Source organism: Camellia sinensis, chromosome 15, assembly GCF_055761805.1.
Source record: "Camellia sinensis isolate YWXY chromosome 15, ASM5576180v1, whole genome shotgun sequence".
Lineage (NCBI taxonomy): Eukaryota > Viridiplantae > Streptophyta > Magnoliopsida > Ericales > Theaceae > Camellia > Camellia sinensis.
The window spans coordinates 136,272,235-136,333,182 of record NC_138975.1 but is presented as its reverse complement, the minus strand read 5'-3'; the positions used below and the strand labels follow the sequence as shown (position 1 = coordinate 136,333,182).

Sequence of the window (60,948 nt, the reverse complement as noted above, 5' to 3'; positions counted from 1 at the left end):
TTTCGATTAAAATATTGCACTTTTCAGTAAAGACAAAGTGGAAATAAATGGAAGGGAGGTGAACTTTTTAAAAAATATTTAAAAAAAAAACATCTTTATAAGGTTTGGAGTTGAAGGAAATAGGAGGGGATGGAAGAAAACTGGTTTAGGGAAATGATGAGCATCAAATTGTTAAGAAAAAAATGAATAGCCTTAACTAAATTAGGCATATCTCTTTGTACATTTGGATTTTAAATGTGAGGCCACCACTATTAGAAATGAGACTTCTGGGGCTTCAATTTAGACCCAAGAACCACCTACTAAGTCCAGATAAGGGAGATATGCCCATTTGAAGTTGGACTTGAGAGCATATTTTGTTAACCTGGCCCAAGAGAAATGAACAACCTTCACTAAATTAGTCATATCTCTTTGTCCACTTGGATTTTAAATTTGAGGCCACCACCATTGGAAATGAGACTTCTGAGGTTCAATTTAGACCCAAGAATCACCTAAAAAAATTCCGTATAAGGGAGATATGCCCATTTGAAGTTGGGCTTAAGAGCAGATTTTGTTGACCTGGCCCGAGGGAAATGAACAGCCTTTACGAAATTAGGCATATCTCTTTGTACACTTGTAATCTAGATGTGAGGCCACTACCATTGGAAAGTAAATTTCTAGAGCTTCAACTTAGACCCAAGAACCACCTAACACCAAGTCCATATAAGGGAGATATGTCCGTTTGAAGTTGGGCTTAATAGCAGATTTTATTGACTCGACCCAAAACAGCAGCAACCCCATTTTTCTTAGTTTTGGCTCGGTTGGGACACCCCATTTACCTATTTTTTGATCCATTCAAGTGCACCCACTCATCCTCCATTATCTCCACTCACCCCCCATTGTCAAAAAGAGGTTTTGTTTGCATCCATAAAGGAATATCCCATGCAACCACCTTGAAAATTTGCCCTCCTATCACATTCTTGTTTCCCACTTTGTCTCCCACCTTCTTTTTGACCTTCACTCTCCCTCATTGCCAATATAGAATGATCATATTGTGAGAGAGAGGAAGGACCACGAAATTGAAGAGAAAAGAGAGAGAAAAGGGTGAAAAAAGAGAGAAAAATTAAGTTTTTAAGCCAAAAACAATCCTATTTTCCATATACACCCCATACCTTCCATACAAACTGAAATTCCATCTTTCCTACACCCAAAACTCCTCCAAAACTTCTAAAATAGCTAAATTTCAGTAGTGATTGATCAAAGGAAAGAGTGAGTGTTGTTGAAAGTGAGAAAAAATAAGAGAGTTAGCCACTTTTCCACCATACATACCCAGAGTTCTATTCTAGTTTCGAATTAAGGATTGAGAACACACTTCCTAAACTTAAGGGTGACCAAAAGAAAGTTTGGAAATCAATAAGTTCAATCTCTCTTTGGAAGGTGAATTTCTAGTCTTTCATTTTCTTATATTTTCTATCTCATATTTATTTTCTTGCTTCTTATTTCATAATGTTTTATTATAATCCAAGTGGTTTGTTTGTCTCATACTTATTTTTTTACTTTATATTTCGTAGTCTTTTGTTATAATCCACCTGGTTTGTTTATCTCATATTTATTTTCTTACTTTTGTTTTGTTGTAATCCAAGTGGTTTGATTAGCTCATAATTATTATTATTTTTTTGCTTATTTTCTTGCTCTTGTTTCATATTAGTTCTGCTGTAAGGTAACCGATAGTGGTTAGTTGAGTCACCTACATATTTCTCGTTTGTTCCTTTTCTTGGTTTCGCAACAAGACAGGTTTTACTCAGCCTAGTTGGCTGGCCAGCCTATTTGGCCGGTCAGTTAGCTTCTTTCAGACAAGATGGCGTAATCTCCCGATGTTGACTAATTTCTGCCGACGGTTCCAAGAAACATGAAGCTTTTATTTTATTTATTTTTATTTTAAGTGTTTTGCGAGATTTTTATTTTGATGTAATATTCTCCTCATCCCTCTCTAATTTGGTTTGTAATTATTCTTTCAAGTGTTGTAATAATTCCCCGCCCCGCTTCTTTCTATCCTGTTCTTTTACTTGCTTTCTTTATTTGTGAATATGTATCATATTTTTTTTCATTATATCCATACTTTGCATCCATATTTCATGCATCTTGATTCGACTAATTTTGCATTTGTGGATTTAATCAATTCCTATGTGATTATGTTCGCTACCTCATGTTCTTGAGATGATTCACATGTCATATCTTAGAAGCCGAATCTTTAGTTGCATCTCATTAGTGAATTGCGTTAGGATTTTATATATAAGATCATGCATGCTTTACTAACTTTGTTTTCTAGCTTGTTTGCGGAACATCAAACATGTAAGTTTTTATATTTTAGCATCCCTTTTGTGTGTGTTTTTCTTACTATGTTTAGAATTCTACCATGAGGTTATTTGCTTATGTGATATAACTCTATGAATGCCAGTGGATGGAGGTTGTGTCGCTTAATTTGGAATGATGTTGATTTTCATGTTTGTAAACTCAATTTATTTAGGTTGTACATCTTCAAAACTCTTTCAAAACTACATGAAATCAAGTTGTTCCAAAGTGGGTGACATAGTTTATACTTTTATGCTTCACATAGTAATTTTTTTAGGATTTATTAAATAATCAGAATATGAACATATAAAGTAAATAAAATTCATATCATGGTTTAGTAAAGGCCAATCTTTTGATCGGGTGTACAGTGGTGCTCAATTAATGACCTTCCCCTCTCATACCTAAGGTTCTGAATCGAGACAACTTTGGTTATGACGAATAATGACCTTGGCACGAGGCATGAGTTTTCTAATTTTCCAAAATATTAGGTGGCGACTCTGAGATTTGATGACGCAGTTCATTTCTGGCAAAATGTTTTTTTGCAATAAAATGGATTTTCTAAAATTTGCCAAATGTGGACTCTCGTTTATGTTTCATATTGCACTTGTGAGACTAGATCAAAGAGATCTCGGGAGTCCGAACTATTTAACATGCACGGGTACTCCCCGGGCTTGTTACAATGCTTCCCAATGCTCCTTCACATAAACTCGCCAAAGATCTTCTCCGATGCTCTGTAATATGGCTGGTTCTTAATACTCTCCAAAACATTATAGATCAGGATTCTGAATACCATGTTGACTGCCTGCATAGCTTGTCCTCCTATTTCTTACCTGTCATCACCGGTATTCCCTCGGCCTTGCTTCGACGAGCCGTTTCTTCTTTCTTGCTTGGGTGTCGCCGCCCCGTGCATGTCCTCTTCCGCTCTGGCATACTTCTCAATTCGTTCCATGAGTTCTTCCATGCTCTTGGGAAGGGTTTTGGCAAGTGATTTCTGAAGCGAGTATTTATCATTCAGGCCGTTCTTGAAAGACATGACCGCAAACTCTTGGTTACAACCCGGAATCTGGTTGTACACCTCATAATATCTCCTGGCGTAAGCCTTGAGGCCTTCGCCATCACTGATTTTCAAAGCCAATAGGGAATCTACCCTCAGTGGCTACGACTTGTTCATAACAAACCTAGCCACAAACATCTCGGCCAAGCCTTCCCAACTCTTCATAGTTTCTTTCGGCAACTTATGAAACCAATCAGATGTTATTTCCCCAAAGGATGATAGGAATACCTTGCATAGCAGCTGCTCATTCCCGCTCCACAAAGCCATTGAATTTGGAACCTCGGCATGTTGAATCTCTTTGGGGCTTCAAACATATCTAACTCCACCAAGAATGGCGTCCTCGGCTTGACGATGGATGTGATCTCGACGTTGAGTTGCTTTCTCTGGAGGTAGTCTCTCAAATTCTCCTTCGTCCTACTGCGAGCTCAACTATTAGTAGATTTTAGCGTAATTATGCATCCTTTTGGACTTCCTTTCATCCACTACATCAAAACAGAGGCCCTTCCCTTGGATATACCGAGATTCTTTGACATAGGTCCCCTTGGTTCATGGTGTCTTCTGCGACTCACCTCGTACTGACTTTGTTCGCCCGACATCCCGTGACGGCCGATGTGAGAGCTTATGTCCCTTGCCATGCTGCAAGACTACTGGGATTGTTTTTTGTTCCCCTTTCTAGGCATCAGCCTTGGCTGCCGGTGTCAGCATGTCCTGCAACGGGAATGGTGGTTGCATCACGTTGTTTTGCATCATAAAGTTGACAATCGACTGTAGGTCTGCTAACTTGTTTGCCATTCCTTTCATTTCTCCGTTCCTCCTGAGGCATTTATCCTTCCATACCTGGAGGTCACTTTCATTGTAATACTCATCTCGGCCTCCATTCTTTGGGACGTTACACTCTTTGCTGACGTCCTTCTCCTCGAGATTTGGATCTTGTACTTCTTCGTTACGGTTTTCTTCCCTAACATTAGGATGCACATGCTCCCCACTCTCACTGTGGATGTTATCCCCAATCTTTTCTTTCTACTCGTTGTTGGCCATCTATTCTCCTTAAGTTCCCACAGACGGCGCCAAATTGTGGGCGTTGATTTCTAACCACACAACCAAAAGGGGGAACTTAGCTGGAGAGCATCGGCAGAATAGATTAAGCCCAACAACCTGTAACAAGAAGATGAGAATATCGCGGTGGTTCGCCACCGGGGGCACTCCAAACATCAAGTTAGTAATCTCTCAAAGATATCAAATCAAAGTACAACTCACAAGTTACTGCTCAAAGTATATCACACATACCTGAGACCCACGAGGGTGCCTCTCTTTTATAGCCATTAGTGCCCAAATCCCCCAGAAGCCTCACTTCTTAGGAGTTAAGCACATAATGCTTATCTCAGACTCTCAGCTAGATAAGGATAAAACTCCCTAAGAGCTTTATCCTTATCCAAACTAGAACCCTCTCTCATCTAGGATTCTTATCCCTTATTCACTTATCTCGGATTCCGGCATCTCCATGAATGATCTTAGCATGCCATGTGGCACCTCGGCTGACACTTTGGCACCACCTTAGCCACGTGCTGTCACTCACAAAATATTTCCCCACATTATCAGCACTCACAAAATACATCACCATAGCCACCTTTATTTATGCTTTAGTAACTATATGCTTTTGGCACCAGAGATCCATTAATTTCCAGGAAAGCTTTCACATTATCATCTGCCATTGTTGATTTCCTCCAAAAGAATATCGATTTGTATGTAGAGGTTTTCTTTCTAAACCAGAAAATCAGAGATGCATAAGTGACTAAAATTACTACTCCAACAACCATTAAAATGACTACTGCATTATAATCTCTGACCAGCCAAAAAAATATTGCTAAGTAATGCAAGAATTATGTTGATAAAAATCAAAACTAACTCAATTGTTCAAAGAAAATTACTACAAACAAATATGAACCATAAACTATGTTCTAGTTATAATAAAACTAATCAAACCTTGAACAAAGAAGACAAAATGATTAACGTTTTTTGAACAAAGAAAAAAAAATTCAGTAGGATACATGTGGCAATGTTCATGTTCAATAGTTTCTTTGCACCTACAACAAGATAACAACACACCATTAAATGAATAATTGTAGCCTAGTCTCTGGTAATTGAACATTTTATAAGCTTGAGTAAAATTCATTTAATAACACATTTTCCCCTTTCTTAATTGTTTTTGGAATTTGAAAAATCTAAAATTTCCTAGATATTGATTTGTGATTATGCTTCAATTTTAAATATCGAATAACAATCCCAATCAAATAATCAAAGATAAATCGACACAATGATTTAACATGAAAAAAAGTCACAATTGGAGCGCCTCCAATTGTGATAAAAAAAACCACAGGCCAAAATCACAAAATAATCCACTAAGAAGACAAAAAAGGAATTACACAAGTGTGCTCTCAATTAACTAGAGAATCCATACCCAAATTGAACTGACCCCAATGTGCCTCTTGTACAACCGTCTTCACCTCGTAATTGTCTTTCCCAACATTGAATCCACAACACCGATGTCGAATCTATGACAATGAGCCACTTCGGAATCCACCAAAGTTTCAGGTCCAAGTTCTCCGAAATCCATTGAAGAACAACTCTCTCTTTCGTGAATAAAAGAAAACAAACAAACCCCATGATGATGTTAATATGAAATTCATAGATCCATTGATCGCTCTCAAATTATCAAGGAAACACTCATAAAAATACCCTTCAATAGAGAAAATATTGGTAGCTTCGCATCACAAAATTTGGACAGCTTAAACCTTAAAAATAGCGAACAACGCACTATATAGCAAACATGATCACGAAGACTGCTAGACTGACCACTTCATTGCTCAAGTGAACTAACTAAAATGTGCACCCATCGCTCGAAACAAAACTCCACCACTTGAGCGCATAAAGGATTCTCTCAGAAGTTCAATTTGCTCTGCAAAAATACTAAATGATGCTATTCACTGGTCGAGCACACAAATGACTGCTCAAGCAGTTAAACAACTTTGACTACTGTCACGACCCAAACCCGCCCCTATGGGTTTAACATCGTAACCGGCCAGTAATCCTGGGATTACTAAAGGCCTATGAAATAGATTAACAAAATTAAAGGGGCTGACGGAAGCAAATAAATTAAATACAATGTCCATAGAGTTGTGCAGACATATATGAGACATAAAATTTAAACTTGATTTACATATATATGTGACGTCATATTTACATTAGTTTTATGTCACCAAACACAGATAAGACGAAACGAAGCTTAGCCTTATTTATAAAATATATAGAAACTTGTCCAACAAACAAAAGAGAATAAACTTGGCATTGATTTCACAAAACTTAAAACACTTGGGAACCTCCTCGGGAGGCACGGTGGTTGGCTTGAATAAATAGTACTCCAAGCTAGCAACTTAGGCCTGGTCCTGCGCTTGATCACCTACATACATAAATAATACAGTGAGCTGGAGTTCAGCGAATAACAACATAGTAAAGGGTTCATGAATGATGTCCAATCAGATTCAAAAATAAGAGTTCATATCAGAAACAGATTTAGATTCACATACTCATATAGATTTCATAAATAGTTATACGTGGCACATCCATTAGCTAACAGATCAGATTGGTCATAAGGACCCACATCCGTAGTCAGTACCGACGACCATAAAAGTCAACATCTTTGTGTACAAATAGCCATGGTATTGTTATCCCCAGGCAAGGGCCACGTGAACATAGGCCTCGGCATTATTAACCCCGGGCAAAGGCCACACGAACATAAGCCATAGTATTGTTTCCCCTGGGCGAGGGCCACGTGTATATTGGCTATGGTATTGTTCCTCCGGGGCGAGGGCCACATGAACATAAGCCACGGTATTGTTTCTCTCGGGCAAGGGCCCCGTGAACTAAGGATGCCACGAATACATTTTAGAAAAATGGACATTCATTCATGATTCATAAAAATAGCATTTCAGAAAACAGATCATATCATTTTAGTCAGGAAATACTTATAATCAAACATAACTTTACAGAATTGTTACTCACAGATAGCTCCAGAGATAAAACAGATCACTTGCGCAAAACAGATCGACCAGGTGGGTAATAACACAAGACCTACACAAACACGTAACAGATACACTTGAACACACGTCTCAAAGGTGTTTAACTTATCATTTTTCTTTCTTAGCGTGTGTTTCTAACTCTTATCCTCATTATTATAGTCTATACATGGCCTAGGAATGCCTTAGATGCAATGAGGATGCAAAAATGTACTTTGAAACACTTAGCCAATTTCTAAAAATAGGGCAGTTAGCTTGAGCACAACTTTGGTCGCTCGAATGGACCCCTTGGTCTGTAAAAATTCTAAGAGCTCTCATTTTACGCTCAAGCGAAGATCCTGGTCGCTCGAGCCAAGTCTGAAAACAAATGATGGTCGCTCGAGTGCAGATTTTGTTGCTCGAACCAAGACTCATGTCTGCAAAAGTACTAGGAGCTTGAATTTTATGTTCGAGCATACTTTTGGTCGCTCGAGCCAAGGTTCAAAAAAAGGGGGTGGTCACTTGAGCACAACTTTTGCTACTCGAGCCAACCCCCAAACTCTGCAAAACTTCTGAGAGCTCGCATTTTATGCTCGAGCGAAACTTTGGTCGCTCGAGTGGTTTGATCAAATTCTAGAATTTCCAAATTGCTATTGAAGATGCAAAATTCACATTCAAAGCTTCAAAACACATTCTTTAGGCCCAAAACTTAAGAAAACATGTAGAAACTCATAACACATCATGACTTGAAAACCATTTTGCAAAATCAGCCCAAAAGCATTGACAATTATTCAAAACTCAACTTGAAATTCAATATATAGAACATGCATGAAGTGATATGAGTTCTTTTCTTCCAAAACATGAGCAATTGAGATAATTCGGTAACAAACTTCATGAAGTCTCAAAACAAAGTCAAGATGAACACAAACATGTAAGAATTTTTTTAAAACAAACTCAAATTATGATGAAATGGACAAGGATGCATGGAATGCTCTTCTATCCTACTTTCCAAGCTCAATTCTCATGTTCAAACTTAACCCTCTTGAATTCATAAGTTATACAACTCAATATCATAACTTTAAGGTTGAATTCTTACCTTAAGCTTGAGTTCACAAGTGTGGAAGCTTAATTCTCACAAGTCTTCTTCAATTCTTTCAAATTCTCTCCAATTCTCTTATGTCCCCTTTGATCTCAACCCTCTTTTATGTTTATCCCTCTCTCTCACGTTTTGAGCTCAAAAAGCTTGAAATGGAAGTGTGTAAAATGTTCTAAGGCTTAACATTAGCCTTATATAGGCTTCACTAATTAATCTAGCTTAGCCTAATTAGACTGTAATTAATTATTTTAATTATTTGATTCCGAATAGAATTTCAATTAAATTTACCATAAAATTCTAAAAATTTTAAATAACACATATAGGTAGTCAATTTCTTGTTGAGATGCCAATAAAGCCTTCAATTCGCATATTGAATCAGAAATTCAGACAGATATTCCTACGTCAGACAGATATAAACAGAAATAACACAATACATATGCAATTAACTCGGAATTTTCTCTTAATTACTTGTTAGGCATTCTTAATCAAGGATTATAAGCTAATCACAGGTCGGACTTGTTACAGTCTTCTCTCCTTAAAGAGTTTGGTCCTCCAAACTTGAATTACCTTCGTGTCGGAAAAATACGAAGTCTAGAGGGAACAAATCTGGATATCATCTCATCATATCTTCTTCGGTTTCCCAAGTCGCATACATCCCTTAGTGAGTTTTCCAGTCTACTTTCACCAATGTAATTTCTTTGTTTCTCAATCTTTTGATCCGACGGTCACAATTTGGATTTGCCGTTCTTCATACGTGTAATCATATTTCAGAAGCATATGAGTTAGTTCAATCACATGTAACGGATCTTTGAAATAATCCCAAAGCATTGAAATATGAAAGACATTGTGCATATTCTCCATAACTGGAGGTAAGGCCACTTGATATGTCACTGGATTTTCTCAATGATTTCATACGAGCCAATGTACCACGGTGCTAGTTTGCCTTTAACCCCAAACCATGTATGTCCTTTCATAGGAGTCACTTTGATAAACACATGGTCACTGACTTCATACTCTCTATCTCTTCTCCGGACATCTGCATAACTCTTTTGACGATATAACACCCTGAGATTTTCCACAAGAATATGTCCAAACAAATACAACAATATACCCAAAAAGTCCACCTTCTCTTTGAACTAAGAGATAAGAGGTTACAATTCACCATATACATTCCCATAATGTTATGAATTCGTATTACAGTTCAATGAACTAGGTGACCTTACAAAATATAAGCCTCTAGGGCGTACAATTACAACAAAATAAACTAATAGTCTTGTTAAAAAAATTCAATTCTAAATAACAAAATACACATGGATAAACTTTTCGAAAAAGGAATTATTGCTTGACCACTCCTTCAGGGAGGTGGAACTCCATCATTTCTTGAAAAAAATAAGATAGGGTTGAGCTATATGCCTAGTAGGAACGCATTTATCCAAGTATTTAATCCTTTGAATATGATTATAGTATCTTTGCGACCAAACATTACATGGAAATTTATCTTTACATGTAATCCTTAACAAACATACAGATCCACGACAACCAAATAATAACAATGGCTATTCATGTCATCAAGCACAACAATCAAACATTCACAACCATAGAATGCAAACCATGAGTCCACTTGTAAGAGTCCAATTCAAAACACCCTTTACTTTTGTTTTTAAAACCAACCCCCACATTTGCCGGCTATTATACGGCAAGAAGTGGGCACCCCAAAGAAAACCATCCGTTTTTTCACTTTTGCCGGCTATCATACGGCAGGACTGTGTGGACACCCAAAAACATTTTTCAAACATTCGTCCAGTGATAAGTCTAGACAAGGCATTTGGGCACCTTTTTAAACTCCTCGCGCGGGTACCAACACAACACCACACTTGGAAAATCGACTCTTACCCAGACTCATGCACAATTAACAATTCATTCATATTTTATTCCATCAACAACCATCCAACATTACCAAAGAGTCAAATACAACACAAGATTTAAAGAAAACAAATAACATTCAAGCCACAATTCTTTTACTATATCAATATCCACATCCTTCATCTATTTTATTTCACAATATTTCATGAACCAAGGAAATTCCCCATTCAATGTGGTGTTTTTAACTCAAGTGGAGAATCTAGGGTTTCTACCGAATTTGGGGGGTTTTTCTTCTCTATTATAGATATGGTTTGTAATAGCATTTATATACATGTTTTGAAAAGAGGGAGTAAAGAAATCTCAAGCAAGAGTCAAGTAAAATGGTTTATTTATGTAAAACATGAGATTAATCGAACGATGTTCTCCAATTAATTCACAAATCATAACCATGCCATGAAATCCCTTCAAAACAAAGAAATACTAAGGTAAAAGTGTCCCTACCTCAAGTCGTGATGAAGGAAACCCGAAACACTCAAGGTTGACGAAGCCACGAACTTCTCGGACTAATAGAGAGCCCTTGACAAGATCATCAAGTTATCTCAAAGGATCAAGGTGAGAAGACACCTCTAAGAGTGTAGATCTAAGTATTGAAGTGGAAAAAGTGAGTTTTTGAGAGAAAGTGAGAGAGACTCTCAGTTTTGAGAAGAAAAAGAGGAGAAAATTATGAGAGAGGCAGGGTTTGGGTCTATTTATAGTATTAGATGACAGCCCTAAGGTCAATGAAAAAAGATAAGTCCAAAAACCCACAAAAATAGGGCCCATTCGAAGCCCAAAATTCCAAAAAAAAAACACACAGGGGTCGACCCTTCGGGCAAGGGGGTCGACCCTTTAGGTAAAAAGACAATCTGGCAACAAGCAAGGGGGTCGACCCTTAGGCAGGAGAGGGTCGACCCTATTTTCCAGCAACTAACACAGAAATTCTGCAACATAAGAGGGTCGACCCTCCCCATACTGGTGTCTACCTTATTTTCCAACAACACCTCCAGGAACTTCACCAACAGGTAAGGGTCGACCCTTAGGGAGGTTGGTGTCTACCCTATTTTCCAGTAACACTTCCAGAAACACTACAACATGCAAGGGTCGACCCGTAGAAAGGCTAGTGTTGACCCCAAGGCAAAATTTCTATGTTTCCAAGGAACTTTTGACAAGAAAAAATGCGAACAAACAAACCCAACGAGTTTAAATCGAATTGTACTCCTTCAAAACCAATATATAACAACTCCAAAGACTCCCAAAACAAAAATAAAGATATTAAACACACCTTCCAATAGATTAAAACACCCAAGTGTTACAGACGACTTTGTGCGTGTAGCTTGACTTTTTGTGCTCCTTTTGGATACGACTAGCCTTACAGTTCGGACTCTCGTGGTTCTGAATCTGATTTCACAAGTGCAATGTGAAATAGATAAACACAAATGAGTCCAAATCTGGCAATTCTTTTGGAAAATCAATTTTGAATCAAAATGCCAAAAAATGGACTGCTTTGCCAAATACAGAGTCGCCACCTAAATATTTTTGACAAATTTAGGAAACCCGAGACTCGTGCCAAAGGCCACGCGTCCGTCATCACCAAGATTATCTCTTTATCAATTAAGTCCCCAGGTAATTCATTAGGAAAAACACCAGGGAATTCATTAACTATCAGGATATTTTCCACATTAGTATTATCTGGAGTCACAATCAAGACACTACACAAGTAACCCCTACATCACTTTCTAAATAATTTGATGGGTTTCGTAGCAGAAATCAAATACGAAGGCGATACCACACCATTTCCACAGAACGCAAACTCATGCAAACCAAGTGGTTGAAATATAACAGATTTGGTAACACAATCAATAGTAGCATAATATTTCGTTAACCAATCCATCCCCAGTATGCAATCAAAATGATCAATAGCCACAAGCATCAAGTCAACATATAACAACACATCACCAATCATAATGTCACACACAGGATACACATAAGCACATATCATAGAAACCCCAGATGGTGTAGATACATATAACACATAGGTCATTTGTTCTAGAGGTCTAGTCAATTTACGAGAAAAAGCATGCGACATAAACAAATGTGTAGATCCAAAATCTATCAACACGTATGCATTTTGGGCACAGATAGGGAGTATACCTAACACCACAGATTCGGTGTTCTAAACATCTCCTGGCACAAGTGCAAAAACTCTCCCTTATCTCAAGGTTTCTTTTTCCGTATTGGTTCTTGTATTTGTTCATGGTACAGAAATAGATCCGACTGAACTTGCCACAGAACAGTTGGCACCTTCAACTATGAGTGGGCAATCTTTTACCATGTGGCTAATTTTTCCACACCAAAAACAAGCACCAGTTGCACGATAACAGGCACCTGTATGTCTTCTCCCACGTTCAGAACAAACGGGTGCAGATCCACTACTTTGACTTGAACTGCTAGTAGATCCCGTATTTTGCTTCTTTGAGAATGACTAACCATTTCTAAAATTAAATCTAGATATGTTACCTCTCTATTTATTTGTTAGAGCTTTAGTCTATTTCATTGCTTCTAAGTTGGCTTCTGTCATTAAGGCTCAGTCAAGGACATCCACATACTTAGGCAATTTTAACACACCGACTCGATCAAACACATTTAGGTTGAGGCCTCTTTCAAATTTCTGGGCTTTCTTGTAGTCTGTGCCTACCATATGAGGAACAAATCAAGCTAATTCAATGAACTTAGGTTCATACTCAGCAACAGACATGTTGCCTTGCTTAAGTTGTTCAAACTCTAACACTTTTCTGTCTCGGAAGCATTGAGGGAAATATTTCTTATTAAAGATCTCTTTAAACTGATTCCATATCAGGGCTCCATTACTATCTCGGATCAACATCTACCAACGTCGGGCTTCCTCTGTCAAAGTGTAAGTAGCCAATAAAAATTTCTAAATTTCGGTACATGGAAAGACTTCAAATAATTTTTTAGTTTCTAACATCCGCATTTCAGCTTTCAATGGCTCAATATCACCCAGAAAAGTCGATGGCTTCATCTTGTTAAATTTTTGAGTCAACCCAATAATGTCATTATTAACCGGTTCTACTTGCACCAGAGAAGGTGGAAGAGGTAGTGATTGTTGCCTTTTTTGTTGTCTCATGGATTCGGTTAAGGCCTTAAGCATTCATTTCACTTGGTCCTTTTGAGCATCGGATGATTCAGATACATCATCACTTCTTGTTCTTTCCATTGCTATATATAAATAAAATGATAATAAACATAGGCAAATAAATCTTTTCACAATTTTCATGGCGTTCAGTTTCATTTCATTTCATGTTACACATGTTTGTATGTTCATTTCGTTCAGACATGTTCACATGATTATCACACACACACTCACACATGCTGATGCAATGTCCCTAATTCTTTTTCTTGGATATCCTATAGCTCATATGGACTCGTGTGTGCGGTATAACACATGCTCTGATACCACTCTGTCACGACCTAAGCCTGCTCCTATAGGTTTAGCATCGTAATCGGCCAGTAATCCTGGGATTACCGAAGGCCTCTGAAACAGATTAACAAAATTAAAGGGGCTAGCAGAAGCAAATATATAACAGACAATGTCCATGGAGCTATGGAGATGTATATGAGACAGAAAATTTAAACTTGAGTTACATATATATGTGACGTCATATTTATATCAGCCTTACCTCACCAAACACAGATAAGACGAAGCGAAACTTAGGCTAATTTATAAAATATACAGAAACTTGTCCAACAAACAAAAGAGAATAAAGTTGGCATTGATTTCACAAAACTTAAAACACTTGGGAACCTCCTCAGGAGGCACGGTGGTTGGCTTGACAAAACAATACTCCAGGCTAGCAACTTGGGCTTGGTCCCGCGCCTGATCACCTTGATACATAAATAATATAGTAAGTTAGAGCCTAGTGAACAACAACAGAGTAAAGGGTTCATGAATGATGTCTAATCAGGTTGAAAAATCATAGTTCATATTAGAAACAGATTCAGATTCACAAATTTATACAGATTTCATAGATAATTATATATAGTACATCCATTAGCTAACAGATCAGATTGGTCGTAAAGACCCACGTGCATAGTTGGTACCAACGACCATAAAGGTCAACATCTTTGCGCACAAAATAGCCATGGTATTATTATCCCCAGGTGAGGACCACGTGAACATAGGCCTCGGTATTGTTACCCCCAGGCAAGGGCCACATGAACATAAGCCACGGTATTGTTTCCCCCAGGCGAAGTCCACATACATATTGTCCACAGTATTGTTTCCCCTAGGCGAGTGCCACATAAACATAAGCCACAGTGTTGTTTCCCCCGAGTGAGGGCCAAGTGAACTAAGGATGCCACAAATAAATTTTAGAAAAATGGACATTCATTCATGATTCAAAAAATAGCATTTCAGAAAACATATCATATCATTTCAGTCAAGAAATACTTATAATCAAACATTGCTTTACAGAATTGTTACTCACAGATAGCTCCAAAGGTAGAACAAATCACTTGTATAAAACAAATCGATTAGGTGGGTGTTAACACAAGCCCTACACAAACACAAGATAGATACACTTGAGCACACATCTCAAAGGTGTTTAACTTATCATTCTTCTTCCTTAACGTGTGTTTCTAACTCTTATCCTCATTATTATAGCCTATACATGGCCTAGGAATGCCTTAGATGCAATAGGGATGCAAAAATGCACTTTGGAACACTTGGCCGATTTCTGAAAACATGGCAGTTCGCTCGAGCGCAACTTTGGTCACTCGAGCGGACCCTTTGATCTACAAAACTTCTGAGAGCTCTCATTTATGCTCAAGCAAAGATCTTGGTCGCTCGAGCCAAGTTTTAAAACAAAGGGTGGTCGCTCGAGCATAGATTCTGTTGCTCAAGCCAAGGCTCATGTCTAAAAAAGTACTGGGACCCTGAATTTTACACTCAAGCCAACTTTTGGTCACTCGAGCCAACCCCCAAACTCTGCAAAACTTCTGAGAGCTTGTATTTTACGCTTGAGCGAAGCTTTGGTCGCTCGAGCAGTTTAACCAAATTCTGGAATTTCCAGATTGCTGTTCAAGATGCAAAACTCAAATTCAAAGCTTCAAAACACACTCTTTAGGCCTAAAACTTAAGAAAATATGTAGAAACTCATAACACATCATGATTTGAAAACCATTTTTGCAAAATCAAGCCCAAAAGCATTGACAATTATTCAAAACTCAACTTGAAATTCAATATATAGAGCATGCATAAAGTGATATGAGTTCTTTTCTTCCAAAACATGATCAATTGAGATAATTTGGTAAGAAACTTCATGAAGTCTCAAAACAAAGTCAAGATGAACACATCCATGTGAGAATTCTTTGATATCAAACTCAAATTGTAATGAAATGGACATGCATGCATGGAATGCTCTTCTATTCTACTTTCCAAGCTCAATTCTCATGTTTAAACACTTAACCCTCATGAATTCATAAGTTATCCAACTCAATAGCATAACTCTAAGGTTGAACTCTTACCTTAAGCTTGAGTTCACAAGTGTGGAAGCTTAATTCTCTCAAGTCTTCTTCAATTCTTCAAATTCTCTTCAATTCTCATATGTCCTATTTGATCTCAACCCTCTTTTATGTTTCCCCCTCTCTCTCACATTTTGAGGTCAAAAAGCTTGAAATGGAAATGTGTAAAATGTTCTAAGGCTTAACGTTAGCCTTATATAGGCTTCACTAATTAATCTAGCTCAGCCTAATCATATTGTAATTAATTATTCTAATTATTTGATTCTGAATTGAATTTCAATTAAACTTACCATAAAATTCTAAATAACACATATACGTATTCAATTTCATGTTCAGATGCTGATAAGGCCTTCAATTCGCATATTGAATTGGAAATTCAGATAGATATTCTTACGGCAGACAGATATAAACACAAATAACATAATACACATGCAATTAACTCAAAATTTTCTCTTAATTACTTGTTAGGCATTCTTAATTGAGGATTATAAGCTAATCACAGGTTGCGGTTATTACAGCTACAGGGATGCTGCCCCGGACCTACCAACTTGATCCCCGTACATAGTCAACGAAGTAGCAAACATGAAAGGATCAAATTTACAAATTCCTCTGCCTAGGCACAATTCGGGTTGGATTCGCATCTAAACACTTACATCTTTTTTGAAACGAAAGAGAGAATAAAATTACAACTGAAAGGAATTTTGTCAAACAGAATTATCAATTACAAAAACCTAATAGAATTCTTGGGTGATTGCGCCTGTGGAGAGTGGAGATATCAAGACATTGTTGGAAATGAATTTCACTGATGTTTTGAGAAGAGGGTTTGCTTTGCAATGGAGTGAAGATTATTGTAGTGATTACCAGAGAAGCTGAGGAAACTATAGTTCTATTAATAACAAATTTACCTGTTTTTGCTGGGATAAAAAACATTCCAAAGCTTGTGACGACGGTAAGTGTAGCGAAACTTAGTCCTTTTTATCATTCTTTCTAGTCGGACCATGTTTTATTATCTCTTCTAAAATCAATTGGTGTTTAAAAAATAATTCACTTATGTTTTTTATGGCATTCCAATCCATCCATGGTCTGCATACCTATTTTTAGACTGGTTGTAGAGCCGTGTTGTGTATCCAACATTTTTCAATTATTTCTTTATTTCTTGGTGCAAGTTTTAGTCCTAAAGACAAGAACTTGTATCCATAATCCTAGGCCCATTCACTCTTTCTTTCTTTCTTTTATACATATAAGTAAATTTTTACAAGTAGGCCATTAAAATGAAAATTAGGGTAGAGATTACATCAGAATTCTCATATATATTCCACTATTAGAGTTTGCATTGTGATAATATTTGCTAATGGGTTATCATGTTTCATGATCATATACAGGGCATAAAATGAAGTGGGGAACAACGCTTGGTATAGGTAAATATGCCCCTCCCATTAAGTTTCTTCTATTGTTTTACATTCTAGAAATTAATCACATAATCAAATATAAAAAATATATATATATATATAAATGAACAAAATTTTAGAAAAATTAGTAGCGGGATTTACATGTAAAAAAATTGTAACGCAAAGTTATACATGCGATTCTTTCAATTTGTCTCTTTACTAATTTGGTCAATGTAGTTTTAATTATATCAATTTTATCTTTAATTTTTGACATTTTGTCAATTTAGACAAATTAATAACATCTATTAAAAATTAGACAAAAATTAAAGGTGAAGTGATCCATTCAAAAGGGAATGGACCAATAAAAGTGAATGAACCAAGTCAAATTCGACAATAACTCCTCAATCACTTTCAAGAGAGTGAATGGACTATTTTACCCAGTGATCCGACTAATTTCTAAAGGGAGACTAAACTAACACAACGTAAAAGATTTGAGAGTAATATTGATAAAATTAGAACTGCAATGACCAATTGACAGAAAAAGTAAATTGCAAGTACTACTACAAATGTAATTTGTTCAAAATTATATTCACTTGGATATATTCTATTTGATTTTATGATTGATTTTTGTGCCAATAATTGTGTAAACTTCTTGTTATAGAGCATATTCTCACTTGGCTTCTTTTTTTTTTTTCCAATGCAGGGCTTGGGGCAGTGGGAGTTATTGTGGTTGTGGCTATTGTTTGCATCATCTATCATCGCAGGGACAAAAAAATACAATGTGATGTCGTCTTGGATATCTCGATACACTTCTCATACATCTTCAATGAATGATATTGAAAAGGAAGCATGCTACTATGAAGTCCAAACTTTCAGCTATAATGAACTTTAAAAAGCCACCAACAGTTTTGATTCCAAGAAAGAAGTTGGAGATGGAGGATTTGGCACTGTATACACCCAAAACTATCCTACAAACACAACTTTCTTTAATGAATGAATGAATACAGTTGTTTTTTTTTTTAAGATAAATGAATGAATACAATGTTCGCAGCACAATATTCTATGATTTTTTTTTTTAATGGAGAATGCTTCTTTTTAGTCCTCAAAAGGATTGGAATGTCCAATTTGGCCCGTGGACTTACCACAAGTCCCACTTTTAGATTTGTTAAGTTTAAATATGCAGATCATTCATATTTATCACATCTATATTAAAAAAATAGATAAACAAGTTTCAAAATCACATTTATTGTCCCCTTTTTTAAAAACCAATGTGATGAAATCATATTGTTGAAATTATCAGATCAATCTTTTTTTCTTTTTTTTGGTGTGCGTGCACGCACGTGCATGCTTGTTTAGATGATCTACATGGAGAGATTATCAATGAATCATCGAATTGAGGCCCTTAGATTGTCCACAAGCCTAGACTGGACTATCCAGTCCTTACAAAGCTACTTTTTTCTTTTTGAAATATTTTGTAGTATAAAATATTTTTATAGTCCCTAAATTATGCATTGTGTCACTCGGTTCATCTAAGTTTCAGATTTGTAAAAGTTGTACTCAAAGTTTTTAATTGAGTCAATTTGATCCAATTTCAAACAAGGCATCTAAATCGGTAACCAAAATTACAATAAATCATTAAAAACAATATTACAAAAACACGTAACTGGAGCATATATTTTTTTTTTTTTGAGTTGTATATTATAGAATTTCCTTTTCTTTCCTATGTTTATTGTAATGAAAAGCATACTTACACGCACCATTTCATTGAGATCAACCACTTTTTTTTTCATATAATCTTAACCAGGCAAACTTCGAGACGGGCGTGTAGTTGCAGTGAAGTGATTATACAAACACAATTTCAAAAGAGTGGAACAATTCATGAACAAAATAGAGATCCTCGCCCGCCTTCACTACCCAAACCCCGTCTTCCTCTATGGATGCACCTCCCACCACTGCCACGAGCTCCTCCTCGTCTATGAATACATCCCCGATAGCACTATCGCCGTTCACCTCCATGGCGACCGCATAAAGCCCGGTTCCCTCTCTTGGACTACAAGAATGAGCATTGCATTCGAAACCGCTAGCGCGTTGGCTTACCTCCATGCTTCTGACGTCATTCACCGCGATGTCAAAAGTAACAACATCTTGCTCGACAACAGCTTTTGCATTAAAGTTGTTGATTTTGGACTTTCTCATCTTTTCCTAACTGATGTGTCCACGGCCCCACAAGGTACTCCGGGTTATGTGGACCCCGAGTACCATGAATGCTACCAACTTACTGATAAGAGTGACGTTTATAGCTTTGCGGTTGTTTTGATCGAACTTATATCGTCTAAGCCAGTTGTGGACATTACAAGGCATCGCCACAAAATTAATTTGTCTAATATGGTGATTAATAAGATTCAAAATCAAGAACTTCATGAGCTTGTTGACCCGTGTCTTGGGTTTAACTCGAATTATAAGGTGACGAAGATGATCAAGGTTGTTGCAGAGCTGGCATTTCAGTGTTCGCAAAATGAGAGCGATATGAGGCCATCGATGAAAGAAATGTTGGAGGTTTTGAAGGAAATCAGCAATGTGGGTTATGATAGGAAGGTTGCGGACGAGATGGATATACCAGAAGATGATGTTGTGTTGTTGAAAAGTGATCCACCGACGCTTGCACCTAATTCTTTGAGGCAAAATTGGGTTAATAGGGGAAGTACCACATCTAATGCTAGTAGTAGCTAAGTTAATGTATCATTTTAATGCAGTCAAGATCCATTTTATAGTAAATTTTGGGTGATAATGCCATCTTATTTCCATCATGAATATAAAAGTTACTCCGAATTATATTAATGCCTTTATATATAGTGATAAAATCATTCATTGTATAAGTCGATTGAATTTTTTTTTTCTATTCATTGTTTCATTATTTTTATTTGTTCTTAAAACTAGGCAATGAACCACGCCCAATTTCCTAGTCTTAATTTGTCGTGTCGATAAATTTGGGTCGATTGAGAGAATTTTTTTCACAAAGCAAAAGGGAAAATGAGAAAATTATTATGAAAAATGTTAAAACAAAAACTAGATCATATATGTGATAATGTCATGTGCTTTCATTTTCATGGTCTACCAATGATAATGTCATGATATAATCGAAGAATTTATTGGGTGTTCTCGGATCAACACGTGCACGTGTTGTAGGCATACCACAATACAATTTTAAGGTCACGTGACATTCCAAGTACATCCAATGATTTCTTGTTAGAATGAGTCGGAAATATGGGAAACGTGATCAAGGATAAATTTCATCATAGGGAACTAGATGAAAAAATCTACTGATAAAGAGGTTGCATATAAAGTTAATGCTTTATTATCGTTATTATTATCTTTTTCCTAGATTTTTCGACACCACACTTACAGTGCTAATGCTAATCTCATTGTAGTCGATCATGTCAGAGGTGCTTTTTCTGTTAAAGGAGTAAGATCCAAGATCCAATCGCCGCTGAATATGTAAGATACAATTATCAATCAATCTTTTTTTTGGAGGGGGAAAAAAGGAAACAAAAAAAGAGAGAAAGATATCCTATTTTGGGCTCACTATGTTATGCATAGAAAGGAGAGAATCGTATCAATGTGGCAGGGATATTAGTCTAATTTTTGTAGACTATGGGATGATGAGATTAGACTAATTTTTGTTTATTCCCGAATTCATGATAGCAGAAAAAAAAAAATTTCCCATATCTTTTTATGTTTTTGATAACTCGGTATCCAGTCTAATTTTTTCCATATCCCATAGTCCATTAGCGTTTCCCATACCTTATAATAGAAGAATTTGAAGTTTTGTTCATGAAAAAAATTCTAATTTTTGTTCAAATTGATTTATTGCAACTTTTGTGTAATAGAAGAAAAAAAAGGTAACAAGAAAAAGAAAAGAAAATGAAATTTACAACCACAGTAGACATCTTGCTCTGTTTTACTAGAAAAAATTTAGAGCAGCAATTAACATAGCAACTTCAAACAAAATTTCACTACTTTGAGGATCTTGAGGAATCTACTTCACATGATATTATTCTACATAAGCTTTGCAGTCCATAATGTTTTTAACCTAGAAAAACATTGTTACATTGATTCAACCTCACAGAATTCATTCTCTTATAATAGTTGAATAGTAGAACACGTGATTGGTGTTCTTGAAGGTGAAGATAAGAATGGTTACAGGGAAATATACAAAGATTCTAGATTTCCTTCAGGCATCTCAATCACCTTGTTAATTGCCGGTCCATCTGATGGATTAGCTTGTATGCAACATAAACCGACTAAAATCATCTTTCGTGCAACTTTTTCATCCTCTTCAGATTCAATCCCATCAAGTCCTATGTAACGACCCCAAAATGCGTATCAGAAATTATCTCTATTTAATTATGGGCTAATGTGCTTTAATTTACTTATAACTGTTTGAATTGAGGAATTATATGTTGAGTTACGGCCTTGAAACTGAAATTACCGACCTTTATGGCTTCAGAAATCAAAATTGAGTACATGAATATGCTAATGGGAATTTTTAGAGCTATTTGGGAAAGTTAATTGGGAATTTATTTCGTCAGATTCGTTAAGGTGTGTTTGGGTGGTTAACTTTGCACTGCAAATTGAAGGCCTTAGAAGCTTCAGAAACCAGAACGGAGTACATGGTTATAACCGGCATAATTTTTAGAGTCATCTGGGAAGTTTAATTAAAATTTGATTTCGTACGATTCGTAAGGGTGCGTTTTGCTCTCCCTAATTGTGATAAGCTTAGGTATATAAAATATATATATATATATGAGTTGAACTCATCACTTGGAGTCCAAAATATCTTAGGGAGAGGAAGAGAACCGATAGAGAGAGAGAGAGGGAGAGAGGGCAAAGGAGAGAGAAAGCTTCTCTAAGAGAGAGGGAGCTCAACATTCATGGGATTTGAACACAAATTGAAGAGATTTAAGAGAAAAGAAGAAGATCAACCATGAAAGCTTGGGAAATTGAAGAGAGTTAAGGAAAAAGCAAAGATTGAACTAAGGTATGGAAAGCTATCATGAATCCTTATGATTAATTCATCAATTTCATGAAATTATAATGAGATTAGAAGATTTGGAACCCATTTGGGTTAGGGTTTTGTGTTATGTATTTGATTGAGTTAAATTTAAGAAATTAGGACTTCGGTCCTTTGATTTTGTTTATGATTGGAGCTCAATCTTGTGAATAACATATGAAATGTATTCTAGATTGTCCATAGAACAAGATTTATGCAAGGATCAAGTGTGTTTGTGGGTTGTGTTTTGGGAACTTTCAAGATTATAAAAGATGAAACATTGATCTTGAACTTGAGGCAAAGATTGATTTGTTTGAGATGAAATTACACTTGAATGATGTTATTTTATCATGCTATGGGATAATTTTACATGTTTTTGGGTGATTAGAGTTGAAACCAAGCTTAAAAAATGGAAAAAAACAAGTGTTAGAACCAACAAGGATTTCGGACAGCAGATTTTGCCCAGAGCCGCACGTGCGGCGGGGCTTCCCACATGTGCAGCAGTCCATTTCTAGCACCCAAAATGATTCTGAAATAAAAACACCTTGTCCCGCACGTGCAGCTCAATTCCCACACGTGCGGCCCTGTTTCCCGCAGGTGCGGGGCACCCCTGTTTCAACCCAACTTCGGATAAGCATATCTCTTTCATCTGGACTCCGTTTTAAGTGATTTTTTAGCCTAAATTCAAGCCCCAGAATTGTAGTTTCCAATGGTGGTAGTCTCACACCCAAATTCTAAGTACACAAATAGATATGCTCAAATTAGTGAAGGTTGTTCACTTTCTGTCTACCGATTTTATACCATTTCTTCTTCTAACCCATTTTCCTTTCGTTTCCTCCTATTTTCCTAGAGACGGATTATGAGCTATTGGGGACTAATGAGTTTAGAACCAACATAACTAATTGATTAAAGAGCAAAGAAAGGGATCGGTTATATTCATATGTTGTGTTATGTAATTGTGGTTGTAGATCAAGACGAGGACATCGTCCAACTGCTACCAGAAGCCCATCACTGTGAGTGATAGTATAGTAAAGATATGTTTTTCATTATCTATTTTTATTTATATATGGCATGATTCTCTAAATATTACATTTTATTAAAATGCACAAGTTTCCAAGAAATGTGAAATGAGTTATGAACAAGAGATGTGATTTATTTGTAATATGATATGGTGGGCCCACGGCCGTTCTGTTTATCCGTTCTGCTTATGCTATGGCATGATATGAATTGTTCGGTCTTTAAGACCTATTGACCTTGGTATAGAACAAAGTGTTGTACGGAACTAAGTGCTACAGTGAGATTCACCTCTAGAATCCGTACGAGACACCTCTTGGGTCCATACATGTCGATGTTCCATCTACTCCATGAACAGATATAGTGATATGACATGATACGTTTGGACCTAAGGTCGTTTTGATATATGATTGGGCCTAAGGTCGTTTTGTTATACATGGACCCGAGGTCGTTCAGAACAAATGATATGAATACAAATGCTTTTACATTGCTATATAACTCCTGTTACGATGTGTTATTTTATATGTCTCATGTTACGAAGTATTATTTTATATGCATAAATGGATGTCCTATTTTGAAATGTGCTTCTAACCTTTTGTATAAGTGAGCGTACCACGTACCATGTAAAATGTTTTGTAATAGTTTCAAATATGTATTCCATTTGAAAAGGCATGGATTAAGATACGATAAATGTTTCTTTTGAAATGATTTAAGATACGTTTCAGAGTTATGAAATATGTTTTCCTAATGCTGAGGACATCATTCATTAACACCTTTACTTTAATATTACTCACTGGGCTTTAGGTCACCCTTTTATTTTATATATGTAGATGAGCCATCGGGGATCAACACTAGAGTTGTATCGAGGTCCACCTCTCTGTCAAGCCACCCGGGTTACGCCTCTATGTCGAGGCTTTAACTTTGTATTGGTGAATTTTGTATTTTATTAAGTCTTATGTATTTGTGTGTGAGATCTATATAAGTTTTATGATTATATGTGAAAATATGGAAGCATATTTAAATACTTAAATTAATCAAAGTCTTCATGTATGCACAAGCTCAATGGCGTTATCTTTATGTTGGTATTTGCTTCCGCTTAAGGGCCCATAGTTGAGTAAATATTTGTGAAATTTTGTTTTGAGGCCTATGTACAGGCCGGTCATGGACCAAACTTTTTGCGGCGGGTTTGAGTCGTGACAGTTGGTATCAGAGCATGAGTTATGATCTCACACACATGCCCATTGTGCATTAGAGTGTCTAGAATGCATTTAATTTTCATGTATTTAGTAACGAAATGACATGTTGTGCATTTTGAAAGATGGATGTGAGCTTGTACAATAAGTTAAGTATTGAGCTTGAGAATTAGATGTTCTTATGAACTTTGGATAATAAAAGGAGATGAAGATGTGTTGTTTCATAGACTGTGTTTTGAGACTAAGGAAGATTTGATAATTGTTATGAAATGAGAATGAGTTTATGTAAAGAGTATGACATTGAGGCTAAGGTTATGAAAGATGTGGAATATTGGTGTTCTAAGGATATTAAAATTGGTAAGTATAAGCATGTTTGTGGAAACGTGATGTGAAGAGAGATTAAACTTAGCTTCTATATGGGTTACATGTGGAATTAGACCATGAGGAATTTGGGGAAACTGAGATTGTAGTCAATTAATAAAGTGTATGGAATTATGGCAATTGAGAGATGTGATGATTGATAACGAGTATGGGACTTGAGAGTTAGGAAAGGGTTTGATACAAGGAGTAGAGATAAAGAAATTGTCCCATCTATATCTTTGTATGCTGGCATGTTTCACGAGTAAGTACGTGACACTATGTATTATGGTGTAGTCAGTAAATGATACCCGACGTGTTAATGATCTGCATCTTATGACCTTAGAAATAGATGATGAGAAGTAGGAATGAAATAGAAGTTGAATCCTTGTTGAGACAACTGGATAAACTAAAAGGAATATTTCCAAATATGATGAGACTTAGGTGGACATATCATGAGAAATAAGATCAAAAGAAGAAGTTAAGTGTGAACTCAAAGGAAAAAAAAAATGAATCAAAGAATGTGATAGGAAGTGTTATGTATGTTTGAATGACTATTGGAGAGTGTAGACTCCTTTTAAGTAGATAAATGGAACTTGAGCTAAATGTTATGATAAGTAGGGACACTTTAATGGGTGTTTTATGTGTTTGAGCTATTTGTGAGCAAAATGTTAGTTGGAGCCCATTCGTTTATTTGAATCATTTAGCTGTAGAACGAGTTGGTCAACGAGCTAATAGTATGTGTTAAGAATTTCTTTACAACTTAAGGGATCTATTTTATTGGAATGTTATACGAATTTGATTTATTGCCTTAATGTAAAATATTGGTAAGGTAAGAAAACATTATTAGCATGCCTGTATAAGTTATTTGTGGCCTTCAACTTCCAAACCCACCTAATTGATTATCAATGAGGTATATAAGTTGTATGGGAACTACTATTTGGACTAATGTGGTTAAGAAATTTGTGGACCAAGGTTTGCATTTGATATTTTTAGTCTTCTTTGAAGTTATGGAAAACAAAAGAGATTTGAGGTTGAGCTGTGATTATTGGGAATTATGTGAATTGGAACTATGTGGATAGTAACACAAAATTATATGAGTTTATAGACAATGTGTTTTGTGTTTTTCTATTAAGAAATTGTGTTTTGCTACTATGAAGTTGACTTTGTGATCATTATGACATTGCAAGATAATGTTTGGTGACTAAATCGATTTGGATTAATAAACTATACATATATGATAATGAGTTAAACTCCAGTGATGAGAAAATCAACTGGTAAGAACTGTTAAGTAGAAAAAGTAAGTATGAATTGGCAAGACTACGAAAGGAAATTCTATGGTAAAAGAAATCAATAAGTATATTGTATTGAGTGGAGACATGAGGACTTGAACCTAAATTTGGTTGGTAAACAGTTTAGACCTCATCTACCCCATCCGTTACGAAAATAAATAGACTAGGGATACTTTCAATTACCAAGACCATTGTGGTGAATACTTAAATCATTAGTGAGCGAAGAGCCATAAAGTCGTTGATTTAGAACTCATTTGTTTATTTTGATTCAATTGTTGTAGGATGCATGTGCCGTTGGGAGCACGATTAAGTAGTGAATATTTCTTTATTCTTCAGTGAATTATAATATTTGGGACTGTTTGTGGAACTAATGAATTTGAACTATGATTGATGTTTACGAGTTGCATGCAAACGATTACTTGAAGAGAATTAGATTATGGACATCCCTGGGATTAAGGTTTTACCATTTGGGGTATATGACTTATGACTTATGGATCAATAAATCGAAGTGCACGAGGGTTGTGAATAATAAGATGATGTTTTGATGTTGCTGATTATTATTGTCAATTGAGTAACCAATTGGCCAGTAAATGACAAATTAATTGTGATTCATGGAACAAACCTTATTGAGATTAACCACATAGGACTGTAACTGTTAAATGATTGAGGGATGTTATATATCTGAGTCGAACTAGACTATGGTAGGAGACTGAGATTCATGAACATGACTTGTGTAAGGGTAAATCAAGTTTGGAGGACCAAAATTCTTAAGGTGGGGGAGAATGTAACGACCCCAAAATGCGTATCATAAATTATCTCTATTTAATTATGGGCTAATGTGCTTTAATTTACTTATACCTATTTGAATTGAGGAATTATCTATTGAGTTACGACCTTGAAACTGAAATTGCCGACCTTTATGGGTTGAGAAATCAAAATTGAGTACATGGATATGCTAATGGGAATTTTTAGAGCTATTTGGGAAAGTTAAGTGGGAATTTATTTCGTCAAATTCGTTAAGATGTGTGTGGGTGGTTAACTTTGCACTGCAAATTGAAGGCCTTAGAGGCTTCAGAAACCAGAACGGAGTACATGGTTATAACCAGCATAATTTTTAGAGTCATCTGGGAAGTTTAATTGAAATTTGATTTCGTACGATTCGTAAGGGTGCGTTTTTCTCTCCCTAATTGTGATAAGCTTAGGTATATAAAATATATATATATATATGAGTTGAACTCATCACTTGGAGTCCAAAATATCTTAGGGAGAGGAAGAGAACCGATAGAGAGAGAGAGAGAGAGAGGGAGAGAGGGCAAAGGAGAGAGAAAGCTTCTCTAAGAGAGAGAGAGCTCAACATTCATGAGATTTGAACACAAATTGAAGAGATTTAAGAGAAAGGAAGAAGATCAACCATGAAAGCTTGGGAAATTGAAGAGAGTTAAGGAAAAAGCAAAGATTGAACTAAGGTATGGAAATCTATCTTGAATCTTTTTGATTAATTCATCAATTTCATGAAATTATAATGAGATTAGAAGATTTGGAACCCATTTGGGTTAGGGTTTTGTGTTATGTATTTGATTAAGTTAAATTTAAGAAATTAGGACTTGGGTCCTTTGATTTTGTTTATGATTGGAGCTCAATCTTGTGAATAACATATGAAACGTATTCTAGATTGTCCATAGAACAAGATTTATGCAAGGATCAAGTGTGTTTGTGGGTTGTGTTTTGGGAACTTTCAAGGTTATGAAATATGAAACATTGATCTTGAACTTGAGGCAAAGATTGATTTGTTTGAGATGAAATTACACTTGAATGATGTTAGTTTATCATGCTATGGGATAATGTTACATGTTTTTGGGTGATTAGAGTTGAAACCAAGCTTAAAAAAAGGAAAAAAAAAAAAAAAAACAAGTGTTAGAACCAACAAGGATTTCGGATAGCAGATTTTGCCCAGAGTTGCACGTGCAGCGGGGCTTCCTGCACGTGCAGCAGTCCATTTCTAGCACCCAAAATGATTCTGAAATAAAAACACCTTGTCCCACACGTGTGGCTCAATTCCCACACGTGCGGCCCTTTTTCCCGCAAGTGCGGGGCACCCCTGTTTCAACCCAACTTCGGATAAGCATATCTCTTTCATCTGGACTCTGTTTTAAGTGATTCTTGAGCCTAAATTCAAGCCCCAGAATTGTAGTTTCCAATGGTGGTAGTCTCACACCCAAATTCTAAGTACACAAATAGATATGCTCAAATTAGTGAAGGTTGTTCACTTTCTGTCTACCGATTTTATACCATTTCTTCTTCGAACCCATTTTCCTTTCGTTTCCTCCTATTTTCCTAGAGACGGATTATGACCTATTGGGGACTAATGAGTTTAGAACCAACATAACTAATTGATTAAAGAGAAAAGAAAGGGATCAGTTATATTCATATGTTGTGTTATGTAGTTGTGGTTGTAGGTCAAGACGAGGACATCGTCCAACTGCTACCAAAAGCCCATCACTGTGAGTGATAGTATAGTAAAGATATGTTTTTTAGTATCTATTTTTATTTATATATGACATGATTCTCTAAATATTACATTTTATTAAAATGCACAAGTTTCCAAGAAATGTGAAATGAGTTATGAACAAGAGATGTGATTTATTTGTAATATGATATGGTGGGCCCACGGCCGTTCCGTTTATCCGTTCTGCTTATGCTATGGCATGAAATGAATTGTTCGGTCTTTAAGACCTATTGACCTTGGTATAGAACAAAGTGTTGTACGGAACTAAATGTTACAGTGAGATTCACCTCTAGAATCCGTACGAGACACCTCTTGGGTCCATACATACATGAATTGGGCCCAAGGAGAGGTGGAGACATGTCGATGTTCCATCTACTCCATGATCAGATATAGTAATACAACATGATACATTTGGACCTAAGGTCGTTTTGATATATGATGGGGCCTAAGGTCGTTTTGTTATACATGGACCCGAGGTCGTTCAGAACAAATGATATGAATACAAATGCTTTTACATTGCCATATGTTATTTTGCATGCCTCATGTTACGAAGTATTATTTTACATGCATGAATGGATGTCCTATTTTGAAATGTGCTTCTAACCTTTTGTATAAGTGAGCGCATCACGTACCATGTAAAATGTTTTGTAACTATTTCAAATATGTATTCCATTTGACAAGGCATGGATTAAGATACGGTAAATGTTTCTTTTGAAATGATTTAAGATATGTTTCAGAATTATGAAATATGTTTTCCTAATGTTAAGGACATCATTCATTAACATCTTTACTTTAATATTACTCAATGGGCGTTAGCTCACCCTTTTATTTTATATATGTAGGTGAGCCATCGGGGATCAACACTAGAGTTGTATCGAGGTCCACCTCCCTGTCAAGCCACCCGGGTTACACCTCCGTGTTGAGGCTTTAACTTTGTATTAGTGAATTATGTATTTTATTAAGTCTTATGTATTTATGTGTGAGATCTATATAAGTTCTGTGATTATATATGTAAATATGGAAGCGTATTTAAATGCTTAAATTAATCAAAGTCTTCATGTATGCACAAGCTCAATGGGCGTTATCTTTATGTTGGTATTTGCTTCCGCTTAAGGCCCCGTAGTTGATTAAATATTCGTGAAATTTTGTTTTGAGTCCTATGTATAGGCCGGTCATGGACCAAACTTTTAGAGGCATGTCTGGGTCGTGACATCCTATATCTCCATCACATTCTAGCTTCTTGTAGATCGAATGCGGGAAATATAAGTCGCTAATGTGCTCAACTGATTCGTCAATGTTTTCCCTTCCATGAACCATCTCTAGGACTAGCATTCCATAGCTATAGACGTCAGCCTTGTGCAATACTCTTCCAAAATTTCTGGAAAAGACTTCAGGTGTTATATACCCAATAGTTCCTCGTGCATGCAACATGGATACAATGCTCTCTTTGTTGGAACACAATTTAGCAAGCCCAAAATCAGAAATCTTTGGACAAAAATATTCATCTAGAAGAATGTTGTGGGGTTTAATGTCAAAATGAAAAATGCGCGTTGGACAACCACAGTGCAAGTACTCTAATCCTCAAGCAATCTGTACTGCAATCTTGTGCATTGTTTTCCATTCTAAGTCGTCATTTGTCTCTTGAGATTTGTTGTTGTGTAAGAACTTCTCAAGAGATCCATTTGGCATGTGCTCGTAGATAAGAGCTCTTTTGCGACCCTCAAAACAATACCCTACAAGGCTTACAATGTTGATATGGGAAGTCCTACTAATGCTTGCAACCTCATTTATGAACTCCTCTCCATTACTGCCTTTTGTTTCATTTAAAAGCTTGACAGCTATCAGACGTCCATCAAGAAGCTTGCCTTTGTACACATCATCATAGCCGCCTTTCCCGAGTTTATCTTGGAAAGAATTTGTTACTTTCTTTATTATTGAGTAACTATATCTTTGTGGCAAAAGGGATCCATTAATTTTCAAGAAAAGCTTCCACATTATCATCTGTCATCGTTGATTTCCTCCAAAAGAATATCGATTTGTATGTTGAGGTTTTCTTTCTAAACCAGAAAATCAGAAATGCACATAAAATTGTTGCTCCAACCATTTAAATGACTACATAAAGAATGAAAGAAGTCAAGTAGTGTTAAAATCTCTGACTAACCAAATTTGTTTTTTTTTTTTTTTTTGTTGAATAATACAAGAATTATGTTAACAAAAATCAAAACTAACTTAGTTGTTCACAAAAAATTACTACAAACAAATATGAATCATAAACTATATGTTCTAGTCATAATGAAATTGATCAAACCTTGAACAAAGAAAACAAAATGATTAAAGTTTTTTATGCATTACTAAATTAAGGAAAGACAGAGAATAAAATTTCAATTGGATACCTACGGCAACTTTCAAGGTCAATTGTTTCTTTCCACCTGCAAAACATAACAACACACCATTAACTAAGGTTGTGTTTGGATAGGAATTTAGAAAAGAAAAGAGAAAAGGTGAGTGAAATGTACGTACTATTTTTTCTTTTTTCCTTTGTCAATTCCTACGCAGATCAATAGTGAAAAAGGAAAGCGGATCGCCTACTGGACAATGCAAAGGAATATCCAAACACCAGTCTAAAGAGACATAATTTTTAAGCAACAAAGCCCACATTATATGAATAACTGCAACCTAGTCTCGGTAATAGAAGATTTTCTAAGCTTGTTAGAAGGCTAAATGAAACAATACAAATTTGATGTTTGTCGCTTTTGTTTTTCTCTTTTTAATCTTCCATTTACATTAATCTTTTTTCCGTACTCTTTATCACTTTCGAGAGTAAAATGACATTTTAGTCCTTTAATAACATATTTTCCCCCAATCTAAAAAAATAAATAAATAAATAACCCATTTTCCCCTCTATTATTTGTTTTTGGAATTTTTTCATTTCAATCATGGTGTCACAATTCTCTTTTCTAGCTTCTTTTGATTTTACCCATAACTTTACCACATAGAATTCTAGGGTAAATTACAAACACACCCCCTGAGATTTACTTAAATTACAAATTACCTCCTGTGATTCTAGAAATTACATTGTGCCCCCTAAGGTTTTTAATTTCATAACAAATAGGTCATTTTATTAATAAATCATCAAGTTAATTAATAGTTTTTAATAATGTTAAAATTTTATTTCAATTAATAATTCAGATAATTCTATTATTGTAAAGGTGAACCGCTAGAAATTTCACTTTTTCAATTAATTCTGTTAAATAAAAAAAATTTGACAGAGAGGTATTTGTAATTTTCCAAACCACAGGGGATAGTTCGCATTTTAAGCAAATCTCATGGGGTGTATTTGTAATTTATCCAAAATTTTCAATAGTAAGATTTCAACAACTAACCCAAGATTAAAGACTCATGAGGAGAAGGTACTCTTATGTCAATAAACAAAACTTGTGAAGATTTTGGTAAAACCTATTTTTATACCAATGAAACCCTTTAAAAAAAATTTAAAAAAAAAATTGTATCTTATGTACTAATGACTTCCGAAATTTAATCACCGTCAAAAAATTTAAAACGCACTCCCTATAAAATCTGTATAAAGATTGATTTTCAAATTTTAAGGGAAACTTACATGTAGGTCTTAATAAGTGAACTTATTTTTTAATAGATCCTACGATAATGAATGGCGTTTTTCATTAAATACTATAAAAAAAATGTCACTAACTGTTAATTTTTAGAGACATATTGAAAATTTTGTCGCAAAAAAAAATTAATTATAAATTTTAGCGACAATTTAAAAAAAATTGTCACAAAAAATTCATTAATTTCTAACTTTCGGAGACAATTTGAAAATTTTATCATATAAAAAGTCACTAATTGTAAGTTTTAGCAACAATTAATAATAATCATGATAAAAAAAAGTCACTAATTTTCAATTTTTAACGAAATATGCAAAAAAAAAAAAGTCACAAAAAATTATTTTTAGTAACGATTTTACTAAGACTAATTTTCAATAGGACTTCATAAGAATTAAATCAAACTATTAGAACTTATTAGTAATTTATCTTAAAATGTTTTCCTATTAAAACAAATCATTGGTAACCACATCTTAAAAAACCGTACAATAAACAGTGAATATTATATATTTAGTTGGTGTGAAATTATGTTGTCGTTTAGGATGTGAGTTGGGTTAGTTTTTTGGCTAAATTAGTCACAGAAAAATAAAATATATTAAAAAATTAATAAAATAAAATGTCACATCCAAATCATAATCATTTTATTTTTTCTCACACAAAAATCAAAAAAATCAATCCAAACAAACATTTTAGTTAGGGATAAAATAGTTAAAAAATCAAAAAACCAACTCAACTACCCAATCGAATATTAAACAACTTTTTATAATTCTTTATTTTATTTTATATTATATGTACTTTTATAGTTTTTTTCAATTGCATCACTAGTAAAATTTTATGGGCCAAAGTGTGAAAGGGTCCATGAGCTTATGGGCCAAAGTCCATGACCCAGTTGGTCTATATTAAATAATATTTGGGAAAAATTATAAAAAAGAACAAATAATCCTATCCAACTTCCAAGCAGTTCCTTCGGTCAACGTCAAGTCTGGACCCATTAAAAGAAAGTCTGACTTCCTCCCATTGGTTAAAGAAATCTATGAAGCCAAACATTATATGGATACATTAGAAGATCGAGGGAATTACTTAAACGTGAAACGTAGAAAAAAAAAATATATATATATATATATATATATAGGGGTGTAAGTGAGACTTGTACTTGCACAATTTTTTATTTACACCTTATTATAAAATCAATTACACCCTTTATGTATTTGTATTTCTTTTTCTCTGCTCAACTATTACGTAATTCTTCCTACAAGATATCTCAAAGTAAAGATATTGTGTTTAAGGTTACAAACGAGTCGAGTTAAACTGAATTTTTTTGTATTGAAGCTTATTTATTAAGAGTTAATCAAGCTCAAATTTGAGCCGATTTCAAGTCAAACTTAAACATTAAATATTTGATAAACTCGAGCTCGGTTTGAACTTGCTCAATTACATAAACAAGTCAAATTTGAGCTTGAGCTTGAAAAAAAAAAATTAAACTTAAATTAGTTTATTTATTAAGATAAAAGGTAAAAAAATTATGAGCAAAATATACAAGAATGCTTATATTGATAATAAATTTCTTCAATCAAATATTTAAATTTACACAAACATCAAACACAAATAAAAAACTAAAATATATTATTGAAAATTTATTTGATATATTATTAGAAGTAAATATTATTTTTTTTTCATGTTTACAAGCCTTATCGTGCCGAGCTTGGGACTACTCGTACTTGGCTCAATTAATAAACAAGTTTAAAAATCAAGCTCAAATTTTAAACGAGCCGAGCTTAAACTATTCATATATAATTCGGTTTGTTAGCAATCCTAATTATGCTTGCCATAGATCACGCAGTACGTGGTCAATATGGTGTTGTGTTATTTTGAGTTAGTATTATAATTATTTTAATATTAATTTTATTTATTTATTTATTATGTGTTAATTTGTTGTGTAATTTTTATCCAGCGTTCAATTTGTATCAAATTAGTCCCTTAACTCTAAAATTTTAGAATATGTCATTTTAGATTGTGTTTGATTTATGAATTTGAAAAAAGATTTGAAAAAACAGAACAAAAAAACAGATAAAATATGAATAAAATAAAATTACATTTCACTTATGTTTCACACATATTTTCTCTTTCTATTTTTAAATTTTTTTCCAAATTCATGAATCAAATGTAGCGTTAATAACCCTTTTGAATCAAAAAGTTGCTAGAAACACACGAATTATGCTTTTGAAAAGCTAAATAAGAAAACATCGCAAAAGGAGATACACACCTTGGAAAAAGCAAATTGCTTGATTTGCAGTAGTATCAGTCCCACATTCCCCTCCAGAGGCATTGCACAAATCGCTGGCATGGAATTTGTCCGTTTCTGTTAGGGAAAATCAATGATTTCCCACAAGTATATCAATCAATGGCAATAAAATTTAATGAGAAAAAATTAAATCAAAAGTAATACAAGAATTTTTACGTGGTTCCCTCAATATGAGATACGTCCACGGGATCGAAATCCGATTCCACTATTAACCAAATAAGTTCTAAACGATTACAAATGAGACACGAATGGTCTCACAAACCACCCTTAGGTGAATTCCAAATAATCACAAATAAACAAGAGGAAAGACCTCACCAAATAAATGAACTAAAATCTTCAGAACTAGAGTTGTAGAAGACCCAAAATAACGAACCAAACTATGCTCCAAAGCAGCAACAAAATCGAATGCAAATAACTCCACCAATTGCAAATCTTCAACACTGTTACCGATGCAATGTATTAGTATGGCAGCCGCACATACTATCATCAATTTAATTCCACTTAATTGGTTTTCCAATCTCTCTCCCCACTGCCTCACGGAAACATATATATATATATATATATATGATTAAATCTTGGATTTGTTTTATCAAAATTCTAGTTGTATCTAAATTCAATTGGGTCTCCACAAATATAATATATAAAAATATATTATACCTAAATCAAACCAAATTAGAATTCTTTTAACAAGCCAATTGGGTCTCAAACTCCAATAAGGAGGTATATCCAACAATTCTCCCTCTACCGACTTAGGTGGAGAGATCAACCATACCCGCCAAAGTTTGACACTTTAAATGTTTGTCCCGCGACAAAGTCTTAGTCAACATATCTGAAATATTATCATCTGTGTGAACCTTTTCGAGTTGCAACAATTTCGAATCTAACACATCACGAATCCAATGGTATCTCACATCAATGTATTTCGATCTCGCATGAAAAGTAGAATTTTTAGTCAAGTGAATAGCACTTTGACTATCACAATAAAGCACATATTTTTCTTGCTTCAAACCCAACTCTTGCAAAAAAAAATTCAACCATAACTCTTCTTTGCAAGCTTTTGTAATGGCAATAAATTCAGCTTCGGTAGTTGAGAGAGCAACACATTTTTGTAATTTAGATTGCCATGCCACAGCTCCCCCTGCAAAAGTCATCAAATACCCCGAAGTAGATTTCCTAGAATCAATATCACCAGCCATGGCAGAATCCGTGAACCCATCAAGCATCAGATTACCATCCCCAAAACACAAACACACCTTCGAAGTCCCTTGAAGATATCTTAGAATCCATTTTACCGTTGCCCAATGTTCTTTACCCGGATTAGAGAGAAACCGACACACCACACCAACGGCGTGAGCAATATCCGGCCTTGTACAAACCATGGCGTACATCAAAGAACCAACTGCTGAAGCATAAGAAACTTTCAACATCTCTTCTTTGTCTTTCTCACTTGTAGGACATTGATTCGAACTAAGCTTGAAGTGACCCACAAGTGGACAACCAACCGGCTTTGCTTTATTCATGTTGAACCTCTCAAGAACTTTCTCAATATAGCTTTCTTGAGACAACCAAATCAGCCCCTCTTTGCGATCACAAACAATTTTCATACCATGTATTTGCTTTGCTGGTCCCAAATCTTTCATAGCAAAAGACTTGCTCAACTCCAATTTCAACCTGTTAATCATAGTGTAATCTTGACCCACAATTAACATGTAATCAACATAAAGCAAAAGAATAATAAATTTGCCATCCGGGAAATTTTTCACAAACACACAATGGTCCGAAGTGGTTTTAGAAAAACCATTATTCATCATAAAAGAGTCAAATTTTTTGTACCATTGCCGCGGGGCTTGCTTAAGGCCATACATGCTTTTCTTCAATTTGCAAACAAATTTCTCTTTCCCTTTTTCTACAAAACCTTCTGGTTACTCCATGTAAATTTCTTCTTCAAGATCACCATGAAGAAATGCGGCCTTCACATCAAGTTGTTCAACTTCAAGGTTCATACTTGCAGCCATGCCAAGTACAACCCGAATAGAAGACATTTTTACAACCGGTGAGAAAATCTCGTCAAAGTCAATACCTTTCTTTTGCCCAAAGCCTTTCACAACAAGACGTGCCTTGTACCTCAGATTCTTGCTATCATTTTTCAATTTGAAAACCCACTTATTTTTCAGAATTTTCCTCCCTTTAGGCAACTTCACTAAATCATAAGTCTGGTTTTCAAGCAAGGAATTCATCTCCTCGTCCATGGCCTTTTTCCAATCACCTTTCTTTGCATGCTCAATTGCTTCTTGGTAGCTCTCAGGCTTCCCTTGATCGGAAATCAACACAAATTCATTGGAAGGATACTTTCTTGAAGGTTGTCGGTCCCTTGTAGATTTCCTCAACTCAAGTTGTGGTGGCGGTTCTTAAGTTGGATGCTCTTCCTCAATTTCTGGCTCAACTTCATTAGGATTAGCATCATCCTCTACATCTTCAATAGGTGGCTGCACATATCCCCCATTTTCATCATCCATCGAAGATGAAGGAGATGGATCCATGTCAATGAGATCACTAGTTTTTTACTCCGGTTGATCACCTTTGCCAAAGTCTTCAATTGTTTGGTCTTCAAGAAACACAACATCACGGCTTCGAATGACTTTCTTGTCGACTAGATCCCATAATCTATACCCGAATTCATCACGCCCATAGCCAAGAAAAATACATTGTCTTGACTTACTATCAAGCTTGGACCTCTCATCCTTTGGAATGTGAACAAAAGCTCGGTAACCAAACACTCTCAAGTGTTCATAAGACACGTCTTTATCGGTCCAAACTCTTTCTGGAACATCACCATTCAAAGGATAGGAAAGAGACAAATTGATCACGTCAACCGCTGTCTTCATAGCCTCACCCCAAAAGGATCTTGGCAATTTAGCTTGTGAAAGCAACACCTTGTTCTTTCCACAATGGTGCGGTTCATCCTCTCAGCAATGCCATTTTGTTGAGGAGTCTTCTAAACTGTCTTTTGGTGCCGAATACCTTGGCTGCGACAATACTCAAATGTATTCGCCACCATTGTCTGATCGGATGCACTTCAATTTCTGCCCTGTTTCTCTTTCAATCATGGCCTGAAAATGCTTAAATACTTCTAGAACTTGATCTTTAGTTTTTAGTGTCACGCCCTCAAAATAATAATAACATTAAACACATCCATATAGAGACATGCATTGATACATAAAAGATCCACATTCATCTATTCATCAGAGTATTTCATTACAAAAGTATTACATGTTTGCAACAAAAGCAAATGTCCTACAGGCTTACAGCTTTCCAAGTTAACACTTGGTTACAAAAGAGAGTGCTAACTTAATTACACATTTAGTCCTTGGCTTGAATCTACATGTAATACAATCAAGGAAAATAAGGCCAAAAGTATGTCTACCTCTAGCCTCCCAAGCTATGTCCTCAGATGTGGCATGCTACCTGTACCTAAAAATGATGTTCCCATATAGGGTGAGCCACAGCCCAGTAGAAATATACTAAACCGACTATGAACAATGCCTAAAAGATTAGCAATTGATAGATGGTCAATACTTACACTTCCACTTACATCTTATTAAAATTCCACGACAGTCAAGTTTATGTTACAATTCACTTTCCATTTCTTATTCAACTTTGAGTTTGAAAACAAGGCTCAGTACTCTGGCCAAAACATTTGATGAGATTATAGTTCATCACTAGAACACCTTCGAAATTCAAGGTGGATACACATTTTGGTGTTGTATCAATAACACATAAACTACTTCTATACTTCGCAAACGATGATGATATACATTTAGGTGCTATATCAAATCAAACAAACTTTTTAATAGATAAGCATATGAGCTATATCAATACTACAACAGATAAGCATATGAGCTATATCAACACCACAACAGATAAGCATATGAGCTATATCAACACTACAACAGATAAGCATATGAGCTATATCAACACTTCAATAGATAAGCATATGAGCTGTATCTTCACTACAATGGGAGAGCATATGAGCTGCATCCCCGGGTCCATCCCCTATCTTCCCTTAACCATTAACCGGTTTAGAGGTACATCCCCCATCTTCCCCTAAACCGTGGAGTACATCCCCCATCTCCTCCCTTACACAAGTAATGCATGTAAACACAGAATCACATACGCAATCAATCAATACATAAAGTTAATGTATTCTATCAACTGTCTACACATAATGCATATGAACACATTGGCCATATGCACAATCAACCAACACATAAAGTTAGTGTATTCTATCAACCGTCATGCTCTATGACACATCCAATTGATTAGTTTTAGTTTGCCTAATCATCATGCATTGTCTACAACAATCAACACTACCCTCCACCGGTAGCCCAAAGCAATTATTTCTAAGCAGGAAATAAATGCACAAATGGATAATATATCAACATTTCAATTAGATGAGCAATGAAAGATTCGACTACACTCTTTAGTCCCATACATTCCCAATTTCAACATTTTCAATTCAATTCCTCGTTTTCTTCAATTAATTATATGCATTAATTAATTAATCCAATTAGGGCAAATTACCATAATTCACAAAACAACCCTAAGGTTCCATTTCCATCAATGTCCTAACGTTAATCTCATTTCTCTATGCCTAACATGCATATAGGTTTATATATTTAAAACCCCAACTTTTGTAAAATTACCCAACAACCCCCAACATATCAATATGCTAAAATTCAAAGACAAAGCTCATAAGATGGAGTAGGTTATCCCTACCTCGAATGATGGGACGTAACGAAGGAGATGAAGAAACGGAAATGCTCCAAATCCCAAAATTTTCAGATTAAAAGATAGCCCTCGACGATCAACACAACTTTTGTAAAGGCCCAATGTGAGAAAACAACTCCTACTAGATCAATCCTAAGAGAGAAGTTTGGGTTTTAGTGAGAGGAACTCTCAAAATACCTTTTTGGAAAAGTAAGAGAAAGAAAAGATGTTGAAAAGTGAACAAAAAGGTCGGATCTCGACTTTATATAATAGTCGCCCCGCTCGAGCGTCGAACTCCCCACTCGAGCGTCACTCACAGATCCCCGCTCGAGCGTCCAATCCCCCGCTCGAGCGGCGGATGCACGCTCCCAGAACTTTTACAGACATGATGCCCGCTCAAGCGTCAAACTCCCCACTCGAGCGTCAGACACATACTCCCGCTCGAGCGGCCAATCCCCCGTTCGAGCGTATACCACTGCAGACGAAATACTGGATGGATGATTTCCCCACTCCAAAACCCCCGCTCGAGCGGACAAGCAACAACAGAGTCCCGCTCGAGCGTCAAAAGCGCCGCTCCAGCGGAGGGACCAAAAACTGGGCAAGGATTTTACGTTATAAAACACAACCAACTTATTCCCTACTTGCCCAACACAACCCAAAGCTCGAACACAAAGTGAAAGGGGGTAGAAAGAGGATAAGACAGCAACGAATCTACGGAACCGTGTCCGGACTACAGTTAAACAACAACAGGGAATACCGGGATCGCTATATTTAGTAAAAAAGTCCAAACTTTCCTTGAATAATCATCAATGAAAGTAACGAAATAAAGTGCACCACTATGTATTCTAACTTTCAAAGGACCACAAACATCTGAATGAATCAACTCCAAAACATTTTCTTTTCTAGAAGCAACATTTTTCTAAAAAGAAACTATGTTATTTACCCGCCAAACAATGAACACAAGTTTTAAGATGTGTACCTTTCAAACCGGGTAGAAGCTCTTTCTTGAACAAAACTTGCAGCCCCTTTTCACTCATGTGGCCAAGCCGTTTGTGCCACAATTCGGTAGAAGTATCATCTCCAAGTGCATTGACAACACCTTTACAAATTTTTCCTTGCATCGAATAAAGTGTATGAGTCTTCTTGCATTTAGCCACCACCAAAGAACCCTTTGTGAGCTTCCATATTCCATTACCAAAATTGTTGTTGAAGCCTTCGTCATCTAGCTTCTCAGTAGAGATCAAATTGAGGCAAATGTCAGGAACATGTCTCACATCTTTAAGCAACAACTTGCAGCCCAAATTTGTTTCCAAGCAAACATCACCCATGCCAATAATCTTGGACAAACCTTCATTACCCATTCGAACAGAACCATAATCTCCTTTGGTGTAGGTAGTGAAGAAATCAACTCGAGAAATCACATGAAAAGAAGCACCGGAATCAATCACCCAATTGCTCTCTTGGCCCACAAAATTGATACAATCATCTTCACAAACGACCATGAGATCATCGGTAGTAACTGCCGTTGTGTCTTCTTGCTTCTTGTCCACACTTTTGTCATGCATTTTCTCCTTATTCTTGAGCTTTCGGCATTCCCGCTTCATGTGCCCTTTCTCATGGCAATAATAGCACTCAATGTCTTTCTTTGAAAAAGGACCATCTCTTGATTTGTCACGGCTTTGATCACGACCATGAGGAGTCATACTCCTCCCCCTTGTTTTGCTTCGGCCTCTCACAATGAATGCTTCCGAATGAGAGGAACCCGCTGATTTTCTTCTAGTTTCTTCATTCAATAGGCTACTAGTGACTTAACCCATTGTAACAACTCCATCGGGCGCTGAATTACTAACGGTCACAACCAAGGTCTCCCAACTTTCGGGCAAAGAACTAAGTAGCATCAAAGCCTGTAACTCATCATCAAAAATAATTTTCATAGAAGCAAGTTGGTTAACAATACTCTTTATTTCATTCAAATGTTCTGGAATGGGGCTGCCCTCTTTATATTTTAAATTAACCAACTTACGAAACAGACAGGCTTTATTTGTGGCTAATTTTCTATCATAAAGACTTTCTAATTTTTTTCATAAATCATGTGCCGAAGTTTTAGTAGCAACATGATGAAACACACTATCATCAATCCATTGACGGATAACACCAACGGCTTTTCGATTAAGCCTATTCCATTCATAATCTTTCATACCCTCGGGTTTGCTAGAATCACCCTCAATGGGTCCATATAAATCTTTACAAAATAATAGGTCCTCCATTTTAGTTTTCCAAGTCACTCAATTACTTCCATTGAAGCTAGACATACGACCCACATTCCCCTCCATTGATTTACACAAATAAATAAACTCAAATAAACCGTAAGCTCTGATACCAGTTGTTAGGGAAAATCAATGATTTCCCACAAGTAAATCAATCAATGGGAATAAAAACTAATGAGGAAAAATTAAATCAAAAGCAACACAAGAATTTTTACGTAGTTCTCTCAATGTGCGGTAAGTCCACGGGATCGAAATCCGATTCCACTATCAACCAAATAAGTTCCAAACGATTACAAACGAGACACGAATGGTCTCACAAACCACCCTTAGGTGAATTCCAAATAATCACAAATAAACAAGAGGAAAGACCTCACCAAATAAATGAACCAAAATCTTTAGAACTAAAGTTGTAGAAGACCTAAAATAACGAACCAAACTATGCTCCAAAGCAGCAACAAAACCGAATGGAAATAACTCCACCAATTGCAAATCTTCGACACTGCTACCGATGCAATGTATTAGTATGGCAGCCGCACATACTATCATCAATTTAATTCCACCTAATTGGTTTTCCAATCTCTCTCACCACTGCCTCACGGAAACACACACACATATATATATATATATGATTAAATCTTGGATTTGTTTTATCAAAATTCTAGTTGTATCTAAATTCAATTGGGTCTCCACAAATATAATATATAAAAATATATTATACCTAAACCAAACCAAATTAGAATTCTTTTAACAAACCAATTGGGTCTCAAACTCCAATAAGGAGGTATACCCAACAATTTCATGCTAATCAGCCTCAAATCCCTACTTCACCAATTCTTCCACAGTCATGTGTTTATCCCCCCCAAAATGCATAAAGAGCCTCTTGGAAATCTGGAACCTTGATTCTGCTCATACATTCCGAAATGTATCAGTCATATGGATATGGCTCTTCTACGAAGAAATTAATATTACTACTACTCTGGCTCCCCGCTACCTCGGGGCATTGAAAATGACTCCGTTCTTGTATATGATCACACGATGTGAGGTCAGGGAGGCAATCATGGAACAAAGTAAGATTTAGAACATGCGAATAAGGAGCGTAATCGAAAAGAGTGAAATTCATAGTGGTGTTACTCAATTCCGTAGGGAAAAGATTCTCCCACAGATCGGCTCAAGCAATGGTCAAGTTATGGGCAGATTGATTGATATGAAGAACACGAAATGGCTGTTTCTCGATAACTATGGTTGTGTTTTCATTGCCTTGGCACATGAGCTCAAAACCTTGAACGCCGCAGAACTGAGGGTCGATCTTTTCCCCAGAAGGGATATCCAATTTATTTTATTTGCTCTCCGCAGTCGTATGTTTTTTCGTGACAAGTCGTGTATTTGTCATCGTCCGTGCCATGTGATGTAGGAGTACTGATGATGATGATGATGATGATGATGATGATGATGATGATGATGAAGATGAAGCTAAGACTAACAGGCTTGTTGAGAAGAGTTGGATGTTCCATTAAATTGGTGTGTGGGTTGATTTGATACAGATAAAATTATATTATTAGATGAATTCAATATATAATAATATTAAAAAAGCAGAGGCCAATCGATTGGATGAAGAAAAGTACGAGCTTCTTAGAATATTCTAAGTGAGAAATATCAACTACTGTGTTGGCTGAGGAAGATTTTGCTACAGTCAGTTCGTGAGTTGGACATAATGGCCCTGTTGTCTTTTTTGGCTTTCGAAGGTTAGTTATGTAATTTAAAGCGTTCAAGTAAAGATCAATTAGTCCTTACAGAATTTAATTGCCAACTAATTATCAGACGATTGTATTGAAGTTTTTCAACCTCAATGAAGAGGACTTTTACTGGTAGTTTGTTTCATGAGAAATTTATAAGGAATAACAAGTACAGAACAATTCAGAAACTGAATTTTATTAAATAAACAGGAACTTACAATGCAATGACCCAACCTTGAAAAGGTTTACAACAACGACTACTTGAAACTACTCCTACGAAATGAAGTGCGGTACAGTAATTGAAGTGCTGAAATGTAAAGAATTGGAAATGTAAAACTGGAAAGAAATATGAAGTAAATAAACTGATTTCTAGATCTGAGTCTAGCTCTTTCATTCTGGGGCCTTTTCTCCTATTTATACTTTAGGATGGCAACTTTCGAAGTGGACTTCCAACCGTCGAAACGTACTTCCACGATCTCAAGTTATTGCCCTGAACACTCTGCTCTAACGACGCCTTCTTTGCAGTTGGGCTTCCATCTTGAATTTGAATTTGAATTTGAATTGCGAGTAACCATTGAGTCACTTTGCGCCTTCTAACTGCTTCCATGCGACGCAAACCCACCATTACCAATATGAGTTGCCACCTGTCTATCACTAGTTGGAGACTTGCATTAACTTTCCAAATTACCCTTTTCGAGCCACGTGCTAAGCTGCGATTGGTCTGTACAAAATATGTGGCCAACATTACTCCCACACTAATATACCCAATACTTGGTGGTATTAGTAGATCAATGCACTCTATCCACGTCCTAAGACGTGCATGGACCTAGCTGAAGTATAACCGTCTTCTTAAAAATGAAGCACTGAACTTCATTAAATTCTTTCATTACACCCATTATCTGCGAATACGAGGAAACGGATACACCTTCAATAGCCAATCAATCTTTCTCTTACATTAATCGAGCATACGATGAGGTGTTTGCTAATGACAACCATCCTTGAAAGAACCTTCATACATTTATTGGCCACACTTATCTGCCCCCATTTATACAAGTTATGGAAGCCTTTGCACCGTACGAACCTCTGGACCAAGCATTTGCACAAATGGATCTTGAAAGCTCTTCATCTGCTCCAAAAGATTCATCACAGAATCGTTGAATTCGACGATCCTTTTCTGGTGCCTCCTTCCCAAAGCTCAGTAGTATATCCTTACGTACCTATTGATTGTCGCCGTTGTCTGGAGGACAACCTGCTTTCGACATGGTATACTTCCTCCCTACCAACAAGAATAGTGCATAAGACCCCCCCATCCAACCGAAGCATTGGGATTCAGTCTCTTATTTTTGGCTAAGAAGGCCAAACATTGTTCTTTTGACTGGCTGGAGATGGTGAATGACCCTCAATTCCCTCATTCTTTTGGGATGGACCCTTCTGCACTTCCTCTTTCTCAAAACCCAAACTGGATAGAAGAATTGAAGCTTACTCTCTTCGAGGGTTAGCATTTCTCTTGTTATCAACCTCCAGTTCCTCCAACTGCATTCCAGCAGTATAAGGCTCAATTTTGCTTGCCGCCTTCTCCCATCTGCCTTTCGAAGTCCTTGGAGATGATGTTCCTTATCGAAACTTCTTATAGGCTTGTGACATTGTGTCTCGAGGTTATGCTCTTAACCCCATAGCCCAAACAGAACTCCATACCTTCTTAGACTAGCTTTCTCTCCTATGCTAATGCTAATCTCATTGTAGCTGATCATGTTAGAGGTACTTTTTATGTTAAAGGAGTAAGATCCAAGATCCAATTGCTGCTGAATATCTAAGAAACAATTATCAATCAATCATTTTTTTTGTTTTCTTTTCTTGGGGAGGGGGGAAGAAACAAAAAAAAAAAAAAAAAAAAAAAAAAAAAAAAAAAAGAGAAATATATCCTATTTTGGGCTCACTATGTTATGTATAGAAAGGGGAGAATCATATCAATGTGGCAGAGCTATTAATCTAATTTCTGTAGACTCTAGGATGATGAGATTTAGATTAATTTTTGTTCATTCCCAAATTCATGATAGCATTTTTTTTTTTTTTGGATAACTCACTATCTAGATCCAATGGACCAACTAATCTGAGGACTAATCTCACAGTCTATTAGCGTTCCCCATACCTTCTAATAGAAGAATTCGAAGTTTTGTTCATGGAAAGAATTCTAATTTTTGTTCAAATTGATTTATTGCAGCTTTTGTGCAATAGAAGAAAAAAAAAGGGTAACAAGAAAAAGAAAAGGAAATTTACAACTATAGTAGACATCTTGCTCTATTTTTACTAGAAAAAATTTAGGGCAGCAATGCATAGTGAAGAATCAAAGACATAATTGGATAGCAATTAACATAGCAACTTCAAACAAAATTTCACTACTTTGAGGGTCTTGAGGAATCTACTTCACATGATATTATTCTACATAAGCTTTGCAGTCCACAATGTTTTTGACCTAGAAAAACATCACTACGTTGATTCAACCTCACAGGATTCATTCTCTTGTGATATTTGAATAGTAGAAGACGCGATTGATGTTCTTGAAGGTGAAAATAAGAATGGTTCTGGGGGAATTTGCAAAGATTCTAGATTCCCTTCAAGCATCTTAATCACCTTGTTAATTGCTGGTCTATCTGATGGATTAGCTTGTATGCAACATAGACCGACTAATATCATCTTTCGTGCATCTTTTTCATCCTCTTCAAATTCAATCCCATGAAGTCCTATATCTCCCTCACATTCTAGCTTCTTGTAGATCGAATGTAGGAAATATAAGTCGCTAGTGTGCTTAACTGATTCACCAATGTTTTCCCTTCCATGAACTATCTCTAGGACTAGCATTCCATAGCTATAGACGTCAGCCTTGTGCGACTCTTCCAAATTTTTTGGAGAAGACTTCATGTGCTATATACCCAACAGTTCCTTGTGCATGCAATATGGATACAATGCTCTCTTTGTTGGAACACAATTTAGCAAGCCCAAAATCAGAAATTTTTAGACAAAAATCTTCATCTAGAAAGATGTTGTGGGGTTTAATGTCAAAATGAAAAATGTGTGTCATACAACCACGGTGCAAGTACTCCAATCCTCGAGCAATCCCTACTGCAATCTTGTGCATTGTTTTAAGTCGTCATTTGTCTCTTGAGATTTGTTGTTGTGTAAGAACTTCTCAAGAGATCCATTTGGCATGTACTCGTAGATAAGAGCTCTTTTGCGACCCTCAAAACAATACCCTACAGGGCTTACAATGTTGACATGGGAAGTCCTACTAATGCTTGCGACCTCATTTATGAACTCTTCTCCATTACTGCCTTTTGTTTCATTTAGAAGCTTGACAGCCACTAGACGTCCATTAAGAAGCTTGCCTTTGTACACATCACCATAGCCGCCTTTCCGGAGTTTATCTTGGAAAGAATTTGTTACTTTCTTTATTCTTGAGTAACTATATCTGTGTGGCACAAGGGATCCATTAATTTTCAAGAAAGCTTCCACATTATCATCTGCCGTTGTTGATTTCCTCCAAAAGAATATCAATTTGTATATTGAGATTTTCTTTCTAAACCAGAAAATCAAAAATGCACATAAAATTGCTGCTCCAACCATTGAAATGACTACATAAAGAATGAAAGAAGTCAAGTAGTGTTAAAATCTCTAACCAGCCAAAAAATAAAAAAATAAAAATTGTGAAGTAATGCAAGAATTATGTTAACAAAAATCAAAACTAATTCAGTTGTTCACAGAAAATTACTACGAACAAATATGGGGGTGTTTAGCATGTTGGGTTTGGGTTTTTTTTGGCTAAAATTTCAAAAAAAAAAAAAAAAAAAGGCTAAAATAGCTAATAAGACAAAATATCACATCAAATCCATAATCATTTTACTCTTTCTCTCACAAACATTACATCCAACTATAAAAAAATCCAATTATCTTCTCAAACACAACAATTTTAACTTACTAAAATAGCCTACTAAAATAGCAACTTCCCAAAAACAAATATGAATCATAAACTATGTTCTAGTAATGAAATTGATCAAACCTTGAACAAAGAAAATAAAATGATTAAAGTTTTTATGCATTACTAAATTAATGAAAGAAATAGAATAAAATTTCAATAGGATACCTATGGCAACTTTCAAGGTCAATTATTTCTTTCCACCAGCAAAACATAACAACACACCATTAACCAAGGCTGCGTTTGGATAGGAATTTAAAAAGAAAAAGAGAAAAAATAAGTGTGTATTTCATTTATATTTCACTACTTTTTCTCTTCTTTTTTTTTTTTTGTAAATCCCTACGAAAATCAATAAGCCAAACACCATTCTAAAGAGACATAATTTGAAGCAACAAAGCCCGCATTAAATGAATAACTGCAACCTAGTCTTGGTAATAGAACATTTTCTAAGCTTGTTAGAAGGTTAAATGAAACAGCACAAATTTGATGTTTGTCGGTTTTGTTTTTCTCTTTTTAATCTTTCATTTACATGAATCTTTTTCCGTACTCTTTATCACTTTCGGGAGTAAAATGACAATTTAGTCCTTTAATAACACATTTTCCCCTTTATTATTATTTTTGGAATTTTTTCAGTTCAATCATGGTCTCTCAATTCTCTTTTCTAGCTTCTTTTGTTTTTACCCATTTATTTATTTATTTATTTATTTATTTTCATTTCAATCATTGTGTCACAATTCTCTTTTCTAGCTTCTTTTGATTTTACCCATTTTTGGAATTTTTTCATTTCAATCATGGTGTCACAATTCTCTCTTTTAGCTTCTTTTGATTTTACCCATGACCTATCACATAGAATTTTCAATAGTGACATTCCAACAACTGACCCAAGATTAAAGACTCATGAGCAAAAGGTACTCCTATGTCAATAAACAAAACTTGTGAAGATTTTGTTAAAACCTACTTTTATACTAGTGCAATGCTTTTCTTTTTCTTTTTTTTCTTTTTTTTTGAAAAAAAAAAATTTGTATCACATGTAGTAATGACTTCCGAAATGTAATCACCGTCCAAAAATTTTAAATCGCAAGTCCGTGTAAAGATTGCTCTTCAAATTTTAATAGATTTTTCTATTAAAACAAATCATTGGTAAGCACATCTTAAAAAACCTTACAATAAACAGAGATTACTGTATATTTAGTTGGTATGAAATTTTATTAAACAACTTTTTATAATTTTTTTATTATTTATTTTATATGTACTCTTATAGTTTTTTTTTAATTGCATCACTTGTAAAATTTTATGGGCCAAAGTGCATAAGCTTAATTTTTTACTTACCTCTTTGATAATTTAATTGACCCAATTGGTCTATATATCAAATAATATTTGGGAAAATTATAAGAAAAAAAAAAAGAAAAAAAAAGAAACAAATAATCCTATCCAAGCAGTTCCTTTGGTTAGCGTCAAGTCTGGACTCATTAAATAATGTCTGACTTCATCCCATTGGTTAAAGAAATCTATGGAGTCAATTTTTATGTGGATGTATTAGAAGATAGAGGGAATTACTTAACAGTGTAACGGAAAAAGAAAAAAAAAAACACCAATATAGCGGAATGCAAGTGAGACTTGTATTTTAATAGATTTTTTATTTACACTCTATCATAGAATCACTTAAAAATTATATTAAAAACCAACTTTTTAACTTTTTGATTTTTTTAAGTTATATCATTTTTTTATTTTTTTGTACGTTTTTTCAAAAAAAAATTAAAAAATCAACTTTTAATCTACTTAAATAAGTTAAAGAGCGAATGGACACAAAATTACGGATAAAAGTTCTTGTCTCTAAGACTAAAATTTGTACCAAGAAAGAAAGAAAGAAATAATTGAAAAATATTAGATACACAACATGAGTCTACGATCGCTCTAAAAATATGCATGCGGACCATGGATGGATCTAGATGAATGCCATAAAAAATATAAGTGAATTATTTTTTAAACACTAATTGATTTTAGAAAAGATAGTGAAACATGGTCCAACTAGAAAGAATGATAAAAACGACTAAAGCGTCCGACCAGAAAGAATGATAAAAAGGACTAAGGCTCGTTTAGGAATAAATTATTTTAGTAATTTTTTAAATTTTTTACCAAAAAATATAAAAAAAAAATAGAGAAAATAATGTGATAATTTATAATAATTTTTTAACTAAAATATTTAATTCCCAAATAAGGCCTTTCACTATACTTACCGTCCTCACAGGTTTTGAAATATTGTTTATTGGCGCAAAAACAAGTAAATTTGCTATCAATAGAACCACAGTTCCCTCCACTTCTCTTGCAGTCACTACAATAATCTTCACTCCATTGCAAAATAAACCCTCTTCTCAAAACATCAGTGAAATTCATTTCGAGCAATTTCTTGATATCTCCGCTCTCCACAGGTGCATTCACCCAAGAATTGCACAAGTCAATCGAATAATTCTCATACTCCAAAACCTCCTTGTGAAGAGCAGCAAATGATAAATCGGTAGCATTGCTTGCACAAACAACTCGATATATCGGTTCTTTAATAGGATACGCTGAACAATTGTAGAAGAAGAAGAGATCGACATAGCTAGGACTGTAGTTGTATGGAGTTCCCTCAATGCTAAAGTTTTGCAGAGGAATTGGACATGCATTTTCAAAATCATAGACCATGGAATTGGCCAAGAGAAATGAATTATTGGCGTAGAATATTTCTTCGAAGACATAATCATCATCGGATATCGCGACAACCGGGTTTCCGCCATTGCAAGTGACCTCAAAGTTTGGTTGGCCACAATAAGACTCATGCAAATTAGTAATCCAAAAAGGGTAACTTATGTTTGGACCATTTCCGCAACTTCGAGGCATGCAGGCCTCGAAATTTGGGTCTATGGACAGAGTTTCATCCGTGGAGACGGAAAATATGATGACAATGACAAGAATATGAAAAGGTTTGTTGAATTTGAGATGCATTTGGAGGAGAAAGAATGGAGAAAACAGAGGAAAACAGGGGAGGAGAGAAGAGAGGTGTGAAGGTGGAGGAGAGAAGCATTTGTAGAAAGAATTAATACTATGTAGTGGTTTGATATGCACAAGAAAGACAAACTTTAGTTCAAGCAAGAGCAAATGTCTTGCTTTGTCTTCAACTACCTCTAAAGTCAGGGATAGAACAGAGTACTATCAAGGGCTTTAATTTCAACCATATGTATTATGTACATGACCTTGGATGGTATATTAAAAGTTATGTATTTTGAAAAAATAAATATTATGAAAATTGTTTAAAAATGAAAATATATGGTGAAATTCAATAATGGGGTATGAGTAAATACGATCCACTTATTTAATTTTCCGAGTAATTTTTTTGTGTATAATGTTATCAATGTTGTTGTTAACTTGATTTTTGTTAATTGAAGACATAATTTTAAAATTGGCAATTAATCGGCTATTGACCTCTAGTATGGTTAACTTAATCTAGATTATTGTGCTTAGGGTTACAAACGAGTTGAGTTGAACAGAATTTTTTAGTGTTCAAACTTATTTATTAAAAATTAATCGAGCTTAAGTTTGAGTCGAGTTCAAGTCAAGTTTAAATGTTAAATATTTGATAAATTCGAGCTTGGCTGGAGCTCACTCAATGTTGGTGCAAATTTGGTAAATGAGATGGAAAGAGATAAAATAGAAAATAATTAGTATTGCTTCAAGATGCGTTATAATGTCGCTTTCCTTAAGACAATATTCGCCCACACCAAATTTGTCGAATATGGTGTGCACTAAGTTACCTGCGAATCCGCCTCCAGAATACAATGAATCCCAGTCTAAAGACTGATATCTGATTGTGTTATGAACGAATAAAATCAGATCCTGAATACCTTTGGATTTTTTTTAATCCACCTGTTAGGTTTTATTTCTTGGCATTCCCGTTTGACAAAACTCCTTTGAGTTGTAATTTTATTCGCATTTTTATTTCAGTGAGGCTATGAGTTGTTAGATGCGAATCCAACCCGAATCAAGCATTTCAAAGAAGTTTGTGATGATAAAGCTTTCAAGATTGCCACTTCGCTGATTATGACGGGGATCGAGCTGCCCGGTCAGCTCGCGGGGGGCCAGGGGGCAGCGCCCCTTGGCGGGTCCGGGGCAGCGCCACGGCGGGGTCGAGGGGCAGCGCCCCCGAAGCAAAATACAAAAATGCATTCAAAATTGCCTGTCCGCTCGAGCGGACATACCCGCGCTCGAGCGGAGAATCCCTGGTTCCAGCAGTTTTGGTCGCCTGCAAAAGTACTGAGCTGTGTGATTTCGCGCTCGAACGGGATTTCTGGCGCTCGAGCGGACCTCTGTGATATCTCGCGCATATTTTGCTGAAGCCCGCTCGAGCGGGCTATTGGGCGCTCGAGCGGAGATCGCGGGACAGATTCTATAAATTCGCGTGTTGGGTCAGATTTTAGGATTACAACTCCAGATCTTCTTTTTGGTTTCTAGGGTTTATATCTGGAGATACTTTGTGAGTTTTCTTTGATGTTTTATTGAGTATTCAACTCATGGTTTAAAGAGAGTACATCAAAGGTTGTGTTTTGTTCTACAAAAGAGAGAGTGTTGTTCTTCGGTGGATTCTGAAGAATTCGAGCCTGAAGCTTTGGTGGATTCCGAGGTGGCTCATCGTAAAGACAATTCCGAGGTGAAGACGGGTTGGAAGAGGCACGTAGAGGTTGGTTCAATTAGACGTGGATTCGCTAGGTAATTGAGAGTATACCTGTGTAATTCCTTTAAATCTTCTTAGTGGATTGTTTTGTGGCTGTTGCCCGTGGTTTTTTTTATCACAGTTGGAGGTGTCCAATTGTGGTTTTTTCCACGTTAAATCGTTGTGTTTCTTTGTCTTGATTGTTTGATTGTTTGATTGGGATTGTTATATTCTGCTTAAAATTGATACATAATCACAAATCAACATCTAGGGGATTTCTAGATTTTTCACCACCAAATAAAGAGGAAAATAACAATATGTATCATTGAGAGAAATTCCATGGAAAAATATATCTCCAATTGTTAACCCATTTTGCCTTTATATAGGCATGAGTTTGTCCCTTAGACCAAAGGTTGTGTTTATTAGATTCAAAAGTGACACACTTTAAATCCAAGAGTCATGTCTTTTGATTTAAATCCAATGGTTATACCCCATGATTTAAATCAAAAAGACACATCTTTTTGTTTAAACTCAATGGTTACACCCTTTGATTTAAACCTAAAAGTCACATTTCTTTAATCATTCATATAATTATATTATATAAATGAATCATTCACTTAGTGAAAACACATCAAAATTAATCAATATGGTATAGCAGACTTGTCTTTGAACTAGCGATCTTATACAATTAACTGAACATGTCTCACACACAAATTTTCTTCTCCTTAGGTAATTCAAAAACCGAGACGTGGATTGGTCTTGTGTCTATATCCTGTTTCATAAGCACTCTAGAGTGGACTCATAGGAAGTGGCACCACCTCTTACACTCATATAGGTAAGTTTATTGAGAATACACATGTAACTAAAGTACCTAACTCACCATTGTAAACTTATTAAGAGCTAAGTAGCTCAACCTCCTCTTTTGCATTACCAGTCCCAAACACTTTATACCTTGGGATGGTCATAAAAATAGAAATTTAAGTGCTTGCAATTACGACATATGGTGTACTTGGGCTCATTGAACTCAAGGATTTGATGTTTCTTCAAGTGTTGAGTCGAGTTTCCACCAAAAGTGATATATTACTTGGGCTTAAGACCCATCCCCTTTGATGATCTCAAATCAAATCCCTTGCAAGTATTTCTAAAGATAATTTATAGCTATGTGGACAAAATTCTTATATAGCTATGTATTACCACAGTTTATGACGTGATCAACATCTCCAGACTTACAATCACTATCATAACTATCAACTCATGTTAATGATGGTTTTTGCATATTGAAAAATTCAAGAAAAAAAATACTATGTCACTCTAACTCTTTTGTTACGCGAGACTAACCATCTCTTCAATTCTAAGAGATAAACCCCCACAAAGAGTAATCTTTATTTACTCTAAGCCATAGTTTTAATGTCAAGTGTTTAAACATGCGCCTTTGTATCTTTTCAAATAACTGAATACCCACTTTAACATATAAACTAACAATTCTCAATAATTGTGAGAAATAACTTGTGGGACTTAGACAATCAAATACTTTAGATATAAAGAACCAACATTTTCTTATATCTTAAGTTTCATGATTTGTGCTTGTATTTGTTTTGAATTATAAATTGACCAATCAATATAAAATTTCCATTCACATACAAGTTAAATAAATTAGAAATTCTAATTTAATTACATTTAGAAAATTTCACCAAGTATACAATATATACTCTATATTTTATCAAGTTTCAAAAGTTCACAAATCAAAAAATCATACATGATTTTTATAATAAAAATCATAACTTGATTTTAAAAAATTCATTTTAAAAACTTTCACAAATATACTAACTCTTGTGGGTCTTTTCTTAAATCCAAAACAAAAATTTTAAATGAAATAAACATGACAGTGGAACCAGGCCATTAAACTACAATCAGGTTAATGTTATTGCCGAACAACACGTCGGTCTTTGACGGTACAAGCAACCAGATGTGACCACACATAGCAGATTGTTGGTTGAAATTACTCATAATGAAAACTGAAATTAGAGATTTCAGTTCACATGTTGATAAAAAAAAAAAAATTCTCAATAGCAATCAATATTCATGGGAGTCATATAATAATAAGATTAGTGGTAACCCGTGCTATGCACGGAACTTTATAAATTAAAAAAAAAATCATTATAATTATCTTGAAGTAATTTAATATTTTATCTTGCGATATACATAAAATTTATAAGTTAACTTTTATGTTTATAACTTTTAAATTATTAGTTTAAAAAATTAAAATATATATATATATATAAATATATTTAGTGTAATTTTGATAATTTGTATTAAAAAAAGTTAAACCTGATTAAATGAGATTAACTGAGTTATGACATACCTCTTCTTTTTATGAAAATATACAAATTTAAAAGTTATAATTAAAACAAATATATAATTTTATTATTAAATATGAAGTGGAGTGATATTTAACAATAATTAATATGATGTTTCTATTATTAATCCTATAATTTAAGTTACATTTCTTTTGATTTCAATTTCAAAACTAAAAATACAATACAAATATAACATACACACGGATTTCTAGTCTTTATGAATAAGAAGGTTTTAAAATATTTTTAACTTCATCATTTTCTTTTAATTTTTTTTATCTAATTTGATTTTAAATTTGAATAAAATTTTTGATTTAATATGAATTACTTTAACTTTTTCATTAAATTTTTATCAATTTTTAAAAGAACTTTCATTCTTATCCCAACTTTTTTTCTTTTCAACAATTTTGAAGGAAAAAATAATCACTGTGTTTGGTTTGAGTTTTCTGGATTAAGTTTTTTGAAAATTGAGTTTTTTGATTTTCATGTTTTTTTGTTTTTAGTGAATATTTTTAAAATTTTAAACATTTTTTTTTACTTTTTTAGATGCACCTTACTTAGATGTGTCTAAAAAGTAAAAAAATTATGAAAAAATATTTTAAAAAATTAAGAAATACAGAAAAATACAAAAAATGTACTAAATTCTTGTATTTTTTTTTTTTTGTATTTTTGGTATTTAGTGAATTTTTAAAAGATTTTTTTACAATTTTTTTACTTTTTAGGTATATTTATGTTAGGTGTGTCTAAAAAGTAAAAAATTTGCATAAAATATTAAAAAACTTCAGTAAAAACAAAAAAACACGGAAAATAAGAGTGTACAATTTTCTGAAAACTGTTTTTAAAAAATGGGAACCAAGCAAAGTGAATAATTTTCAACGTTTCATCTTTTTAAATTTTTATCAATATAGCGATCCCGGTTTTCCTCTCATGTTTACTGTATTTCGGACTCGGTTCCGTTGATAGTTGTTGTTGTCTGTATTTCATTTCCGTCCTTTAACTCTTTGTATTTGAGTTTAGAATTATCTTGGGCGTGTTTCGAACAGGTTGGTTGAGCTTTTGTCCCAACTCTTGTTGCCTAGATTTTTAGTGATCCGCTCGAGCGGGTGTTCTTGCGCTCGAGCAGAGTTTGCATACCTTCAGTAGTTTGTCCATTTGCAAAAAAATACTTCAGATGTGTTTTTCACGCTTGAGCGGATTTCCTTATGCTCGAGCGGGTCGCGCTCGAGCGGGTATCCTTGCGCTCGAGCGGGTGTTCGATGTTTGTAAAAGTACTGGAAGAGTGTAATCTACGCTCGAGCAGGTTCCTTTTTGCGCTCGAGCGGGTGGAGTTTTGCAGTTGTGTCTTGGCGCTCGAGCGAGTATCCTTGTGCTCGAACAGGTCCAGTTTTTGTGTTTGACGCTCGATCGTTTTGTTCTCCGCTCGAGCGGGTCATACGTATATCAGATCTGGACTGTGTTATTTTAAATCACTTTTTACACTCTCACTCTCTCTCTTACTTTTCCAAAACCTCTTTTGAGAGCTTCTCTCACTACATTTCACCTTCTCTCTAAGGTTTGATCTAGTTTGAGTGACCTCCTACCTTAGTTCCTTTGCAAAAAGTGTAAAGCTTGGCTTGGGCTACCTATCAATCTGAAAATTTTGGGATTTGGAGCACTTCCGATTTTCTTCACCTTCTCTTTTGGGCTCCGAATTTGAGGTAGGGATAACTACTCATATTTATGGTCTTTGACATAAACTTGTGTTCATTTTAATGTAATGTTGTAGTTGGGAAAGTTTGGGAGTTAGGGTTTCAAACCTTAAAATGTAAAAAGAGGGCTTTTCATTTCATTGAACTATATATGTGCATATGAGCCTTAAAATGAAGTTATTGAGGTCTATTGATGATATTTGGATCCTTGGGTCAATATTGGAAAAAGGGAGAAAATACCATAGTTGGGTATAGTTGGGTCATTTGCGTAATTAATGACATTTGATATGTGAATAGGAAATTGAGTTGGGAATAATGAAATTGAGAAGTTATGAGAATAAATGGTGGAGTTGGATTGATTAATCACTCACCCTTGAAAATATTGGTAATTTATCTGTTGATGCATTTATTATCTGTTTAGAAATAATTGCTTTGGGCTATCGATGGAGGATAGTCTTGATTGTTGTAGACACTACATGATGATTAGGTGAATTAAAACTAATCGGTTAATTATGTCATTGAAAATGGCGGTTGGGTTAATACATCGAATTTGTGTATTGATTGGACATGTATATGATAAACGTTTATATATATTGTATTGTGTGGGAGGAGATAGGGGATGTACTCCACGGTTTAGGAGGAGATAGGGGATGGACTCCTAAACCGGATATTATTTGGGAGGAGATAGAGGATGGACTCCATTGATACAGCAAATATGTGTATCTATTGTGAAGTATGGAAGTATGTTAATATGAGAATGATACAGCAAATATGTGTATCTATTGTGAATTACGGAAGTGTTTTGATATGAGTGTTATTTCATTTGAAATGAATTGTGGATAAGGAAATGTTTTAATATGAGATGCAATCTCATTTAAATTGTTTGGCCAGGTTTTGAGCCATGTTTAAGAATTGAAAATTTGTTAAGTAAAGGAAAGTAAAATGAGCATGGACATATTTGTCATGGGAATTGGATGGTGTTGTAAGTTGGTTGACCAGTGTTAACATTTATCGAATGCTCATGTTTTAGTCATTGTTCATATTATGTTTAGCACATCTCTACTGGGTGTTGGCTCACCCTATATGTGACATCATTTTCAGGCGCAGGTGACATGCAGCCTCCAAGGGCTTAGCTTGGGAGGTTTTAGAAGCTGAAGGCTTACTTTTGTAATTATTTTGTGTATTACATGTAATTCAAGCCAAGGACTTACTTTGTGTTTTGAGTTAGTACTCTCCTTTTTGTAACCAAGTGTTGGCTTGGAAAGTTGTAAGCCCGTAGGGCATTTACTTTTGTTGTCAACATGTAATACTTTTGGATTAAATACTTTGATGAATGGAAATATGTTTATTTCTCTTATGTTTATGGATGTCACGAATGTATGATTTATGGGTTTATTTTGAGGGCGTTACAATCAAATTATAATTTGATAAAAAAATATATTAAGGGTTGAATATTCTCTTAATTGGAATTATAGTGAAATAACATCTTGAAATAATGTGTTTTGTTGAAATGTAAAATTTAATTAATTTTCTTCTCATATTTGTATAAAAATTGACACTTATGACTACATCATTATAAGTTGAATTATGGAAAAAAATTTGGAGTGTCAAACATTTTCCATTTGTAAATATCCTACATATTAAAAAATGATAAAAAAAAAAGAAAAAAAATGTGTAGCTTTTTTATATGGGTTTATCAATTTTGTTTGATGGACACAAACAATTGATGTTTCAATTTAAACAATTAAAAGTAAAAAAAAAAAATAGATTGGATTTTTTAGAGATAAAAAGAAACCATCTAACTCTTCTATATACTATTAAGATAGATTATTTAAATTTAAAAAATTAAAAAGTAAAAAAAAAATAGATTGGGTTTTTAAGAGATAAAAGAAACCATCTAACTCTTCTATATACTATTAAGATGGACTATTTTAATAACACAAAAAAAATAGAAATTATATTTAGATATTATTCCTATATATTATGCTATTATATACAACTATAGTTGTAAGAAATTAACTATAATATATATGAAAAATATATTAAGCTTTAATTTTCAATTAATTGAATTATAATTAACAAAGTAACAAATAGCCATAATAGTCTAATGTGATAGCAAGAGAATAAAAATAAAGAACACAGTGACATTTAAAAGTTTTAAATTTGCATAGTTATACAAAAATCTAATGTTATAATAAAATCTTGAATTCTCAATAAATTTTCACATTTTTTATAAAATAAAATGACAAAAAATATAAAAATTTTGATATCCATTTTTTTAATTTCAATTTTATGGTTTTCACTAAAGAAAACAAATCCAATCAAAATCTTTGGTATGGAACGGACATAGACACTTCGATTACAACCATAATTACTAATAATTCTTCTCTACAATGCAAACCTGTAAACAAACACATAAATCTCACTAAAACCGAAACCAAAACCAAACCAACAATAAAGAAAGAGAATCATACAGGGAAAAAAAATTAAAAAAATAAATAAATTTATAGTGTGAAAATATTACCTCCAACAATTTAAACCTCACCTAACACAATCCGTTAGTTCCTCTGCCAGTGCCCGCGAAGTTTAGGAGTTGAAATGACTAATCAGATTATTCTTTAAATAAGACTTGAAAATTGATTAATTTGTCTCATTAAGTGATTTAAAATTTTAATATATATATATATATATATATATATCAGAAAAGTAGATAATTATATTACTAAATCACAATTCAAATGTAGATATTGTCATATTTTTTTTAGATCTATATCTAAATTCTTATCTTTTTTATTTTTGTGTGGTTTCTATTCGTTTTTTTTTTTAAATTTATTTAAGATGGAGTTGTATATATCTATTTTTTAAAATTTAATTTATCTGTGGTTTCTATTTGTTTTTAATTATTATATACAACTATAGTTGTAACAAATTAACTATAATATATACGAAAAGTTATATTAAGTTTCATTTTCAATTAATTGAATTATAATTAACAAAGTAACAAATAGCAATAATGGTCTAATGGGATAGAAAGAGAATAAAAATAAAGAACACAGTGATATTTAAAAGTTTTAAATTTACTTAGTTATACAAAAATCTAATGTTATAGTAAAATCTTGAATTCTCAATAAATTTTCACATTTTTTATAAAATAAAATGATAAAAAATATAAAAAATTTGATACCCATTTTTTTAACTTCAATTTTATGGTCTTCACTAAAGAAAATAAAATCCGATCAAAATCATTGGCATGGAACGGACATAGATACTTCGATTGCAACCATAATCACTAATAATTCTTCTCTACAATGCAAACCTGTAAACAGACACATAAACCTCACTAAAACCAAAACCAAAACCAAACCTATAGTAGAGAAAGAGAATCATACAGGGAAAAAATAAAATTAAAAAATAAATAAATTTATAGAGAGTAAAAATGTTACCTCCAACAATTTAAACATCACCTAACGCAATCTGTTAGCTCCTCTGCCAGTACCCACGAAGTTTAGGAGTTGGAATGACTAATCAGATTATTCTTAAAATAAGACTTGAAAATTGATTAATTTGTTTCATTAAATGATTTGAAATTTTGATATATATATATATATATACATCAGAAAAATAGATAATTATATTACTAAATTATAATACAAATGTAGATATTGTCATATTTTTTTTAGATCTATATCTAAATTCTTATCTTTTTTATTTTTGTGTGGTTTCTATTTAGGTTTTTTTTTTAAAAAAAAAAATATTTATTTAAGATGAAGTTGTGTGTATCTATTTTTTTAAATTTAATTTATCTGTGGTTTCTGTTTGTTTTTAATTATGATTTAGGTAAGTTATGAAATAAGTTAGATATGTGATAGACATGTGAGTTTATTGATTTAAATACAATGGTGGGAGATATTTTCAAATTAGATTTGTTTAGATAAACTTTAAAGATTTTTAAAATTTAAAATTGGATATTGAGATGCAAAAGAAAGATTTTAACTGAATAAATAAAAATTAAATTTATTAATTTTATCTGCTTGTATATCTAATTTTTTGTTTTTGTTTTTTGGGCAAATTACAAACACCCCCCTCGAGGTTTGGTAAAAATACAGATTCTCCCCCTGAGGTTTGAGAAATTACAAATTGTCCCCTGAGAGTCAAATTTTTATAACAAATTAGGGGAAATTAGGGAGGAATCTGTATGAAAATAAAAAGTTCATGGGGCAATTTGTTATGGAAATATAAACCTCAGGGGGTGGGATGTAATTTCTCAAACCTCAGGAGAGAATCTGTATTTTCACCAAACCTCGAGGGGGTGTTTGTAATTTGTCCTTGTTTTTTTGTTATGATATAATATAATATATAAGATATTGATAGATATCTACAACTTTCATAAAAAAATATTATCTGCTTTTTGGGGGAAGAGAGAAAGAATGCAAGTTTTAATATTTATTTTTAGATCCATATCTAAATTCTTATCTTTTTTATTTTTGTGTGGTTCCTGTTCAAGTTTTTTTTTTTTTTTTTTCAATTTATTTAAGATGAAGTTGTCAGTATCTATTTTTTAAAAAATTTAATTTATCTGTGGTTTCTATTTGTTTTTAATTATTATTATTTAGGTAAATTATGATGTGAGTTAGATATGTGGGTTTTATTGATTTAAAGTATAATGGTGGGAGATATTTTCAAATTAGATTTGTTTAGAAATATTTTAAAGATTTTTAAAATTTAAAATTAGATATTGAGATGCAAAAAAAATATTTTAATTGAATAAATAAAAATTTAATTTATTA

The 60,948-nt window shown here is 34.5% G+C and overlaps 2 protein-coding genes and 3 pseudogenes across 2 annotated transcripts; 2 read left to right on the top strand and 3 right to left on the bottom strand.

The window, feature by feature from the left end:
* The first annotated feature begins 18,145 nt into the window (after nt 1-18,145).
* Nucleotides 18,146-20,163, top strand: LOC114306820 (LEAF RUST 10 DISEASE-RESISTANCE LOCUS RECEPTOR-LIKE PROTEIN KINASE-like 1.1 pseudogene; annotated as a pseudogene).
* A 630-nt stretch (nt 20,164-20,793) lies between these two features.
* On the bottom strand, nt 20,794-30,768 carry LOC114265787 (LEAF RUST 10 DISEASE-RESISTANCE LOCUS RECEPTOR-LIKE PROTEIN KINASE-like 2.4). Its single transcript, XM_082908610.1, has 4 exons — nt 30,440-30,768; nt 29,992-30,112; nt 21,563-21,723; nt 20,794-20,848 (listed from the first exon to the last, which is right to left on the bottom strand). The coding sequence occupies exons 1-4, from the start codon at nt 30,766-30,768 to the stop codon at nt 20,794-20,796; spliced, it is 666 nt and encodes a 221-aa protein (XP_082764736.1).
* Nucleotides 30,769-45,949: 15,181 nt separating this feature from the next.
* Nucleotides 45,950-47,103, bottom strand: LOC114307883 (PR5-like receptor kinase pseudogene; annotated as a pseudogene).
* Nucleotides 47,104-48,287: 1,184 nt separating this feature from the next.
* Nucleotides 48,288-50,417, bottom strand: LOC145813327 (LEAF RUST 10 DISEASE-RESISTANCE LOCUS RECEPTOR-LIKE PROTEIN KINASE-like 1.2). Its single transcript, XM_082908609.1, has 2 exons — nt 49,670-50,417; nt 48,288-48,346 (listed from the first exon to the last, which is right to left on the bottom strand). The coding sequence occupies exons 1-2, from the start codon at nt 50,415-50,417 to the stop codon at nt 48,288-48,290; spliced, it is 807 nt and encodes a 268-aa protein (XP_082764735.1).
* A 337-nt stretch (nt 50,418-50,754) lies between these two features.
* Nucleotides 50,755-60,948, top strand: part of LOC114294914 (PR5-like receptor kinase pseudogene) — a 13,686-nt pseudogene continuing 3,492 nt past the window's right edge.

What these genes read in the sequence shown, in the direction of transcription:
- LOC114265787 (XM_082908610.1), bottom strand. Translation starts at nt 30,768, where the DNA reads ATGTGGAAGCTTTTCTTGAAAATTAATGGATCCCTTTTGCCACAAAGA. An exon ending in CCAAATGGATCTCTTGAGAA is followed by an intron (nt 30,113 to 30,439) that starts GTTCTTACACAA and finishes TGACGTCTATAG; the next exon opens with CTATGGAATGCTAGTCCTAG. An exon ending in AGCTAGAATGTGATGGAGAT is followed by an intron (nt 21,724 to 29,991) that starts ATAGGATGTCAC and finishes TGGGGTCGTTAC; the next exon opens with ATAGGACTTGATGGGATTGA.
- LOC145813327 (XM_082908609.1), bottom strand. Translation starts at nt 50,417, where the DNA reads ATGCATCTCAAATTCAACAAACCTTTTCATATTCTTGTCATTGTCATC. An exon ending in TTTCAAAACCTGTGAGGACG is followed by an intron (nt 48,347 to 49,669) that starts GTAAGTATAGTG and finishes TTATTGACATAG; the next exon opens with GAGTACCTTTTGCTCATGAG.